The sequence below is a fragment of the Otolemur garnettii genome, unplaced genomic scaffold (genome assembly GCF_000181295.1).
Source record: "Otolemur garnettii isolate 467f Iridium unplaced genomic scaffold, OtoGar3 scaffold00008, whole genome shotgun sequence".
NCBI classification, from domain to species: Eukaryota; Metazoa; Chordata; class Mammalia; order Primates; family Galagidae; genus Otolemur; species Otolemur garnettii.
Window position 1 is genome coordinate 24,380,354 of NW_003852403.1, and position 72,089 is coordinate 24,452,442.

Here is a 72,089-nt window from a genome sequence, read left to right on the forward strand (position 1 = left end):
ATATCACTGCTTCATTTTTAATGGCTAAATAATATTCCACAGTGTGTGTGTATGTATATGCATATATATATATACACACACACACACATTTTGTTCATCAGCTGAGGGACATTTCAGTTGTCTATAGACTTTTATGATTAATATTGTGTTATGGTTTGGATAGTTGATGCCCCCCAAAGTTTATGTTGAAATTTGAAATTTGATTCCCATGTTAAAGGTAGGGCCTAGTGGGAGCTGTTTGGGTCATGGGGAGAAATCCTTCAGGAACAGAGTAAACGCCCTCCCTCGGGGCGAGTGAGTTCTCCCTTATTAAGAGAGCTGTACTTGCAAGCTAACCTTTTACCCTCCACCATGAATGGAACCAGCCCGAAACATGCACTATCTGCCTAATCATGAACTTTCCAGCCAGCAGAATCATGAGCCAAATAAACCTTTTTTACGTTAAAATTCCCCAGCCTCACGTCTTCCTTTACAGCCACGGTAACTGAACTAAGACAATAAATTAGGACCAGGAGTCGGGTGTGGCTGGAAAAGATGCCTGAAAATGTAGAAGTTGCTTTGGACCCCGGTAATGGGCAGAGGCTGAAAGAGTTTGCAGGGCTCAGAAAAGGATAAAAAGATGAAAGTTTGGAACTTTGTTGAGACTGGTTAAGTAGTTGTCACCAAAACGCTGATAGAAATATAGATGGTGAAGGCCTTGCTGAGGAGGTCTCAGATGCAAGTGAGGAGCTTAGCAAAGAATCTGGCTGCAGGCGTTCATGCCCTAGAGCAGTGATTCTCAACCTTCCCAGTGCAGCAGCCCTTTAATACAGTTCCTGTGGGTCGCATGAGAACCGCTGCCCCAGGGTTTTGTGGATGGTTGAACTTACTAGTGATGACCTAGGTTATCTGGTGCAGGTAATTTCTAAGCAGCAAAATGTTCACAAAGTGGTTGGCTGCTTTCAACGGCTTATGATCAGACACAGCAGCAAAGAAATGACCTAAAGATAAAATTTATGATTTTGAAAAAAGCAGAGGACAAATATTTGGAAAACTTGCAGCCCGGTCATGTGGTAGAGAAGGAAAGAAGAGCATGCTCAGGAGAGGAAATGGGGTGGGGGGGGAGGCTACAGAGCAACCCTTGCTGGAGAGATTTGCACAGATAAGAGGGAGCCCAGTGTTAATAGTCGAGGTAATGGGAGAAAGGGCCTGAAGGAATTTCAGAAATCTTCAGGGCTACCCTTGTCATCATGGGCCCCCAAAGCCTAGGATGACAGAATGGGTTCAGGGATGGGCCTGGTATGCTGCTCCCCCAGTCCTGGCCATTCTAACCAGGAAGTGTTTGGGCCGCTGCACTGGAGATTGAAGGGTAAGCCTCAGTAGCTTACACGAGGTGCTCAGCCTGCAGCTGCCCAGATGCAGGAGTGGTCAGGGTTGGCGGCTTACACCCACATGTGTTCAGAGGATGTATCAGAAAACTTGGGCTGGCCGCAGTGGCTCACGCCTGTAATCCTAGCACTCTGAGAGGCTGAGACGGGTGGACTGCCCTGAGCTAACAGGTTCGAGACCAGTCTGAGCAAAAGCAAAACTCTGTCTCTACTAAAAATAGAAAAACTGAGGTAAGAGGATCGTTTGAGCCCGCGTTGGAGGTTGCCGTGAGCCATGACAGCACAGCACTCTACCCAGGGGAGCAGCTTGAGACTCCGTCTCAAAAAAAGAAAGAAAGCAAGCTTGGGTGCCAACACAGAAGCCTGCCATGGGGGTGGAGCCATTGCAGAGAATCCTAATTGGGATGTGCTGAATGGAGCTTGGGAAGAGATCTGCCACGGGGACCACAGAATTATAGAGCCATGGGCAGCATGCGGCTTCAGCTTGGAAAAGCTGCAGCCACCGGAGTCCAGCTCCTGAGAGCAGCCATGAGTCCTGCACCCTGCAAAGCCATGGAAGTGGGGCTGTCTGAGACCTTGGGGACCCAGCTCTTAGGCCTGTGCACCAAGGATACAGTCCAAGGAGATTATTGTGGAACTTTACAATTTAACATTTACACTCTTGGGTTTCATACTTGTATGGGCCTGTTATTGTATGTGGCCAATTTTTTCCTTTCTAAGTAGTAATATTTCCAATGCCTCTGTAACAGTTGTTTCTTTGATCTTACAGGCTCATAGCTGAAATGAATTTACTTTGGGTCTCAGATTAGACTTTGGACCTTTCAGTTGATGCAGGAACAAGTTAAGACTGGGTAACTATTGAAAAGGGACGATTATATTTTGCAATGTGAGAAAGACGTGTGAGATTAGGGCAGCCATGGGTGGAATGCTAGTTTAGATACTTGTCCCTCCAAAGCTCATGTTGAAGTTTGATCTCAGTGTTGGAGGTGGAGCCCTGTGGTAGGTGTTTTGCTCATAGGTGTGGATCTCTCATGAATAAATTAGTGCCCTCTCTTGTGGGGGGAATGAGTTCTCCATTAGTTCCCATGAAAGGTGATTGTTAAAAAGAGCCTAGTACTTCCCCCGTCCCTTGCTCCGTCTCTCCCTTCTCTCCTCTCCGGCCACGTGGTCTCTGCACCTGTCGGCTCCCCTTCACTTCCCACCATAGTGGAAGCACCTGATGCCCAGACGCAGATGCCTGTGCTGTGCTTCTTGCACACCCTGTAGATCCAGGAGCCAAATAAACCTTTCTGTGTAAATATGCCAGCCTCAGGCACTTCTTTATAGCAGTGCTAACCAGACTGAGACATACTGCTAGCAACTGGCACATACAAGTTTTGTGTGGATATGTGTTTTCAGTTCTTTTGTGTATACCTAGGAGTAGAATCACTAGGTCATATGGTAATTATATTTAACCTTTTGATGGACGAACAGATCATTTTTCAATGCATCTACCCCATTTTACATTCTCATAAGCAGTGTGTGAGGATTCTCATATCTTTACAATAGGAATAATAAAACCTATTTAAGGGAAGGTGGTAAGGAGATGATGGATGGAATTTGTCCAGTACAGTGAACACTGTTCTGGTGCTGGGCACAATAAAGGCCCTGACTTAAGCATGCTGAGGTGTGTCCATGTAACAAAAACATTTTTTATCTCTTCAGTATTTTGAAATAAAAATAAACAAAACTTATTTCACCATTGCGAAGATTAAGCAAGATAAACATATATAAAGTGATTAGAGTGATATTAGTTATAAATGTTTTTCCTTTTTGTTATCAATAGAAGGATCTGTCTTGAGACAAAATCTTTAGCTAGGAGAATCTAGCTCAGGCGTCCTCAAACTGTACCCCACGGACCACATGCGGCCCGCCTAGGACATTTACCTGGCCCCCGGGTGTTTTTGCCCCCGCTGCCTGTCCTGCTTAGCAGCCGACTCATCCCGGGGCCTGCGGTCCAGCCCTCCAACAGTCTGGGGGACAGTGAACCGGCCCCCTGTTTAAAAAGTTTGAGGACCTCTGGTCTACCTAAGATAGATTGAATCTACAGCCTCCTCCAGAGCTGGTCTTTCAGATGCTAGAAGTCAAGTATGTGCTGTCAAAGACCCTCCTTTAATCCGTTCAATCTCACCCTACTTAGCTTGATATCTTCTGCATAAATAGAGCCATCTATTATCCCTTGTACAATAATAGAAGTGTTCAAGAAAACAAAAAGGGTTTATGACTTAACCTATGGCGTGATGTAGGAGCAAGAATTCTCAACTAAAACCTGCTCCCATCTCCCCAGCTGTGAATCGTTTCACTGTTACTTGCCTGTATAAAATAAGCACTCACATAGGATATTCTCCAGGGCCCCTCCAGCTCTACTTAATATTTGGATTCTAGTATAGCCAGAAAAATGAGTTAACTTTACAAATATCTGGACTCTTTCCAGTGAAATAGCCTAACCCTTTATTCTAAGTCCTTAAAAACAAAACAAAACAAAACAGTGTCCCATTAGTAGTTCTTACATTGCTACAGCATTTTATTCGGTTTTACCATTGAAATACAGAATTCAAGAAGTCATTTGAAGAGAGATATATTTGCCTTCTAATAAAGGGGAAAACCCTGGAATGATTGTCCTTGGTGTTGGAAGTAACCTCGCTTCCCAGCTTCCCTTTATTCACGCTTGCTCATTTGAGTTTGGTTTAATCACCTCCTGAAACTCTTCAAAAGGCCTGTGTTTCCTTTCTTCTGAGCTTAGTAGTTTCCTGCCCTATGGACACAGTCAGTGATGAGTGATCGGGAATATATATATTCATTGTCGATGGTCATTGAATGGGTGGATGTGGATTTATGTTATTACAAGTAACTCAGAAGACAAAAATATTGTTCTACTGGGTGCACAGGAATTTTCCTGGTTTATATAAGGTCTGAAAATTCAGAGTTTCTTCCCTGATAAACCCAAGGGAAATATTTCTTCAAATGCTTCCTGGAATTCTGTAACTCGCTAGTAAAACTCCTACACAGGTCTCAGTAGTAAATGAAGAACTTCTCTTGAGAATCTAGTTTACCATAGAAACATGGCAAGAAAATAAAATAGAGTGCTGAAGCATTTGCTTTGGAAAGTCTAACAGATGCAGGGCGTGGCTCACTTATTTCTAGATAGACAAGGAGCGGCAGCAAGCAAAGGAAATGTTTCCACAAGCATATTTTTATGTTTTAAGGTGTAGATTTTGCATTTTTATTGCCATGAGCATAAAATCAGTTCTGCACGTTGCAACCAAAGTAAGAGTGCTATTTCTGTTACAGTTTTGTTGAATATCTGACATGGGGCAATCTGACAAAATGACGTGAGATGCCAAGTCAGAGCTAAGCATGATCTGCTAAATCTTTAAAGACAAAAAATAGAACCAAAAGCATTCCATCTTCATATGCTAAAGGAGAGAAACAATCAGAGACACTCTGCAAGTCAGTGGTTTCTCAGCGCACTGTGCCAAACCCGTCTTCCCTTGGCCCAGTAGGAACCAGGCTGCACCTCAGGAGGGAGAGGACGGGCCTGGGTCTTTACAGCCGCTCTCCACCCCGCACAGCACCACCTGGCTCTGCCTCCTGTCAGATAAGCAGAGGCATTAGGTCCTCACAGGAGTGTGAACCTTCCCTTAAACTGTGCATGTGGGGGATCTGGGCTGCTTGCTCCTTACGAGAATCGAATGCCCCATGATCCGAGGTGGAGATGTAATGTGCTCGAGTCACCCTGAACCATCTCTCCAGCCCCATCCATGGTAAAACTGGCTTCCATGAAACTGGTCCCAGGGGCCAGAAAGGTTGGAGAGCCCTGACTTAGATGATGTTAAACTCTTGTTAAAGTCCACGTATCTCCTTGTCCATAATAAGCCAAGCTTTATGAATCTTTAACCAATCTAGATATCTTAGAATAAATGGCAGGTTATTTCTTGGTCCACTATTATCTGTTGCCAGAAAAATCACTTATTAATTTGAAAAAAAGTGTTAATTTGAAACATCACATTTGAAAGTAGGAACAAACAAAAATGTTTACGTTAAAAGTGAGAAAATGCCCAGTAATCTTATACATAAGGTTTTTATTTCCTGAATAATTAGTATTTATTTTCCTCACTTCTTGATTCACCCTGTGATGTATGTTGTTCTAATGAATGGTGACAGCAGCCCCACTTAGCGTTACCATCTCCCTGTAGACTTTTAGCTGTTTCTTCCTTAGTGTATAGACCAGTGGTCCCCACAAAGGAGGTAAAAGTTTAATACAGTGTGGAAATAAATTCTTCATGTTAAAGGATGCTGACTTTCTCTGTTTCTGGACCATTAGAAAGTTTCAATGGAGTGCATTCTTGGCAAAGCAGAAGGCATCTTTAAAACATCTCCTTGATGGAATGAAGCCATGATTCCCCTTGACGAGACACACGGATCTCCTCTTCTCCAAACAAATACAAAATCTTTGTAGAGGAGAAAGAATTGAGCTAATTTTATTTAGGTGTGTTCATTGAATTTAGGATTCCTCCCCCCAAAATGGAAATGGAAAGTGTTTGTAAAGAAAGTCTATTGTCTGTCTCAAAGAAATCTCTTGGAAAATTCTTGGGTGTTTGGAGTTTTTTTTTAAAGCAGCATTTTATAAAACTGCTAGAGCTGAGAATGAAATGGGGCTCTTCTGTCAGACTGCCCTTAGCAACAGCGTTGCTAGTCTGGCAGATCAGGGAATTTCAGTGTCTGCACCATAAGACAACTCTTAATATTCTTAAGGAAAAGATGGAGAAATGCTGCTAAGAGAATGAGTGGTAAAGAGTTGAGTGATTGCACCCAACAGATGACAAGGAGCTTTATAAAAATATTCCAAAGGATCCTGTCCTGTGTTTTGACCTAGCTACCACTTTTTTGTCTCTGGCCAGGATAAAACACACACGTTCTTCTGTAATGCTCATCCCTTCGAATCTAGGCAAACAGGAAATAACTGACTGACAAAACTGCCCTAACAAGATCTGGGAAAGTGGGTCAAAGGGATGTATCTTAGTAGGGATAAACACAAGGTTTGAGAAAACATTTGGAGCTAGTCCATAAGACAAGAGAATTTCTTAGCTGTGGAACCCAAGGAAGATAGGGCAGAACAAGGCTGGGCAGATGCTCTCCATTTAGGGTTCACAGTAGAATTGCCTGGGTGGGTCCTGGGAGAGCTTTAAAAAATGTCAACACCTGGGCACTGCTCTAGCTGATTAAGTCAGAATCTCCAGGGGTGAGGCCCATGTATTGATATGGTTAAAAGACTTTCTCAGGCGAATTTCCTGTGCATCCAGGACAGAAAACGCCTGGCTTTGTTTAGTTTGTAGCTCGATCATAAACCCAATGAGGAACTACGAGGAGGACGTGATAGTCTCTCTTTCAAAAAGCTCATTTTTTCTTGAATGATCAGGTCACATTTGGAGCATCTTAATGGAGAAAGGAAATGTATACAGAGTAAGAACAAGATTAAAATATGAAATAATTAAGGGTCTTGTCTGAGAAGTCTTTAAAAAATGGTAGCTACTTGGACACATAACAGTAAACACTTTGAAGGAACAGATCTTAGCATGCATGCTTTCTACACTTGGGGTTATCAAAGAAAACTCTTCTGGAGTTGGAGAATGTTACCAAAATCTATTAGACCAGATTATCTATAGAAAAATCAGCATATCACAGAGCCTTTTCTGTGAGAAATAGGGGATTTGTTAAAATGAGTCTTCTCTTTTTGACAGTTTAGAGTTCTGTGTTTTGTACTTGTTTTTTTTTGTTTGTTTTGCTGAGACAGAGTCTCACTCTGTCATCTGGCCTAGAATGCAGCAGCGTCATCATAGCTGCAGTCTCAGACTCCAGTGCTGAAGAGATCCTCCTGCCTCAGCCTCCTGAGTAGATGAGACTGCAGGTGTGCACACTAGCCCGGCTGATTTCTCTATTTTTTGTAGAGGTGGGTTCTCATTCTTGTTCCGACTCGTCTCAAACTCCTGGCCTCAAGTGATCCTCCTTCCTTAGCCTCCCAAAGTTCTGAGATTACAGGCATAGCCATAGCACCCAGCCTCAACAGAGCAGTCTAGAATATAGAACTCTGGTCTTCCAAATACGGAAAAGCACCAATTTCTGCTAGTTCTCCACCAGATCTTCCCCTTTGCCCCTTTTGTTGTGTAAGCAGTGCAGTGACCACTTCTTCCTTGCATTTCCTTGCTCAGGCGTGGACTGCTCCCCCCTACACCTGCACCTCACTGTTTTTCCTTGGTTCCCAGACTGCTGTCTACTTCTGAGCAATATTTTCCTCTTATTCTGCTTTCTGGTGGTGTGGAGCTAGCTGGTGCTGGCTCGGTGATCACAGAAGAGGGAATAACGTGAGAAGAGGCTATTTTCACATCACTCTCTTGGCTCCGTCAGGGATGAAATGTGTGAATTTATACTTGATTGTGTGATTCTCGACCTTGACCAATCTGAGTCTACAGGGCAGTCATTTCAAATGCTTGTCCTGCTATTAAGCCATTCGAATAACAGTTATACCTGACCTATTTATTAACTTGTCCTGAAGTCACTGATGGCCTTTTCCTAAGGACAGGTTTGCTGTGATTTTTGAAGGGGATGTTGGCATCAGGCATACACTTAGGATAGGAAGTTGGACAAAGTATGTATTCAATACATAGAATTTACTCTAAACAAATACAATATTGGACCCTTCTCCACTGACAGTCTTTATCCGCCCTGCTTGACTGATGTGTCTACCTACCTATGTATTTGTCTGTCCTCCATAACAGATGTTTAGACACTTCTATCCATTAGCAGTCAATGTATGTACTACAAATACCATTTTCATCCAGCTATTGTTGTGGTGACTCTATAACTGTAAAGCATTACTTATTAAAATGTGTTACTTATTTTAATTGTAATTGTTCAGCAGTGTAATTAAGTTACACGAGAGTATAGCATTAATTGACTATTGTTTAGGTTTGATAAAAGACTTTTTCTCATCTAATTTGAGGGAAAGGAAGCTCTCTCCAGAAGGAAGAGGCCAAGGTCTTTTTTTACCGAAATGTTAGCAGCCTATAAAAGAATGCTCCCCCCTGGGAGAGATCATAAATAGAGCCTATGGAACCATGTGGGGTCGGTTCACACACACTTGAAAATGAACATGCTTTGCAAGGTCTGTGACCCGGGGTTTAATTAAGTCCCTGCTTCTCAGCAGTCATTGACGAGGAAAAGTCACAACTTTCCCGAGCCTCAGTGTGTTTCTCTGTCAAATGAGAGTATTTGACCAGAATAACTGTGAGGTCTCCTCTCACTCCACATCCTCTGTGGGATTGTGAATTATAAAGTCGTACCCCCATTTATACGCAGTATTATGCCAAAGATTTGTATTTTAGTAACATTTAGCACTAATGTTGATGTCCATTTATACTTAACTTGCAGTCCTGCCTGCACTATGTTGTTGGTGTCTTTACATGGAAAATGTGAGAATAAAATGAATTCTTAGAATTATAGACAGCAGAGGCTTCGAGGCAGAGTTCTTGAGGTAATACTTTTAAAGTCAGAAGAATCAAGACCTTTTTCCCTCAAGTTCTTAGACATTTCGACACATTAGTGACTATAACTTTAACATAAATTCAGATATAAAGTGACCCAAAATAGATACACATTGAGGTAAAGTCAGAACAGAGCTCTTCAGAAAACCCTGGAAACACCAGCCAATCTAAATGCCAGAGGAAACATGTCATTCAGGTTCCCAAGAAACATTCAAGAGACAGAAGAAAAATAAATTCGTGTATCTGTTGAAAATACACGTCATCTCTATACTATTTTCTGCAAGGGTTGTACCAATTTGCAGTCCCACCAATACTGGATAAGCGCCCCTTTTCCTCTGTATCCACACCAGCATCTATTATCTGGGGATTATTTAATAAAGATGATTCTAACCGGATAAGGTGATATCTCACTGTAGTTTTAATATACATTTCCCCAATGATTAATGATGAGCAATTTTGTTTTGTTTGTTTGTTTTTTGTTTTTATTGGCCGGGACTGGGTTTGAACCCACCACCTCAGGCATATGGGAACAGCACCCTACCCTTTTGAGCCACAAGCGCCGCCCATGATGAGCAATTTTTCATGTTTATTGGTCATTTGTCTTTTTTTGAGAAGCTTCTGTTTGTCTTATGCTTACTTTTTAATAGGTTGTTTATTTTTTTTCTTGCTGATTTGCTTAAGTTATTTACAAATTCTGGATATTAGGCCTTTGTTGGATGTGTAGCTTACCAATCTTTTTCTCAGAGAACTGAAAGTAGACCTTACTTTTGATCTAGCAGTACGTTGGGATATTTACCCAAAGGCAAAGGAGATTTTCATCAAAAAGACACCTGCACTCAAATGTTTATTGCAGCACAATTCACAATTGCAAAGATGTGGAATCAGCCCAAGTGCACATCAGTTCATGAATAGATTAATAAAACGTGTTATATATATACTTTGGAGTTCCACTCCACCATAAAAAAAATAAAAGGAATTAATACCTTTTGCAACAATGTGGATGGAACTGGAAACCATTATCCTAAATGAAATATTTAAAGAATGTAGAAACAAAAAGACTGGGCATGGCGCCTTATGCCTGTAATCCTAGCATTCTAGGAGGCAGAGGCCAGTGGATTGCTTGAGCTCAGGAGTTGAGACCAGCCTGAGCAAGTGGGAGATCCCATCTCTCAAAATAGCCAGGCATTGTGGCAGGCGCCTACAGTCCTTGCTACTGAGAAGGCTGAGCTAAGAAAATCACCTGAACCCAAGAGTTTGAGGTTGCTGTGAACTGTGACATCAGGGCACTCTACCAAGGGCATCAAAGTAAGACTCTTGTCTCAAAACAAAAACAATTTTAAAAATGTAGAGACAAACACCACATGTCCTCACTACTAAATTGCAACTGACTGATGAGCACACCTGTGCAGAGGAAAGTCAATCTCCGTGGAAATCAAGCATGAGGGGAAAGGGGAGGGGAGGGGCAGAAACCTGCTCAATGGGCACACCTGTACTCAGGACTCGAGCAACACAAATGTGATCCACGTAACCTAAAACACTTAATATTTTGAAATTTAAAAAACATTAAAATTTAAAAAACATGGTAGCTGTTGTCTTTTCAATAATAAACTCATGCTCTTGTGGGCACCATTCGTATCTAACCAGGACAACTGGCAAAATCAACTGCATGTCATATTTTTTAGTAGTGGTGGTTGTGCTAAAGCAATCTTGAAGGCAATACATTTTTTTAGATTGGATGTGTTTGCTTCTTTGTAATAACAATACTTTCTGGCAATTTTCTTTTTCTGCCTTAAATTTCTTACGTAAGTACCATACAAAGTTGTATTTTCTCCCTAAGTGTCTAATGATTCTGGCTCTCTTAAATACTGCTAAATCACTGTGTATGCCTCTGAGAGACATGTAGTTATTTCCCAAAGGGTTCGCTCCTGACAACAAATGATTACCTTCGTATTAGCAGCTTAGGTGTTTCTGCTGTTCGGCTTCTTTTTAGATAAATCACAGTTGTTGCAGAAGAAATGTACAGCTAAGCTCAGAAATAGGGGATTTCATGCTGGATGTGCTCAAAGGAATCAGTAGCAAGCTCTGAGCTGGGTTTTATCTTTAGACTTCATTTCAGATGTCAGAGGACAGAGGTGATAAAACCGTCCTACCATCTGCTTTTTGAGCTGAGCTGTTGGGTCCAGTTCTCTCAGGCTTGTGTATCATACACTCGACTGTGCTTTTGAAGCTGTTGGCACCAGAGCTGTCATATATTCCGTAGCCCCAAGGAAGTTTTACAAAGATCAATAGGAGCCATGTCAAGGAGAGTATATGTAGGTTTCTAAAAGCAGTAAATTACTTAGAATTGCTTACCTGGACAGTCAGGAGCCCATTGAAGAAACTCAGGGCTTCTGATCTGAGATCACTTTGGTTAATTAAGGTCATAGTCTATAAAGTGGCTGCACTTTCCTTGCTGGGTGAGAAAGCCTGGGAATGCCCTATGGAATAGTTTTAAATGCCATGATGCATCATTAATTAGAGCTGACAAAAGAAGCAGTCAGTCAGCAAGAGAAAAGACCTAGAAGGCTGCCTTAGCCCTGAAAGCAGATCATTTTCATAAAGCAGAGGAGGGCAGCTAGGCCTGCAAGTCCTGGAGAAGTCCATGGTGCCTCGCTCAAGTGTGTCCTTGTCGGGCTGAAGTTCCTAGTTAGGGGGTTTCCCTGACCTCCCATCCCTGACACAGTTTTGAAGTGAGGAATGGGAAGGAAACAGGCAGGCCTGCCATTTATCACAGATGTGCATGGCTTTGAGAGGGAGAAAATGCCGAAAGTATTGGCAGAGCTTTTAACTTTGAGATCAAGAGACTTAAAAGTGTTATAAATGTCCCAGGAACAGAATCCTATATTGGTGTTTGTATAACATGTCAATCCTTTGACAAGGGAATATGTTCGTGCCCTATAAACCGATTCTCTCCAGGCACAGTGGAGTACTCTTCAGTTTGGGCTCTCAGCAATACGTGCACTGCCACTCATTTTGAGGTGCTGTATTTCATGATACTTTATACTTTGCTTTTTATTGCAGATAAAAAACATCCTACCCATATTTTAAGTAGAATAAATGTCACTTCCATTAGGCCAATTCATTTCTGCATGATATAAGTGAGGCACAGCCACCCATTCCTTATTTCTTTAGGTCTGAATAGCAGAAATAAGGCTCCTTACTTTCATTCGTTATCCATAGCTCCTAAACTATGGATATGAACTTCCCAAGCCCAGTTCTTTAATCTTCACACGGCAAACTTCAGTGAAAGGATTGGGAGCCTCATGTAGCTCTGGCCGAAGTTAGCTCTCTTCTACCATTCCCCGAGACTACCCATGGCTACACAGTAGATATTTTTACTTCAGTTTACTGTCTTCTGCTTCTCTCATCTACTCATCCAAAGCAATTCCAGTTCATAAGGAAAAGGAACGTTCCACTTTCATCTCCTTGGCTCCCAAAGGCCAGTCTTCCTCTCCCATGTATTCTTGTTGAATTTTTGCAGTGCTGCTGTTATAAAATAAAGCCATTGTAGATGATGTCATATCCAGCTGGCATTTGTCTCTTTCTTACTCTAGATTGTGGGCTCTTTGGAGGTACAAAAGGGATCTTATTATTTATCACAGAGGCTAACGGTGTAGCAGGCATAGAGTAGGACCCTCCCTACGAAATATGAAATTGCATCTTCCTTTAAGGAGAAATATGGGACAGAATTACAAAATTGTGGAGTACCTGGGCTGCTTGCAAATCTCATTTTGTTAACTTATTTTTATGGCACTATGAGGTAATTGAAGAAGCTATTTTCCAGTAGAAGGACATGACGGGAGAGAGAGCACACTTCCATTTCCCTGCAGTTTCTACCCTTATAGGATGCCAATTCAGAAATTTGGTGCACGGAACATCACAACTTGCCTAAAATAAATTTCATATATGGGAAATAATAATAGCCAACATTTTTTGTTCGTGCTTCATGCTAGACATTGTTGAACGTACTTTGCATCCTTACCTCTTTTAGTCCTTACGGTAACGCTACAAGAAGATTGTATATTCTTACATGTGAGGCTAGACACAGGTTAAGTAACTTACTGAAGACCATTTGTGAACCCATGATGGAGCCTGTTTCTGATTCGGGTCATGTCCTCTCTGGTCTACTGCACTGCCCTCCACAGCATCACACTCACTCGCTCACAGACTCAAGTGAGTTCTAGCAGGAGACACAAGACTAGGAAAGTGAGAACCCAAGATTAGGTGAATATGAAGGAAGGGCTATCCCCTTTAGTAAAACAAAAAAAAAAGCAACCTAGAAGCTTCTAGAAGGAAACCACAAGGCCTTAACTTTGTCCTCCGTGTTCCATCTTCCCTGTTCCTCACCCAACACCCGGCTCCTAGGAGAAACTGATGATCTGTTTATCCTGTGACTTAAGGATGATGGAGGGGAATCTGCTTTTTGTTCCATTTATGTAGCAAAGACCACTAGAACTTCCTGAAAACAAAGGGAAAACAAAAGAGATATAAACACAGTTTTACAACATATTAGTGATCCAGTTTATAAATCCTAAGCTTCTGTTCTACCTGACTTTAGCTTCTGCCCTTTTTTTCTCTACCATTTTCTTTAATATCCATATCCATAATGTTCTCCATATGGGGACAAGATTTATTTACTTAGTATAGACACAGTGGTACACACAGGAATGTTGAGGCCCTTGGTAATTACTATGCTCACCATTTCTACCCCTCTTTGATATTCACAACTTAGCTCTAATTTTGTGCATGTTTACCTTCTGCCTGTGTAGAGGGGGTCTGTACCATTGCTGTCTACTCAGCAGCCCCTTCTCAGTGTTTCAGGCCAAGGTAAAGAGGTGTTCTTTGTTGCCTATTTATGGCTGTCTTTTAGGTCCAACTTTTTAAGACATATGCCTTTAGGCTAGATAAATAGAAAAGTCCTAACCATAGTTGATAGTTTAAGACCCAGGCAAGCAAAGAGGCATGTCAGCCAGCCTCAAGGGAGAGAGATACACAAGAAGAATCCTATTTAGTGGTAAAGGACAGACCTGGTGGTAGGAAGCAAAGGTCTCATTTGGAGATTGGGATTTGGGGGTCAGATGCCAAATGTCTAAGTAGACTCTCCTCAGCTGGGACCTGAGTCTTGAGGAACTTGGGTACAGAATTAAAGGAAGACTAGCAGCTAAGACTGAGTGGATATTGGCTGATGAAGGTAGGGAGTTAGGGAATAGTGTCACTGTGCCTGCTATGGGGCCATCCTACTGATGCTCACAGTGCCCAGCTGTCGGGAATTAGAAGAATACGTGGGAAAGAGACAGTCATGCAACCAGAATCACAGTGGCCAGCTGCAATCGTGCTCGCTAGTTCAGTAAGGTGAGTGATGTCCAGAGGCAGTGAATAGACAAGGCAGGGACGGAAAGGGTGTGTTTGTTCCTTCTGCAGGATCAGGCTAGGAGGTAGGTAGTTTGAAAAAACATCCATCTGTGTTATAATTGAATTTTCTTACTGGGTGCGGGGAGGGACAGTCTCATCATTTTTATGATACAAATTACAGAAACTAATGCTTCATGAGATCTTTTTGGCTAGTGATAGGAAATACAGTGGTTCACTCCATGGAATTGATGGAATCAGAATGTCCTGGGACAGGTGAGCTATTTTTACGTTTATCCAAAGTGGGTGCTGGTGGCTTGGCTCCTACCTGGACTTTTTGCCAGCTCTCACAGGCATTCTATTTCCTTGCTTAGATGCAGGATAAGAAGAATGTGCTCTCAGAAGGAAGCCCTGGCAGGTCCTCTACTCATCTGGAGGGCAGTTGGTTTACCCTTTTTGATAGGGATCTCCAAATTATGTCGCACCTACTAACATTTTTTTTTTTTTTTTTTAAACAATGACCTATGGAGACCTGGCCTTTTCTGCCTGGGCTGCTCATAAAATAGATGCAGGTCCTTTAGTCAGAAAGGACTTGGTTAAACAGATTGAGGGGAGAGCTGCTTAATAATCTCATTGCAGATAGTCTTTCCCATGTCAGCGTCACATCTCCCAAGAGGAAGTTAAACTGGAAGAAGGACTGATACTATTAAAACCTAAGAAGGATTTATTCTGGGACCAGTAGCCAAGACTGAGTTGACACTGCCTGACAAAGGCCAGTGTTGCCAAGGCCTGCTACAAGGTCAGCCTGTGGACGGCATCCCAGAGCCTCAAATGTAGGGGACAAGAAGGGTACAGGCAGAGACACCAGCAATTAAAATTACAGTCAGTTGACTATTTTACTATAGTAGGTATAATTGTTGAGTGTGATATGGACAAATGACTTACAGGCAAAGAAACATTTTAAATTATATTTGAACAGTGAATATGTTGTAATAGCTTTTAAGTGACAAGTTACTAACTTTAAAAACTAATGAAATACACAATGTTAGCACATGGAAGTCTCTGCCACACTGACTTTATTTTTACTTGCATTGTTCTATACATACTTCGAATAAAGATTTTTTGTCATCTATATTTAATTGAAGAGTGTATTGACACAGCAGGGTGAAAAATTAAGAACTGTTATTCTTTGAAACTATTTGTCTGTACTGGAAATTTTTCAGAGCTCTGCAACCAAAAAAAAAATGCAGGCATAATTTGAGTGCTGACACAAGTATTATTGATAATCCTCAGTTTGAAATTTTGGACCAGATCAAAGGAACCTTATTATTTTCATTAACTTTATAGTGAGCCAATTTGGTTGTAAAATATTTTTAACAATTAACATTTTTTTCTGTTTTACGTATGGGGGTTTCTTTTTATAATTTTGCTTGAAACTGGTTATGCTGCTTTTAAAGCATTTATGCGCAACAATTCTTCCAAAACCAAATATTTGAAGCATATCAGACCAAAGAATGGTACTTACTGCAACATGTTACGTTATTGAAATGTAATTTTTATAAGAACATACAACTTTTGCCTGCTTAACAATGTGGTCTTATTTTTCCTACTATTCAGTTTGTTTTCAGTGATTAAAAGAATTGAGAACTGACATTTCATGCTTTGTAAGGTTTATAAGGTTTGATACTAGCTTAACATCAGATTCTTTTGTGGCTGAATTTTTTTTTAGGTAATAATTCGTTCAATTAGTACTTCACCAAAAAGCTTATTTGTGAACTCTTAACGACTTCAAATGGGGAGAGAGATTATTTTATCTTTGAATTTCAGGTAGAGTCAAATTGAACAGAAGTACCCTTTTGTGTATCTAATAAAAACATCATCCCAGGATGTCCTACTTCAGACAGAGCCAAAGGGTGACCTATTTTCGTCCTGGTGCTTTGAATGGGGTTTCTCTTTGGCAGGGGGCATCCTGTACACCAATCGCCCTGGCTTCTTCCCTATTGTAGAAGATGTGCTCTTCCTGTCCTTATCAACGTTAGGGTTACAATTTCACAGGGCTCTAAAGCCTCCTGGAGACACAGGAGAGGCGAGGCTGGCATTAATAGAAGCTGAAGGGAAGAGCCCGAGGGCAATCTGTGGACAGGAAGAGGAGAGCAGCATCATTCCGGATTGCACTTGGCTTCCGTTGCCTTGCTGTGGATGGTGCCCTCTCTCTCATTTTCCAATGTGTATTAATGTCAGAGAAGACCAGGAGTGATGTTATCATAGGCTTCTGTCCTGGAGAGGTGCCTACTCCGAGTCAACCTGACAGTTCAGTTGCTCTGATCCCACTGCTGTTACCATCTCAAAGATGACAGAAATACAAAGGAGGCATCCAGTTCCTTGTAAATTTAAATCCATGCTTTCCAAAAAAGAAGGGAAGAAAATGGTAGATGGTTTTAAAAAGACTTACTTGGCATATAAAAAGGAAATTTGCCAGCTGTTAGAGTCCTGCTTGTACTTAAAATGACAAGAAATTTATAAACCAGGCGTATTCAGTCTGTCTGTAAATTTATATTTGATTTGTTTGCAGTGTCTGGTCATCAGTACTCACCAGTCTTTCATAAGTCAGTAGTAATGGAGTATCTAAAATAATTACAAATATTTGCGCATAAAATTTGACAAAGATGATGTTGCTACTAATTCAGAAACTATAACAATCAAGGGAACTTTTACATATATAAAACATACATATGTACATATAGATACACACACATGTATTTTTCTATTGGTTTGGTCTAGTGTCAAAGTCCGTCTTCAGTCAAAGTGTAGGAGAAAACAAGGAAAAACATGAACTCAGTATTAACTTCTCAGACATTTATTCCTGTATATCTTTTAGATCTGACTTGAATCCTAAGGTTATTTCTCTTTAGCTTTGAAGTCTTTAAGACATGGAGAATTTTGTAACCACACACAAATGTAAGAACTATTTCAATTTTCTTTGAGAACAGAGCACACAAAGACTAGTTAAATGGCTGGAAAATGTATTTACATTCAACAAAGAAGTCTTAACTCGTAGGCGTTGGAATAGATTTTGGAAGTAGGTCAAGGGATGATTCTTCTCCAGAAAGCTTCTGTGCAATGGTGAAAGCAGAGGAGATGCCCTTATGTGCCCGCATTTTGCCAGAATTCTGCACTTCAGCACTCATAACCACTTTGCAGATCGCATATTGTTACTGGTGCTTAAAGTGTAAGTGGGCTCCAGGTTAAGCAGCTTAGGTTTTCATAGCTAGTGAATGTTGGAACCAGGTTTCAGATTCAAGTCTTTCTGTTTCTAAAGACCGTGCTCTTTCTGCTCCACTGTGCAACTTGCCCCGGAGATAATTTTCACAAGTTGTGTTTGCTTTAAACAGCAAAGTGGACTTGCAGAAGTTCCTTAAGCCCCTGCTGCTATGTGAAACAGGGATCTCACTGATGTGGTCAGCAGTGCCCAGGGTACCGCAGGAAGCACACCAGGATGATCTGTACCCTGGCATAAATAATGGCATCCTTCCAAAAGTTTGAACACCTCAATGCCTTAAACCCAGTTTATAGGAACTTTCCAGTAGCCCCTGAACAAACAGCCCTTCCCAACAAAACTAGTGAAAGGAGACATTACATGGGAAACAAGAGACACCCACCTCACCTGCCTACAATGTAACCCAAAGGTTTAACCTTTGAAAATCTCATTCAAAAAATATAAAACCTCACATAATTAGACTGGGCTTGATGTACCAGCAGTCTCTCTGAGGTTTAGAAGCTCTTAAGATGAGAGGATTCTCCTTGTGGGATGCATTTGACATTCCTCCCTCTGCGGATGGTAAGCAGGCTCGTTATTGGGGCTCCTCCTCTCTGAAGGCTTTTAAGGCATTGCAGGGAAAAAGGAACAGTTCCCGAGGGTCTCTCTTCAGTTCCCTGTGGATTATTCATCAAAAATACTAAAAGTGTGTAATGGGTGATTTGTCAGTGATGTTTTCTCTTGAAAGATCCATCAGACAATTCTGGCCGGGACTTCAGCAGTAGCTTCATTCTTTCAGGGTAGCTCTGTCATTCCGGCAGCCCTCCTCTTGCAGCTTTGGATGGCAAGAATTGTTGGTGCCGCTGTCAGAATATAGGTATCTATAGGCGGGCCTGATCCAGGATAGAGGAGATGCCAGTACCTCAAGTCATTTCTGATGTTCCTCAAAAATCTGTTTGAAAGAACACAATCAGGACGGTGCTTGTGGCTCAAAGAAGTAGGGCACCGGCTCCATATATTGAAGGTGGTGGGCGCAAACCCAGCCCTGGCCAGAAACTGCAAAAAAAAAAAAATAATAAATAAAGAAGACAGTTGCTGTTGCCCTTGACAATGAGCAGCCATGCTTGTGTGCTGCCAGAGCTTCATCCCAAAGGAACAGCCCTGGTTGCCATGAGGACGGCACAGTAGCAGAACCCCGGGTGCTGAGGGCATATGTAGCTCAGGTGGTTACGCTAAAGACTCAGCCCCAGCAGCCCGAAGATGGTGGCTGGCAGAAAGGTGGCTGAAAGCGTCACAGCGCTGATGGATCCACTCTGCCCCTTTGTACTGTGTGTGCCACTGGTGACTGGATGTCACCTCTTTTACTTCAGGATTATCAGAATTCCTATAAATTTAAGGATAAAGATTTTCCTGGTGATACATGTGCAAGAACGTGTTATTACATTTTCCTGCCCCAGCAGGCCAAGTTCCTCAGAGCCTATGGAGCGAGACACAGCGAGTGTGCCTGACACCCATGTGCTGGTGAGAACCCACTCTGTTTTTAGAAGTAACCTTGCCAGGGGTCCTCCAGTGTATGTTCAGTGTCCTGGAAGATGGTACCAACCCTTGGGATACACTTGTCAAATCCTTCAGTGATGGCACAAATCACTCAGTTCCTCCAGTGACTTTTCTGTCTCCAGGAAGGCTAACGGGTGTCTCTGCGTACACCAGCAGGGTGTGAGCTGTGAGGACAAACACCCCAGAGACAGCCACGCTCGGAGCTGCCCAAAGGCCTGACGCTGCTGTAACACCAGCTGACCTTGCCCGGACACGAGCAGGTTGCCCTGGCCTGGATGTTTGTTTACACACATTTACGAGGGCAGGCAATTAGGGATGTTAAGGAAAAGTTAGAAGCAAGTATGATGCTGTGTTTTGGGTGGGAGGTGAAGCTTGCATTTTGCTTCTCCCTAGATGAGGTGATTGCTCTTCTTGGGTCCCTGTGTGTTCTTTGAAAGGCAAGGCCACGTGAAATAAGAGATTGAGCCCTAGACCAGCTGCCGAGAAGGCTTGAATTCCAGTTCCAGCCTCACCAAGTTCTAGACCTGTGGTTTTGACAAGTAACTTCACCCCCTGAAGCCTCATGTGAATGTTCGTCTCTCTTTAGAGGACGTATGCGTTTCCTAGGGCTGCCATAGCAAATTACCTCAAATCGGGTGGCTTCAACATCAAAATGTATTCCCTCCCGGTTCTGAAGGCTAGAAGTCCAAATGGTATCTGCAGGGTTGGCTCCCCAGTGGAGGTTCCGAGGGAGGATTTGGTGGAGGTTAGCCGTTCCCAGTGCTCCTCGGCTTGTAGCTGCCTCCCTCTAGTCTCTGCCCCCCTCTTCTTCGCTTGGCCATTTTCTCTGTGCGTCTCTGTGTATCTGCTTCTCTGTCTCTCATAAGGACATTCCACGTTGGATTCAGAGCCCACCCTAATCCAGGATGATCTTTCTCAAGATCCTTACCTTAATTACATCCACAAAGACCCTTCTTCCAAAGAGTCACATGCTGAGGTTCTGGGTGGACGCACCTTACGGGGGCCCGTATTTACCCCACTACAACAGTGGTGATGTGGATTCTGCCCACTGTATAGGTCTGTGTTAGGAAAAAGGAGGATAATGTGCTTGTGAAATGTTAAGTGCTACATTTTCGTGCTTCTTGCTCTCCAACTCAAAGCCCCAAGCCATCTCTCCGGATTCCCTTCCTGTTGCATTCCCCAAGGTATCTCATAGAGCATCCCGAAGAGATCACTTACTGCTCTGAGTCACCATGCGTTTTCATCCCTCTTAATTTTTTCCACTAATTCTTCCCCCTTACTCTAAGTTCTCTTTCCTCTCCTGCTTATCTTTCCAGCCTGGGCTGATAGCCCACTTCTTTGGCTAACTGTGCCTCTTCCTGTAAGCTGACATTTTTCCAGGGGTATGCCAAAGCCAGCTCACACTAGCTAAGAGCTGACTGCTGATTGTTAAATATTCAGTAATACCTTTGGCAGCTTGAAATCTGCCATGGTGGAGTATTTACATCCCGGAAATTGGCAAACCACAAATCAGAGCTTGCACATTTTTTCTCTTTCCTTCCCTGCTCCTCTGTCCCATTGCCTGACCCATAGAAGGTGCTCAATAAATGGAGTAGGAGAGAGAGGCATAGACAGGGGACTAGTGACTCCCACCTTACTGAGCCTTCTCTCTGTGCCCGCAACTCTGTTTGGGGGCTTATTTTATAAAGGTCATGGAGGCTTAGTAAGGCAAGGAGCTTGCCCCAAGTCACACAGCAGATGGGTGAACCCTGGAAGTCTGACGCTATAGCCTAAACTCTTAAGCAGTATTTTAAATTTTAATTTCCTATCCCAGGCCTCTGCCATCAGTTGCACGTGGCTACTGAGCCCTTGACCTGCCGCTAGCCCGAATGGAGATGAGACTCGTCTGAATTAAGAAATACAAAACACATTCTAAATTTCAAATTCTTGGTTTAAAAAAGAATGAATGTTTAAACATTGAAATGTTGACATAACAATAGTTTAGATATTTCGGGCTAAATAAAATCTATTAATAAAAGTTACTTTTTATTTTTAAAAATGTGGCTGTCAGAAACTTGGAGTTACATATGTGGCTATGTTATATTTCTATAGAATCATAGCCGACTGTTTTCTAGGACCTGGAAACTCAGCTCTAGACATCCTGCTACTCTGCAAGCGTTTGTATATCCAGGGAGAGCTGCACTTAATGTAGGGCCAACCCAGGAGCATTCAGAGACTCTTCAATATATACCTAACTTCCACTGAAATTCGTCTTTTGGTCATTTTTTGTGAGCATTTGTTGTAGATAAAGGGATAAAAGTCAGTGCCACAGTCAAATGGGCATCTTGTGAAAAGGTTGGGCATCCAGGGAGACTTGGGACAAGGTTGAAGCCATAGGCTAAAATTTTATCTCCAAATTGTCTATGGATATCAGTTATAATAAATCTAGTGTCTGCTCAGTTGGAGGGGAGCCACAGCTCAAAGGAAGAGTTAGTAATCAATTCCTCTCTTCCTTTAGGGCAGGAAGCTGCTTCCTATAAACACAAAATAAGTCATGGTAGAATCCTGCGGTTCTCCCCAACTCGGAGACTGGGGTCACGGGGATGGGGAGTCACCTCCAAACCAAGGAACAGGGAGAACGTACCAAGCGGGTAACTGAGACTCAGCCATTCTCTCCTGCCAGACTGTCACAGGAGGGAAAGTCATAGATGGAGGAAGATGTATTATTTGTGTAAATAGGTCAACTGGTTTTGGAAAACAGAAAATGGAACACCAGTAAATGAATCTACCGGCCTCCCTGCTTTTCTGTTTCTGTGCCTGGGAGTCCTCACATGCTGGAGTCTGAGTCAGAGGGAAAGACAGGATGCGAGAGCCCTGATTTTCCTGACTTTCTAATGAGGAAATTCTGAAAATGTTATGATGACATTTAATGTTTCTCCAGAGTGCTGTAGTTTCACATAATTATTTTGGTTTTTCTCCAGTGCTCTAAGCCTGATTGTCAACCCCCAGAAATATCATGAATCTCCCCAAATTTGCAGCCATAGAATGCAGCCATTAGTGCCCATGCCGTGGTCTTTCTGACTGGTTCTGATTGCACTTGTAGAGTCCCGCAAGAGGCCTTCTCCGCCACTTCATCTCCATATTCCTAAGTATATGGAACTGATTTCTACCTAAACCACTGTTAAGGATGAGTTGTAACTGCCAGGAAGGATTCCCTCTGGCAGGGAGACCTATCTGCCCCTCCTTCATTGATAGAGCACAGTGCTAATTTTAGGGTCTTTCCATAAATTAATGCCATTTCTCTAACACAGAACAAACTTACAGCATTTTAAAGAAAAAGATTCTTGAAATCATCTAGCATGACAATCATAAGAGGGACTTTACCTAACAAATGCAATCAGCATAACCTAGTTCCCTGTACCCCAAATGAATCTCCATTAGTAAAAATAAAATTAGCACAGTCCCCCAGATTTTGAATAAGTGACACAGCAAGGTCCAGTCACTCAGTGGGGTCATGCGTGTAGGTCTGCCAGCGGCTAGCTCAGGCCCCTCTTCCACACACTTAGGCTGTCACATGTCACTGAAGAACGTTGGGGTCCCTCATTTCATTCACAGGGATAAAGAGGATGGCAAGAGCCTCATTTTCTGTGAAGGTCGGGAATGAGTGACTGTCATTTTTTGGCAGTAAGTAGGAAAATCTGTGCCGGATGTGTTTTGCCCAGGGAACACCTTGTCTCCTAATGACGCTGGAATTCCCGGTTTCATTTTTTTTCTATGCAGACATCATCTCTTTCAGTTAATATTGAAGACGAGACCTGAGACACTTTCCTAGCGGAGTAGCATAGACTCCCTTCTTTTCGTTAACCTGAGGGGAGGGAAATGAACTTTAGTGTCCTTCAAACAGCATGTTTTGGGGGAAGAATTATCCTGTCCAGCAGCCATAGAAAGGCTTCTATTTTTACCCTTCTTGAGCCATCACCATCCTCTCGACACTCTCAGTGGTGAGACAGTGTCACTTTATCTCGACTCTGTGTGCCCTGATACCCTTTGTGTCACTGGGCTCTGACATTTTTAGGATGCTTTAAAGTGAAATGCCACATTTTCTGGTGGGTTTCTTTTTCCTCTGTCTGGGGCAAAGCTCAGTCTTTGAACATACAAGTCTCTCTCTTCCTTCAAGTGGAAGAAAATATGCACAGATGCCTGTGATGTGGCCAAGTGGCCTTTGGCAGGGCACTTAGCACCCGGAGAGCGCCGGTCTCTTCTCCACTGGTATTTCATGTCACTTGTGGGATTTGTTTCCTGTTACCTTTGCTAACCCGGGAGGGTTTTTATTTTAAGCAGACGCTTCCTGCTTCCGCCGCACCCCTCACACACAAGATCTAGAGTAACGCAGGGTCAGATGGAATGACTGAACGGCTGAGTCAGTTAATCTGAAGTGGTACTTTACTTCCGGGTATGTTTCAGGTGCCATTTTGTGGTTTCTGGTCAAAGGCATTTTCATTGGTTATGGTAGTTTGGAGTAAGACTAATATAGTATAATATAAAAATGCCTTGTGGTATCCTAGCCCCTTTCCTGTAGATAAGCCTCCAAATTAACTTTTTGTGAAGTACATTGGAGCTACTTGAAAAATAACCTTGGCTTTACTATTTGGAAAAAAAAACAAAACCATGATGCTTAATACTTTTTTTTTAATCTACCTTTGTCCGTATGGAAGAGCTCAAAAGAACAAAGGAGAGAGAGAAGAGTCAAGTAGGATTTTGTTTTGATAAAACTCTGCCACTGAATGTCTTTCTGAACACAAGGAGGGCACCAGAAAGTCTGTGAACCTGTCATTCATTTGTAAAATGGGAACTCATATTAATTCATGCTAATTGTAGGAATTAAGAAATGAAGAGAATGAGAGAACTCCCTAAGACTAGCAGGTGCAACCCGAAATTAGTGCTAATTACCCCCCAGTCTGACTGCTTAGAACTTGGGGATGACTGAGTTCCCCAGGCGTAATGGAGCACTCTCTGAGATGCAGGATTCTGAACCCCAGTTGGTGAGTGTCTTCCGCTCAGATGGAGGAGATACTTGCTTCCTGGGAGTGTTTTCCTTCACTACAGGCAAGAAAAATTGCTCTTTAAAAATAAACCTCTCCAAGGGTAAGAAGCACAAAATGCTCCGTGGTTTAAAATTCCAAATGGCCAGCCATTGTCAAAAGGACCGAGACATCAAAGCAGGAAAGCACCAGGTTTGCTGTGCTTTCAAGATGGATATTTATAGCAGGTCCCAAATTGCCTTCTGCTTCCCCTTCCCTGGTCCTCTGCACAAACAGCTTATAATTTTAAGAGCAGCACTAATGGAGAGGAATGTGGATGGTGAATGTCAGCGGCGGCGCTGGGCAGGTGGGAAGCACACTGGCTTTGGGTATTTGCGGCTTCTCTTCGAATGACAAGATGACAGGAGAGAGACTCTGTCTGCTTTTGGTGTCTGTGTTTTTGTCATTGATGGATGTGTTGGTGACAGGCCTGGGAAACAAGATGGAACCCTTCATCACCCCCTTCAAAAACGTCCCTGATAACCTGACTGGGCTGAAAAGCCTGGGAAGGCTTCTGATCCAGTTATTCAGGAACTCCTGTTGGAGCTGTGATCGCAATGGTTCAGGGAATTTGGTTGGCTGTTAAGGTGTGAAACTCACCTTTGGTAGAGAGATTTGTACTAGTATGAATGATCTTTACATCTGAATTTCTATTCTCATTTTTTAGTAAGATACAAGGTAAAGGGAACAAATAAAATTGGTCTAATTTTGGCTCCTGATTTCTTTTTAAACCATTATTGTTAGCTTATTATTTGTTGTGATCCAAATATATGCCACTATATATATATATATATTTTTTTTTTTTTTTTTTTTTTTTGCAGTTTTTGGCAGGGGCTGGGTTTGAACCTGCCACCTCCAGTGTATGGAGCCACAGGCACCACCCATCTTTTTCTTAAACATAGTTTAAAGTGATTTTTTTTCTGTAATCTAGACCATTGCATTAATTGTTTCTGCAGAATTGCTCCAAAATCATTTACTGAAGGGTAAAACTGACTCTCAGAACACCGATGACTTCCCCTTATATCACTTTCACTTTCAAAGCTGTATAATTGTGATGTCAATAGTTCGTTTTTAAAACATTTTTTCATTTTACCAAAAAAAAAAAAGAAAGAAAGAAAGGAAGAAATTGAATATCATCAGAGATTTCATTACCAGCATCAAAATTATGTTGGATTCAATTGGAGTAGCTACAAAATGGTAACCAAAACCAATACAAAAAATTAAAAGGGCCTCCGGGCATTGTGTAGCTATCCACAACTCTGATGACATAATCACGTTTGAATATTTAACTGTGTGTTAAATGAGGCACACTACAGGAAAAAAATAAGAATGTTTCTCTTAGCAACTTAAAAAAAGCTTGCTTAAAAAGAAAAAAGAACAACCACTCCCTCTAGTGACAAATTATAAGTTAGCAACCAAATGAAATTTGGTTTCAATTCCAAACACCGTGGAGATGGAAAGCCCTGTATTTAAGCTGAAACAATTTAGCTGAATCAGTACATTAAAAAGGCAGAAAAGTGGGTGAGTAGAGAACACTGACCTTGTGGTTTTAAGTGTTAATTAATGGCCACTTTTTGTCCAGTCTGTTTCTTCTTTCATTATTAACAGTCTTCAATTTGTAATTTTTTTCTTTTTTTGAGGGAGCATCATGTCATGTAAATGGGTTCAAATGTACAATCTTGGAGTTTGATCTGGATTTTTTTTTTTTATGTTTCTTCAGTAATATTCATTTTTGGTACTTAGCTAGGTTGAAATATTTTCATTCTGTTACTATAATCCCCTTCCAGCATTTCAGTGTTACTCTTGCACAATAAATGGATATAAGGTTAGAAGCAGAAAAAATAAAGAAGCCAAAAAGAGAAGACTTATAATCCCACAACCTAGAAGTACCAGTGTTAATGTCTGAGGTATACTTAATGTTTTTCACATTTTTTAATAAAAAAAATAACATTCTCATGGTAAAAAGAAAAATGGAAGTATAAGCATAATTAGGATGGTCCTCTGTTTAACTGCACTTAGTGCAAGGGCTTAAGATAAATCAGTAAAATGTACGGTTGCGTTCACCGTGATAGGAGTTCATCTGAGACAAGCTGCAGCTGCCATCTTGCCTGACTCCTACCAGAGGTAGATGAAAGGATGAAGGAAGCAGCCTCACGATCAAACAGAGCTTTGAAGAGAAAGGGGCAGCTTGAATTGAGCAGAGCTTCTGTGATATACTCAGCCAAGAAGGATGTCCATTCTCTCATCGCCGTCAAATATCTATTGGTGTCACAGTGGGGTACTCTCCTTGGAATGTCAGAAGAGTTTATTTTAGTGTCCTCTTCAAGGGCAGTCTGCCCCAGAAGAGACATTACTTTTAAGGTGAATCAGGATAAAGGTTATGGTGGGGATTCTGAAATCTAGGAGCTTAGGCTGGGAATAAGCACTGAGAAGGTGATCGGGTCGTTTTGGAAACTGGTGGGGTTTTGCGTGTGTGTGCAGGTGCTGTACATAATCTTTGTTCACTCTCACCATCGCCTCAGAGGCAGGCCAGAAAACGAAGCTCCGCGTCTCACCTAGGCCGTGAGATGGCAGTGATCCATCCTCAGCCCCCACCCGCTCCTGACCCTGCTCCAGCTCACGCGCTGGTTTTATTCCTATAGGTGTCCTTTATGTTTTCCCACCTTCATGCTTTTCCTCCACTTACAGCCTCTGCTTAGCGTAACCTTCCCCTGTTCTCACCTGTGGTACCCAGGTACTGGTTTAGCCACCCTGCCTGGTAAAAGCAGGTATTACATAATATCACCTTCGAAGGGAACAATCTACTCAAAGAATTGTGAGACATCCTTTAAGGCCCAGTTCAAAAACCTCCTCCTGCAGGAAGCCTTTGCTGAACCTTGAAGTGATGATAAAATGTTTATACTGTGATCAGCAGACAACAGATGTGTGTGTACCTAACCGTATACTTTGCGTTTATTTATTGTCACCTTTTTTTTTTTGAAACAGAGACTCAGTTGCCCTAGGTAGAGTGTCATGGTGTCACCTCAAACTCTTGGGCTCAAGGGATCCTCTTGCCTCAGCCTCCTGAGTACTTGGGATTACAGGCACCTGCCACAATACCTGGCTGATTTTTTCTAATTTTAGTATCGATGGTGTCTCACTCTTGTTCAGACTGGTCTTAAACTTCTGAGCTCTAGTAATCCACCCATCTCAAACACCCAGAGTGCTAGGATTACAGGTGCAGCCTATTCTCACATTTGATCCTTGGAAGTTAATATTGTATTCCAAATTGAAGAAGAATCTGAGGTTTGAGAGTGTTAAAAATAATTTTTCCCAAGACAAAGAGCTAGTAAGTTGAATTGAAATTCCCAGTTTAGGTGAGTTTAATTCCACATGTTTTATTCCCATCCATGCTGTGGACATCCTCTCACCTTTTCTATCAGCCTATCAGCCTGCACCCCTAATAACAGAGGCACAAAACTTCCTGTGTCCTGGGTCCTGAGCCTGGTGAGGACGGTACTACTAATACTATAGCTATAGAAAGCAGATGCTCTAGGTGAACTTCGGGTTCATTACTGGGCTTGGAGTTTGAACTTTGGCTTTGAACTTTGCCTTCATTACTGTAGGACCTTCGGCAAATTATTGAGCTTCCCTTCTGCTTTAATTTCTTATCTGTAAAATGGAGATAATGATACCTGCTGCATAAGATTTTTGTGGGAATTAAGTGCTATAATCTGTATGATTAGCATGATGTGTTAATAAGAAAGGTACTCAATAAATGTCAGATGATTATGGATGTTTCATTCCAGTGAATCATGAAAGAGTTTTTAGTTAAAGTAAAACCTAACAATTCTACATTAAAACTTATTAGGTACAGACAGCTGTTTGTCTCCTAGGGTTCCATATCCTAAATTCAACCAACTGTAGATTGAAAATATTGGAAAAAGCAATATGAAAAATGTACAGTATATGTACAGAAATAAATAAGTAAATCCAATTACATTGTGTTAGAATTTATAAGTAATCTAGAGATGATGTAAGGTATATAGGAGGGTGTGTATACAGCACATGCAAATACTATACCATTTTTTCTTGGCTGTGACAGGGTCTCACTATATTGCCCAGAGTGATCCTGAATGCCTGGTCTCAAGAAATTCTCACACCTCACCCTCCACTGTAGCCAGGGCTACAGAAGCCTGGCTAGTTCAAAAAAAATTGTAGAGATGAGATCTTGCTATGATGCCCAGGCTATTCTCAAACTTCTGGCTGCCTGCAGTCCTCCTGCTTCAGTCTCTCAAGTAGCTGGAACTATAGGCAAGAGTTGCCAGTCTTATCCCACGGACATCTTGTTATATAATGGACTTGAGCATCTACAGATTTTTTTATCCAACAGGGATTCTGGAATCCATCTCCTGTAGATACCAAGGGACTATTGTATTTGTTTGCTCATCATTGTAAAATTTTAAGCAAAATATCTTTTTTTCAAGCAAAATATATCTTAAAAGCCTCAGACCACCTGGAAAAATCATATATCCCAAATTCTCTTGGTTAGCTTACATGATAAAGAAAGTTAAAATAAGCAAATTATAGTAAAAACTTGGAATTTTAAGTTTACCATATAGTACCAAAATTCAGGTCTTTGGTATTTCACTGAAATTTGTTTATGTACTGTTATGGACACTAGGGGGCGGTGTTGTAAATAGCAATAAAACATGGATAGAATATTTATTATATTTATAGGTGTATAAATATTATATATTTCACTTAATTATGTTGGAGCTGAACATTTTCTAAACTTGAGGAAGTTATTTAAGCACTACGTAGATTTTTATAGGAATTCTATTATTTTAAGTATGTATAGGACCTACATACTGCATTTCTAAGAGCAAAAATATAAAATATGAGTAGAGAACCAGTTCCAGAAATCTTATTAGGCAAAGTTTCAGAGGAAAAATGTAGATTTTGATAATGTAAATCAGAGGTCTCATTGGTTTCCTGATATATATTAATAAAAGGAATGTTCTCACTTACACTTTAGAAAGTATATTTATTATGTGGATTGTACAACAGGATTACAACCCTAAGTTTTTAATTCTCCCAAAATTATTTGTTAGGCTATTTTGGGCAGTTTTTCTCATCTCTGTAATATCAAGAGTAGAATGATATTTTGATTAATGATAAAGATAGTAATGCTTATTGAAAAGCAAATCGAATGATGCAAGAAGAACGATGTTTTAGAGAAAGCAGTCACCCACAGTCCATCTTCTTCCCCGGGTGGGACTACTGGTCTTTGTGGTGACCATCTTTCCAAATTTTTCCTGCCTACCCTTCCCCTTCTTGTCCACCCTCCTGCCTATAGGCAGTACCCTAAAGTCAGTTCTTTCCAGCTCAGGTCTGTCTCCTGAGAGTCATTCAGATGTCCTGCAAGCTCTTCAAACTCAATACTATTTTATAACTGGTTTATGGAGAACTAATCCTTTTTAGTTTTTTATTTACACTGCCTCTAATATTAGTTCCAATTGATGAAGCAATGTGCCAACTCACACACTTTGCTTTCTATATTAATTGGGGCCGTTGGATGAAATTTATGTACAAGTTTCTCAAAATTGGGAGCTCTCAAACTGCAAAGAAGTCACTCAAGGCTTTAATAGCAAAAATGCACATTTACAACCAGGCATGGTGGCTACTGCCTACAATACTACCATTCTGGGAGGCAAGGTCGGAATCTCCTTTTAGCTCAGGAGTTCAAGACCAGCCTGAGCCAAGTGCAAGACTCTATCTCTACGAGAAACAGAAAAATCAACCAGGCATTATGGCAGTTGTCTATAGTTCCAGCTACTCAAGTAGGCTGAGGCAGGAAGATCTCTTAAACCCAGGAGTTTACTATGAAGTAGGCTGATGCCATGAGACTGTAGCCTGGCAACAGAGTGAGACGCTATCTCAAAAAACAAAGAAACCACAACCAGACAACAACACCCCCCCCCCCATTTTTGTTTCTAATATCCTGAGTCAGTGTGTCCTTGGTAGGCATCTCCGCAATTTGTGTTGTTCTCTAGACCAAACCCATCCCAGGGAATTTAGTACAGCTGGCCTGAGACCCGTGTTTCCAGAAACTGCACACTGTCAAGAACAAGGAGGTGAACGTTATTGAAACTGTTCTTCTCTCCCTCTAGCTGCCTCCTAGTCCTACCCTGAGTTTTTGTATAAACTGCTGGAGCAGCCAGGCTTGTGAATACTGGCTGACCACTGGGGTATTCTGTGTAACATGGAGGGCTCCTAGGAGGCACTCAGCTAGGAAGGACATATTGAAATGTAGTTCGTATAGACTGAGAAATGCAGAATGTGTTAATTAGCTGATTTTTCCCCATGAAGTAAAATTTGCTACAATTTGTTAAGGTTTTCACACAGGTTATTCAGCTGCCAGAGGAGGGATGTCCAGCTAAAGTGGGAAGCTAGGAAAAAATTAAAGTATGATCATGAATTTTCAGAACTGCAAGGAGCGACTAATTGCCTTTAGAAGGGACCTACAGCCCAGAGAAGCAGAATGTCTTGCCCAAAGCCACACACGGCAAGTTGCAGTGAGATTCAGACGGAGAAGCAGTCCTTCATCTGGGGGCCCTACCTCTGCCAAGTTCCTGCTCTTATCCCCAGGCGGGAAGGCCTTGCTGAGGCTCAGAGGGGCTCAACACTCAACTGGTTCCCATGGCACCTGGTTCCAGTGTTTTATAAGCCCCAATATTAAGTTCTCAAACCAGGTCTATTATGTGTTATTTAAATAACAGTATTTTTATGCCTGTCTCGACCATAGGATTCTGTTTAATGCTGTATTTTTGATAAATAAGACATTCCCTTCCCCAGCAGTTCACAGAAGTAGCTACACTAAGCCACAACATTGAGTCATATTTACTATGGAGTCCCATGTTACTCAGTGGCTAAGATCTCAAAGTCAAGGCTTATCAAAATTCACTTTGAAAAACTCCTAGGTAAACATGTGGATCATCTCTCAATCACTTCAGCAGTACCGACTTTTTCTGCCGCTTTGGAATAGATCTTTGTTTCTTAGTTGGATCAGTTCATTTGTGTTTCAAGATGGGGTCATCAGAAAGAATTGTAACTACTGGCAGCATGGGGTCCCCACACCGCAGGGATCCTGAGGCAATGACAGACTCTGCTCACTGGTTTGGGTGTCCTGGAGGACATAGGCTCATTCTGTAGAACGACCGAAGAGACTTCCCATGATTTTTAAAACTTGTGCCTTTCTCAGTCTTACTTGGTCCCTCCCTTCCAGCAGCCAAAGGTCAACTTTGCTCCTGGGAGAATTACAGGCAAAGTGTTATGAGGGGGATGAGCTCCCAGCTCTGGTGTTTGTGCCCCGTGGTAAGTTACAGAAAGCACAGTCATGATTCCTTACTGGTTCCTTCCTTGTGTGATTATTGCCAACTGCTCTGGACTCAATTCCTTTGAGGTTTTTGTACTGGTCATTTATTTGGTCCTCTCTCAAGAACTTTTTTCTTTTTTTTCCATTTAACAGCCAGTCATTCTTTGTGAAGTCCTTCATGCCCAGGGGTTTGTGCATTTGCGTTTGCTATACTCCTCACTACACTTTACATTTTAAACTAGGCTTTTTACTGCTTCTACAACTCAAAAACTAGAATGCCAGGTACTACCAGAAACTGGGATGCAGGAACTGTGGTGGGTGTTTTAAAGGATGCAATAGAGGAGGAGGATGGTAGGGAGGACATTTCTCTTTTTATTTATTTATTTATTTATTTATTTATTTTGGAGACAAAGTCTCACTTTGTTGCTACTCTGTAGAGTGTTGTGACATCATAGCTCACAGCAACCTCAAACTCTTGGACACAGGCAATCCTCTTGCCTCAGTTTTTTATTTTTAGTAGAGATGGGGTTTCTTGCTCAGGCTGGTTTTGAATTCCTGAGCTCAACAATCCACTTGCCTCAGCCTTCCAGGTGGTGCTAGGATTCCAGGAGGAACTGCTGTACCCAGCCTGGGAACACATGTCAGTGGGAGATTTGAATTTTTCCTTTCAGCCTGGGCCTAATAACAGGTGGGGGCTGGGGCTTCATGACTTCAGAAAGTAGAGTTCTGACCATCCAAGCCTCACCCCTCAGAATACACATGTGTGCATGTGACTCTGGGGGGATCAAACTGGTGTACCAAAAGTGATCTGTAAGCTAGGTAAGTTCCTACACCACGAATTAATCCAGGAGTTAAATTGTAGAAAATTAGGTACGATAGTTACATAAGAGGGTCAGTATGAACTTCCAGCCAAGACAAATTCGTCTCCTCTCAGCTTTAGTGGACAATGAAGGTTCTCTATTTTGAAAATGTAGGAAGCAGCTCTTTGATGTTTATGTATGTAATAATTGCCAAGAATTTCCTAGAAGCACGGAGTCTTGGAGTTTATGAGAACCTCACAGCAGTGTGGTTTAATGAAAAGATACGCATTCTGGAGGCAAAGTTCAAATCTCACCTCTGTGGAGTTTGGTATAAGGAACTTAATCCTTTTAAGTCTGTTTCTTCATCTGACAGGGTAATTAGGATGAAAAGATCTACTGTGTCATCTTGCTATGAGTGCTCGTTCTAGGTCAAGAAATTAATAATTGTGTATCCTGTTTCCTTCCCCGCCTTCTGTCCAGTGTAGAAATCCTTTCTCCCACGTCCTTTGGCTTGAGTGTCCTGAGACAAGGAACTGATTCATTCTCTGGATAGCCATTTGCATTGTTTGGGAGCTTGAATCCGTTCCTTGATTCTTTTGTTCAGCAACAGCTATTGAGCCTCTCCTCAGTGCCAGGCGCTGTGTGTGGAAACTTTGTTTTATGTCAAATCCTAAGTCCTTACCCCTGTAACTTCTGTCCTTGGGCCCTAAGCCCTGAATCCCTGCAGCCCTTTAGCTTAGGTAAGGGAAAGTCTCACGTCTCCTTTGAGTCTTTTAAGTGTCCGTGTGTGTTTCGTATGGACCCCTTTCCATCCTGTCCACCTTTGTCTGGTTGCATATCAATGGTTTTCTTTCTTAAAACATGGCATGTGGAAATCCCACCCACTCTGTTGTTCAGCCAGTGCTGGGTCCTGTAGGACTATAGCTTTCTCTAATTAGAATTGTCTGCCTGTATTGATGTTATCTGATGACTGTGTTCACTTTTGGCCACATTTAGATAGTAATTGAGAATTTTTGATGCTTTAAACAATGATCTAAACTCTTTCTAGAGTCGGTGGTAGCTCTGTGGGGAGAAGGGGCACAGGGTGCTATTGGAGATTGTGTGCTCTGACCCTAGTCTACATCGAACCGGATACAGATCAGACACTGTGCGATAACTGATTCTCTGTGACTTCATGATTTTGTCTGTTAGTCTTTCTATTTAAATCTACCACAATATTTATGGATTAAGGTAGATTCTGTTGAGGCAACACCAGAAACACAGTGCAACCAAAGATATACTAGATAGTTAAACTCATCAAAATTAAAAACTTTTGTGTTTCAAGAAACATTATCAAAGTGAAAAAAAAAAACCATACAATGGGAGACAGATTTTCCAATCATTTATCTATGGAGGGGCTTCTATCTAGAAATAGATATATACACAACTTTACAACTCACATATAAAAAGATTACCAATTTTTTTAAAAGGTCAAGTGTCTGAATAAATGGGTCTTTAAATGGCCAGGAAGGACCTAAAAGTACTCAACATCTTTAGCTGTCAGAGAAGTGTAAATTAAAACCACAATGAGGTATCACTTCACACCACTGGAGTGGCTGTCATCAAAAAGACAGACAATAACAAGTGCTGACAAGAACGTGGGAAATCGAAACCCCCCACGCATTGCAGGTGGAAATGCAAAACCATGCAGCTGCTTTGGAAAACAGTTTGGCAGTTCCTCAAAAAATGAAACATGGAGTTGTACATGACCCAGCAGTTCCACTCCTAGGGATATTCCTAGGGGAATCGAAAACATTTCTTCACACAAAAGCTTGTACACGAATGTTCGTAATCGCCCCAAAGTGGACACAGTCCAAACTCCCACAGCCTGATGAGTGGATAAACAAAATACAGTAAATCTGAACAATGGCCAAGTAGAAATCTATCCTTAAAAAGGAATAGAATCCTGATACAGTCTCTAGCACAGGGGAACCTTGGAAATACAGCTGAAAGACGCCAAGCGCAAAATGGCAAATGTTGCTCAATTACACTTTTATGAACTGTCAAGAATAGGCTGACCCTGAGAGACAGAAAGTGGGTAAGTGGCCAACAAATAGTAAAAGAAGCAGGGAATCGGGAATGGGAGTGGATCTGGGGTGTTATTTTTTTAAGTGAAGAAAATGTCCTGGACTAAATGGTGATTCGACGTCTTTATAGATATACTAACCCCACTGAACTGTACAGTTTAAATGGATATTATGTGAATTGCATCTTTAAAAGAATATACAGCTCCTATTGAGGAAAAATAGATTTTTACACAAGAAAGATTTTTGAGAAAGTTCTCTGTTGATTAGGGCTCATCTAGAGGAAAGATTTTCTAATGAAATAAACAGTGCTAGAAGAAAAAAATAATATGGAAACAGAACTGGACTTGTTTTTGAGGCATTAATTTGTGTGTTTCTTTTGATAGATGGATCATTATTTCCACTATACAATATCATTTACATCAAACCAGCGGGAAACGGTTTTTCCCAGCAGGAAAGTTTATAAACTTTAAAAATTAAACATTCCAATGAGCAACAAAAGAAAACCAATTCAATGTGTAATCCTCTGATGTTTTGTAACACAAGGAAGTAGCACTTTAAAAACAATCTTGAGCAATGTATTATGACCTTCTATTCTGGTTATCACTGTTAAAATACTAGTATTCAGAAATGAGGTTGGTCCCTGGGAATGGGTGTGGTATTCAAATATCACAATTCTCTTTTCAGGATAGGACAGTATAATTAACTATAGATCATTGCCTAATAATCTACATTATTTACATTGGACATTTTCACAAATCCTTTTGTGAAAAGAATCATGAATTTCTCCAGAATCCTACTGGGGAAAAATAAGTGAACATAATTAAACCCAAGTGGTCATAAAATAGAAATTTTTACATTAGTCACAAATGGAATGTCAGTGAGTTTTTAGCCATTTGGAGAATGCTCAGTGAAAAATGCTAACAGGTAAAGTCGTTGCAGATTTTCAAAGTCTGAAACTATTTGATTTGAGCTCCTGCAAAAAGCCATGTACCGAAAGAAATAATGAGGCAGAGGTTGGGGAATGTAGTTCATAAGTTTATGCGTCTCCAAGTCTGGTTGTTATCTCTGAATATTCCACAGGGTGGCAGTGCAGTAAAGCCAAATACTGTTAAAAGGTCTATTCAAGGGAAACTCACGGTACACAAATTCCTGCCAATGGATTTATGGCTCCCTCCCTATAAAAGAATGTTTTCTCAACTAGGAATAGATGATAAACTAGATTTTATTTTTTAAAGAAAACACTAGATGGAAAATGACCCACACTAAAATTTTGTGGGGGCTTTATTTAGTTTTTTTGTTTTAAACCCACCAGTACTCTTTAAACAGTGGACCCATGTACATTATAGAGTGTGTGATTTGGTTCACATGCCATATTCCAATTCCCTACAACACTTTAAGCTGACTATATTGCTTCCTAATATTAGTAATACAGGCTGTGATATAATCCTGTATATGAACATAAATTTTTGAAAACCAAAGTTATATAAGTTTACGAGTACCTATAGGTGGTGCTGAAATCAGAATGAATATTCACAACAAAGACAAGACTTTTATTTAATCAAGAAGTATGAAGGAACATAAACATGTTTTTAATATTCCATAGGGGTTTTAAATGTTTAATTAAGACTTTCCTTGCTATATATAAGGTGTTTTCAGATTACTTGTACATTCTATTTGTTCTACTTTTACGATCCTACTGGCTTTTTTTTTTTTTAATTGATGATGGTAAGTAATAAGCATAGCTGATACTTGCTGTGAATTTCTACAAAATCAATTTGATACATGCCAAGTATAGAGAGTGTTAGCAGCTGGAGACACTGCACAGTAAGCTGTTTCAGAATTACTCTAAAAGCATAATTAAATAATTTCAAGCCTTCTTCCTGGTTCCTGGTCCCTTCTCTCCCCTCCACTCCCTTTATCAACCCCCCAGCCCCCAAACCAAGAACTATCCTTCCAACAAATCACTCCTGAGCTTCTTAAAGATTTGTTTCTGCTATTTACATTCTATTTGCAGTGTTGTTCTACATTTGTTTTGTTGATTGTTTATTTATTTTGAGGTTTTTTACTGTTTCTTTCTTATCCGTCTGTTCTGGCCATTAGGCTGTGATTGATCAGTACCTGAAGTGGGATACATTTTTAAAGGGTACTGGGGGGCAGTTTCTGTCACTGTTTTCACCCCACTACCTCCAGGAGCTCCATTGCCAGGGCCACCCTCAGCTACAGTTGGGAAAAGGAAAGGAACTGTTGATGGCAGAGTGGCCTTTTATGGGGAGGAGAGCCCAGGACAAATTTTCAACTCGTTCGTGAGGTTGTGATAGTTCATTCCGTAAATGACTTTCCCATAAAGGCAGTGGACCCACACTGGGATAATTTCACCTGGTGAGAACTTACTGTGTGCTCTCTTCATTACTGTAAGATCTTAATGCTGAGAAACACTTTATTTCTGAGTCCACGCCAGGCTTCCTCCTAGGCATCGATGTTAATGGACAAGAGCTAGAATATTTTGCCTCACCCTGTTCAACTTTTTCTAATGCAGTTTTAAAGTTTTCATTATTTTGTCATCATAATTTGAGATGGGAGGTGTCATACTTCTAGGCTCCCTTATGTCTAGTAGGTTTCTGGAGTTAATAAGGAATAAAAGTAGGTGTTTTGGCTTAAAAGTGTCATAAAGATGGTTAGTTTTATGGGTGCACACATGTTCTACCATCAGTGCTACACGGAATCAAAGGAGGGACAAGGACGTCATTAGGTACTGTTGGCCTCACATCTTCAGAGGACACCTTTGGGTCAACTCTCTGAAAATTTATTCTCAAGAAAATTCAAAATAACTTACAGACTGGTTCTCTTCTGAGCAGTTAAGGCCCCTAACTCTCATGGCCTTGAAATAAAACAAGAAAAACCTGGTTTGATGAAAAGTCACCGTTCATATATGTTAATAGCAGCTGTTATGATAGTTCCCTCTGAAATTTTAAACTGCCAAATATACTAGTATTTTATCTACTAAACTATAGATGTTTCAACGCAAAAGGTAGCCCTTGTTCCTGGGATTTTGATAGGAATTGGTATTTCTAATTTTTTCTGTGAATCACCTTTCTCACAACACAGAAGACATGTCCTTCTCCTACCAATCCCAAAAGCCCTCATGTCAGAGTTTCTTCTTTTGTATGTGCGTATTTAGTGTAGTTAGAGGCGGTTCTAAGAGGTCAGAGCTCTAAGTCCATGGAAACCAGATTGGAAACCATTAGGACAGGAACTCAGCACAGTCTGAGAAAGAATTCTCGACACAAAGATTAGAATAGTTTTGAAGAAAGAAATTTATTTATGAAAGGTGGGAAGGGCACAGCACAAGAGAAAGAAGTGCTGGCACAGAGAACAAGCAGGTGGCTTGGCTGTTATTGAGGGGTTAGGGGGAAAAATTGTATAATTATTGTTGCCAGATGATAGCAAGAGGGCTATGAAGAGGCTGTCTCTCTCTCTCTTTTTCTTTTTCTTCTTTTCTCTTTTTTTGTAAGGTTGGCTTATCCGTCTCCTTGGAATTTGTAAGGTTGGCTTATAAGTCTGGCAGGAACTGGTAGGGTCCTCACGCCTTCTATCTTCCCTTTTCAAGTGCTATGAAAATAAACTTCACAGGTGGTTCATCTTAAAATCTCCAGGTGGGTAATCAAATAAGAGACAGTCATACTATGATCTTTCCCTTCAAAGGGGCAACTATGTGCTGTGAGTTTTCTACTTTTTTTTCCTCTTTTTTTCTGTTAGATAGTTTGTTAGCAAGGCCATCCTATCTGAAACTACTTAGCTCTTCCTATTAAGCTTATGAGCGAGAGGATAGTATTGATTTATTCAGGGAAACTCAACATAGTCCATATCCAGCCCCACTTTAAGTCTTAGGACATGATTTCAATGCCAGCAGAGTTTCTGAAAACAAGTGTGGCATGTTATTGCCAGCAAGGCAGTTTTCTCAGGGTTGTAGTGTCCTCCTTCCAACACTGGCACCTCTGGGAATGATGTCACAGTACAGTGATGAAGAATCAAGGCACTTAAACGTTAATGTGAAGAATAGGAAACCGGGAATAGCAGCTTATTTTTAATCTTTTAGTCGTAACGTGTCCCAATTTGTCTTTATTTGCACTAAGCCACACAAACAAGTCAGAGCACCCTGAAAAATGGTGAATTATGTTTATAGGCACTAAGCATATTTCAAAAGAAGGCTTTGACTCTAAGAATGGCCATACATTCTTAGTATTTGATAGAAATGTTCTTTTTATACTTCGTTTTGTTTCAGAGAGCCTCATTGTTTGAACTTCATATGCTTTCATAATTCCGTGGTGAGGGACTCTATAAATAGTTGTGAAGAGTTCACCATGTATCGGGGTCAAGGGTTCAGTAAGCTTTCATTTAGTAGGTATAATGTAGGAGTATATGGCATACCTGTTGGGTAAAGGGTCAACTACAACTTGGACTTTACCTAAGAAACACAAACAATGTAACTTAGTAATAGTATGTACCATTATAATCTGGGGGGGAAAAAAGAATTCACTGTCTAGACTCCCTGCATGCAAATGCAATTTAATTAACCTTTCACAATTGGCTAATTAGAAGAATTGGAGTAGTTGGAAAAAGAGATGTAGTGGGTTACTGCTAATGTGGGTTCTAGGGCCAGAAAGGACACAGCAGGGCTGATTACCTTCTAAACCAGTGATTCTCGACCTGTAGGTTGTGACTCCTTTAGGGGTCAAATGACCCTTTCACAGGGGTCACCTAAGACCATCCTGAATATCAGATGTTTACATTACGATTCATAACAGTAGCAAAATTATAGTTATGAAGTAGCAACAGAAATAATTTTATGGTTTTGGGTTACCACAACATGAACTGTGTTAAAGGGTCACAGCATTAGGAAGGTTGAGAACTACTGGTCTAAACTGAGTGCTGGCCTCTTCCTCAAGGAAAAGTCCAGATGTGAGGGGCTCACTAGTAACTACTTGTTGCTAAACTGCTTACCTAAATGTGTTCTTCTTAGAGGACACATGTGTTCTTCTTAGAGGACAATGTGTTCTTCTGTTGATACTCATGTCAACAGAAAAAAGTCAAACCCTATAAAATAATTTAAAGAAGCTTATGTTGAGCCAAATTCGAGGACTGTGGCCAGAGCCATACCCAAAAATCTTTGAGCAAGTAGATTCACTGTGGATGGGTTACAGCTTAGTTTTTATACATTTCAGGGAGATAGGAGTTACAGGTAATGTTGTAAATCAGTACAAAGAATGTATTGATTTGGTTTAACCAGAAAAATTGGGACTTCTCAAGGGAGGAAGTTAATGATTATAGGTAGATTTAAAGAATCTTTGATTTGTAATTGGTTAAAGAAATTAAGCTTTATGAAAACATGTGAAATATTTTAAGTTAAGATAAGGAAATCTGTTAATCAGGGACAAGCCACCAGCTATGTACCAGGACTTAAGTGATTTGTTAAGTAAATTAAGGACCCAGGGTTGTTTTTAACTTTGTCTTGAATAAGTTTAGGCCTGTTTTGGGGATGTTTTAAACTTTGTCTTGAATAAGTTTAGGCCTGTTTTCTGTACAAAGGATATCTCCAAGGGAGAAGGGCATGATGAGCCTTGTCTGACCCCTTCTTTTGGCCAATAACTCAGTTTTAGGGGATCCTCTTGATGGGGGTGGGGGGGTCCATTCAGGTAGGTAGGACGAGCTTAAGATTTTATTTTAATTCACACTTAGGTGGTGCTTATTTGTTCTTGAATGGTGCACTGTCAAAAAAAGCTGAGTGTCTAGCTCTGTGTCTAAGCCACCAAGTAACCAGAAGACCTTGGGAAAATCACTCCAGTACAGAAGGTAGAACGCCATCAGAATTCTTTCTCTCTCTCTTTTTTCTTTCATTAACCCACTGACCCTTTTAAAAACATTAAAATTTCAGGCTCTTCTCTGTGTTCTAAAAATCACAAAATCTCCATGGTGACTATAGTCAAAACAGTATAAGTATTGATTATGTTCTTTTTGAAAAATATTTGACACTGACTAGATTCCAATATGCCATTTTTTTTAGCCTTACCAAGTTTGAACTCCTGCGGTTTCTTAGGACATGAAAACTCTGCATTCTGTCATGAGACCTTTTTTGCATTCTATTCATGCAAAAATGCTCCTAGAAGAAACACTTCCCGATTTCTCTTATCTGGGTAGCTCATCAGCAAGAACTGCAGGAGAGTTCACTTTATTCTGAGCATGTAAACTGCCCTGGATTCTCCCACCAGACACAGACACACACACACATGCAGTTCAGAGTTGGGATGTGTCTGTCTGTCTGCCTTTCTCGCTCTCTCTACCTTTTATTACTTCATTTATTCTAATACCCAATTCTGAAAGGCTATTTGAATACAGTTTCATGCACTGAGTATACAGTTTCATCCAGTGAACTCTTCATAGCTATTTATAGAGTCCCACCAAAACCTGTTAGGGCCATCGTAGAATTAAATAAGCATCTCCCAAAATGAAGTTCTAACACTGAGACCATCTGAAACACAGTCACTTCTGAGAAGAACAGTTCTGTCGCATGCTAAGAGTGTTGGAGCCCTTCCTCGATTCTGTGATCAGCCTTCCTGTGGAACATGGTTAGATTCCATCAACACAACTCATCATTTTTCAGGGTGCTTCCCCAGTGCTGACACGCCCAAGCATGTGCAGGTCAGAGCTGGGTGTGTGTGTGTGTGTGTCTTTATACCAGAAATATTTACTGCTGTCTTTTTGGATATTCTCTGAAGGCTTATTTAATTTACATGTAACATTTTGTTGACTTGGTTAACCTGAATTAGAATGTTGGGTAAAAATATCGCCCTGAGTCTATGAATTATTCTCTTCCCAGACTTCATCAAATGCTCCGTTAGTTTTCCACGTGGCAGCACACTTTTTAATCACATGGAATTTTGCCAACCTAGTAGCATAGAATTGTTAGAACAGGAAAGAAACTCAGAATGTGAGGTCCAATCCTCTCCTTTTTTCTTACACAAGAAAACTGAGGCTCCAAGTTCATTGCAACAGCGCCTCCCTGGGAATCAGTCATTATTCTGCATCCGTTCCAGCCTCTTCCTTAATATGGTTGCACACCGCCTACCTTTTTTCACAGGAGCTATTCCCATCAGTTGCTGTTTACCTATTGGCTTCTATACTTCATAATTTTGGAACCTGGGTGACCTAATTGAAGATGCTGATTTTCTCTTTGCTAAAAGCTTCTAAAGTTATAAATAAGTAATTGTGGGAAGATGGCTTGATGGCCTTTCATCTGAAATAATAATCTCTTGGATTGATAGAGTTTCTTATAAGAGCTAAAAGCACTCCTTCCATATTAGCACATTTCTCTTCAACATCCCTGTGGAACTGCAGGGACAGATTGGATCATCTGGGTGATTCAACGAAACTTGAACAAGCCTTGGTTGAATGGCCTGTTGTGTGTTCTGTCCGTAAGCTAAATCTAAATTGTTGGGGTTAAAGAAATCAGAAGACAGCGTCCTGGCTTTGGGTTCGTTGTTACAATAAGATATGCAGTTATGAGACGAGGGAACATAGGATGCTTTGGACAGGTCACTAAATTATGGAGAATGGGAGATGGTAATATTACAACTTGAGGTAGCAGTCAAATACAGGGGCACAACAACTGGGGTAGAAGCAAGTGGGGTAGATATAGATTTATGCTAACATCTAAAGATGAGAGAAGAGAATTAGGTCTATGAGGAAAAAAAAAAAAGCAACTATACAGCAGGCGTTTTTTGGCCAAACTAGAAGCAGGAAGCAAAGAAATACCAAGGAAGAAAAATAAGGAATGTACTGCCAGGCCCGGTGGCTCATACCTGTAATCCCAGCACTTGGAAGGCCGAGGCAGGTGGATTGCCTGAGCTTATAGGTTCAAGACCAGCCTGAGCCAGAGCGAGACCTCTTCTCTAAAAATAGTCAGGTGGTGTGGTAGGTGCCTGTAGTTCCAGCTACTTGGGATGGTGAGTCAAGAGAATCGCTTGAGCCCAAGAGATTGAAGTTGCTGTGAGCTATGACGCCATAGCACTCTACCAAGGATGACAAGTGAGACTCTCTTAATAAAAAAGAAAAAAAAATGTGGTAGGCTAGAAAGGTAAAACACAAATCAACTGAAGAGGAAGAAAGTCAAATATTAGTAAACATTTGCTTACCACTTCAAGCTTTTTCGGATATTTTTACTTCTCTAAATAATCTCTAGGATTTTTTCTTAATCTAATACTTTTTCCTCCTCCTGTGATGATCTAGCACAGATTCTCAATATAAAATTCCTAGACAAAATTTGGAATGCCCAAAGGAAGTAATATATACTTGCCAATATCAGTATGCTTGCATGAACCTTGAAATTGACTTTATTTTTCTTTAAAATCACCATTAGAGGTAAATTTTATGGAAGGATAATAAAAGAATTATTTGCAATGAGTGTGCTGTGGAATTCCAAGATACTATAAATCTTTTGCTGGGATATTGCCAAATTTGGATCCATGTATAAAATATGTGTCTTGGACCTAAATGCCATTATCGGCTGGCCTGTCTGGCTGCTGGCATCCTGCCTGACTCAATGGGTCATGAATACAGGAGACAGTGGGGACCAACTAGTTCTTAGCTAAGAGATAAAACATTCTGTAACATGAAGCCATTGGTGAAGAGAGTGTTTTTACTGGGCTATACAAGAATTTTGTTTTATTGATACATAAGGGATAGAGTCAAGGTAATTGTCCTCAAACAGAGACTCTGGCCTGATGGGTATCTATCTCTGTGAGGAGTGACAACCACAGACCCTGTTATAAATGCTAAGTTAGTATACCACTGTAGTTTGATTACTAAAAGTTCTAGTAACAAAATACTAGCGTTTGCTGTGAAAACACAAAGAATGAGAATAACTAATGCAGAATAGGAATTACATACTGCTCTCCCCCACCACGCACTGAGTTCAGAGGTAACTATGGATATTCTTTTCTTTTTAATCATTTTTTAGTATTGAAGGAAGGTCACGTGCAGATACTTGAGGTGGAACTAGACCACAAAAAGTGTTTTGGAAGCAATTCTGTTCTTTGGCTTTCTTCTTGCCTTAAAAATGGAGGACATATACAGGGGAGAATTTTACTAGATTGGTTTTTCTCTGGACTACTACTATGTCCGTAAGGGTCTTTTGGACTTATTTGGAGGTGTTTGCGTTGTAACAGTGACAATAGGGACACCATTGCCATCCGTGGGTGGAGGTCAGAAATACTAAGAACCCTTCACCCTTTGATACATGAACTATCCTACACAATAAAGGATTGTCCTTCCCCAGATGCCAGGGGTTCCTCATTGTGGAATGTCAGGGAGAACTATATTCTGATTTGGAGAACATATATTCTATTTTTTTCATATGTATGAAAGGTGAGGCAAAGTTTTTGAGTGTTAAGCCACTGAAAATCATTCCCGCACGAGCTTCTCACTCTATTACTAAGATTATTTGACGGGAAACCTTTTGTTCATATCAGGCAAAGCTCTCTGATTAGCTTGTACAGTGTACCCACTGCTTATCTGCATATTTAAGACTTTCCTTATTGCAACAGTCATACACAGCCATTACTGCTCAGGGGGAAAAAAGAAATAGGCTGTTTATGAAACAAATTAACGAAAGCCAAAAGGAAAATATATTGCTCAAGCTTCGCGACCTAGAAATGAATAAATAATGTATTGCTGAATCCAAATAGAATGAAATTCAAAAGATAGGAATCTTGTCAAATGATGCTTTAGCCCTGGTCCCTATAAGTGTAGATTTTAATATTTTGGAAAGATATTTTAATGAACTTGGATAGCAATAGAGGGTCTGCATTTCTTGGCAAATCACTCAAAGTTGAGAGCAGTCTTTGTCAATTGAAATTTACACTCCTAATCGCACGTGAAAGCAGAATGATTCTGCGTGTCTGAGACTCCTGGCAGGTATTCATTGGCAGTTACATGAATGAATAAGTGAATGGGAGAATGCGCAAATGAACATTTGTTCCTCATGGTTTTTTGGTAGCCAGGAGTCTGTGGCTCTAAATCATAGCCAAGAGTAAATTACTGACAGACATTTTTTTTTTTGGAGACTTTGGTGGAAGTTATTCAAAATTTAAAAGTAAAACAAAGTTCTTATTTAAAAACTACTCTAAGCATAGACAGAGTCCAAAAACATACTTCTTTGCCAAAACCCAACCTCTTTTCGGACTCCTGCTACGTAATATATGATTTGAACTTTTGTCTAAGTCCTTACGTATTTTTATGCTACCTAATTTTAACAATCCACTTTGCGGTCTTGGCCTTCCAAATAAAAGCTGCATTTCAAGAACCTTTCTCCTTTTGATCACTAGAGTGTCCCTAAAGTAAACAAAGCCTGTGGGTTTTAAATATAGCCCTGACCAATAGTACTTGAGTATACAGTAATGGCCAATTTAGGGTAAAGGTACTTGTGCTACATTTGCAATGTAAGAATGTGCCTCAGCCTCCCAAGTAGCTGCAGCTACAGGCACCTGCCACCACGATCAGCTAATTTTTGTATTCTTTTGTGGAGACAGGGTCTCGCTCTTAGTTGGGTTAGTCTTGAACCTTTGACCTCAAGAGATCCTGCTGCCTTGGCTTCTCGGGATGCTAGGATTATAGATGTGAGCCATTGCACCTGGCCTGGATTTTTAACAGTATATATATTTTTATTTTTGCAACTCAATCTTTTATTATCTTTGAGAAAAAGTAGGGATACAAATAAAAATGTGTCTTAAAGCTCAGTTTCTTTATGTAAAATGAGGCTAAAACAAATACCAATATACCTTTTGTGATTTCAGTGCTCATGAAATGGAAGTATACCTGTGAAAGTACTTTGAGTAATCTGACGTTCTCTGTTATGCACATAGAATAATCGATAGTATCACCTCTCTGCTTAAACCCCTTCAAGGACACCTTAGCAGTAGTTTTTGTTTGTTGTTTTGAACTATCGGGGGTACACACGCTTTGTTTACACACTTTGTTTTTGTACAGGTATAATTCATATGTTGATGGGCCCTTTGGTTGTTTCTTTGAAATTGTGACTTGTACTGCTCTAAGCATTAGACTGAAGTTGTTCTTTTTATAAAACAATCTTTTTTTCCTTTGGGTATATACCCAGCAGTGGGCTTGCTGGATCAAATGGGAGGTCTTCTTTAAGTTCTTTGAGGCATCTCCATACAATTTTCCACAGAAGTTACACCAGTTTAGGGTTACACCAATAGTGTATAAGAGTTCCCTTCTCTCCACATCCACACCTACATCTGTTGTTTTGGGACTTTTGAAAATGAACCATTTTTGTTGGAGTTAGGTGATACCTCACTGTGGTTTTGATTTGCATTTCCCTAATGATTAGAGATGGTGAGCATATTTTCACGAGCATGTTGGCCATGAGCACATCTTCATTTGAAAAGTTTCCGACCGTGTCTTTTGCCCACTTTTTAATGGGGCTGTTTGGTTTCTTGCTGATGTGCTGCTGCTTTGTAGATTCCGGTCATCAGCCCTTTATCAGATATACACCGTCTGAGTGTTTTCTCCCCTTCCGTGGGTTGTCTATTTGCCCTTTTTGACTGTATCCTTGGCATTTTGCTGTGCAGAAACTTTTTAATTTGATCAGGTCCCATTTATTTATTTTTGTTATTGCTGAGATTGCTTTGGTAGGTCTTCTTCCGGAATTTTTTGCCTAGGATGATATCTATAAGAGTTTTTCCAACATTTTTTCTGGGATTCTTCTGATTTCCTCCCTTTAGGAGTTTTTCTATCTATCGTGAGTTAATTTTTGTGAGTGGTGAGAGGTATGGATCTTTTTCACTCTTTTACATGTGACTATCCAGTTTTCCCAGCACCATTTATTGAACATAGGTTCTTTTCCCCAGTGTATAATTTTATCTGTTTGGTCACAACTCAGATGGGACCATGAGGATGATTTCATGTCTGGGTTCTCTGTTGGGAGCCATAGGTCTATGTGTCTTTGTTTTTGTGCTAGTACCATGCTGTTTGGGTTACTATAAACTGGATCCTCTCAATAGATCCAGAAAAAACATTGGGCAAAATTCAGCATCCTTTTATGGATAAGAACACTTAACAAATTGGCATAGATAGGACTTACCTCAAAATTATAAAAGTCATATGTGAAAATCTTTAGTGTCATCATATTGAATGGGAGAGAATTAAAAGCATTCCCACTAGTTCTATCTCCACTTCTGTTCCTCATAGTGCTGGAAGTCCTTGCCAGAGCCATCATACAAGAGAAGGAAATCAAGGGTATCCAAGAGGGAAAGAAGAGGTCTAGTTATCACTTTTGCTGATGACATGATTTTATAACTAGAAAAACCCATCTAGGCACAGTGGCTCATGCCTGTAATCCTAGCACTCTGGGAAGCCAAGGCAAGTAGAATGTTTGAGCTCAAGAGTTCAAGACCAGTCTGAGCAAGAACAAAAAAAAACAGAAAATAAGCCATATATTATGGTGGGCACCTATAGTCCCAGCTACTCAGCTACTTGGGAGGCTGAGGCAAGAGGATTGCTTAACATAAGCAACCTAGGGGTGTCACTTAGCTAGCTCTTTAGAGTGAGGGTAGGAGGGGACCCACTCGGAAGAATGACCAAGCCATTCTCTTCTGTTCTGCTGGGAACAGAAGTACACTCCCTCCCCTCCTTGCCCCATTTGATTTCCCTTTGAGGAATGAAGACCTGATTACTCCACAGGCTGGTACGTGGTAGAGTTACTCCCTCTCATCAGCATCCCTAGAGTTTGCATGGAGTGCTAAAAGTTTGTGAACTTCCCATCCTTCCCCCATATTAATTAAAAATGACTCAACCAGTTGGGCACCCATAGCTCAGTGGTTAGGGCATTGGCCACATGTACCTGGGCTGGTGGGTTCAAACCCAGCCTGGGCTTGCTAAGCCAAATAAATAAATAAATAAATAAGACTCAACCCTCACTTTTTCTCATTATAGTAAAATATATATAACATAAAACTTGTCATTTTAACCATTTTAAAAAATTGAATTCACTGGCATTAATTATATTCAGATTTTATGTAACTGTCTCCACTATCAATTTCCAAAACTTTTTCATCACCTGAGACATAAACTCTGTACCTATTAAACAATAATTCTCCATTCCTCTCTGTCTTCAGACACTGGTAACTTTAGTCTTTCTGTCTCTCTAAAATTGCCTATTCTAGATATTCCAAGTAAGGATAATTATGCAATGTGTATCTTTTTGTGTCTGGCTTATTCCACTTACGTGAACTCATTGTTCACTTCAACATTGAACAGTGTCTCAGTGTTCATCCATGTTGTAGAACATACCAGAATTTCATCCCTTTCTATGGCAGAATAGTATTCCACTGAATGTATGTACCATGTTTTGTTTCTTCATTCATCTGTGATGGACAAGGGGTGACTTCCATGTTTTGACTACTAGGTATAATGCTGCCATGAATATTTCACATACAAGTATCTGTTTGAATCCCTGTTATCACTTGTTCAGGGTATTTATCTAAGAGTGCATCTGGGTCAGATGTTAATTCTATGTTTAACTTTTTGAAGAACCACTAGACTGTAGCTTTTTCTTCCCTTTTGGGAAAGAGATCTCTGCCTAGAGATGCCTCAATGCATTATTGTTTATGATTTTGTTTATGCCGCCATCTTATGAATAAATACTGCTCACTTAGAGAATAAAAGGCTATCAGATCTAGTTAAAAGTTCATTTTGACCCAGACTAACACAGAGCACAATACATTCCCAGAAACATTTTCTTCATACTTACCTACTGTATAGAACAACTTGACTTTCTATGTTCTGGATGGGTTCTCATCATTACTCTCAACAACTAGTTTGATTAGTAACATAAGAACCTCTTTAAGTTGACCACCCAGGGGACTTTAACAAACTGGTCAACACAGAGATGGTCAACATAATGATCTGATACATACATGTGGTGCAAGTCTGGCCTATGATAATTAGGTCAACTTAAGGAGGTGGTCGTGTAGGGAGGTGGTTGACTATGGAAGTTCTACTGTGTATCAGTAGCTCTACTTTTTAAAGAGGAAAGACTGGCAATAAGATGGGTCATTTTCTCTCTTCTGATGTATATTCATAAAGCTCTTTCTTTCTTTATTTAGCTAGACCAGGGGTCCTCAAACTTTTTAAACAGGGGGCCAGTTCACTGTCCCTCAGACCGTTGGAGGGCTGGACTGCAGGCCCTGGGATGAGTCGGCTGCTAAGCAGGATAGACAGCAGTGGCAAAAACACCCAGCGGGCGGGATAAATGTCCTAGGAGGGCCACATGTAGCCCATGGGCCATAGTTTGAGGATGCCTGCATGAGTTTCTCAGGGCAGATGCTGTCTGTGTTCTACGTCTTACCCTGGGTCACCACCTTAAACATGATGTTTTACTCAGTAAAAAGCTGGTAAATAGTACAAGTAATTTGTAGAGCATTTTGTTCTAGTTTTAAATGTTCTCATATGGACATTTAATAAGTTAGGTGACAAAATATGCCTCTATGATACTCAAAAAGAGGTAGTCAACCTACATGGGCAACTGTAGGTCTTTCCTAGTGTATATGAATGTCCCAGACTACTCTCTGTCTTTCTTAGTGTATATGAATGAAGCTAGTCTGGGGTAGGAATCTCCTTTTGTTTCTGCTCACCTTCCAGAGCACTCAGTGTGATGTTGTGCTTACTGGTATCAAGGTGAACATGTGAGTTGGAGAACGTTCATGTAAGGTGTTAGGTGTTAGTAAGAAGTTATTGACCAATTTACTACAACTGACATTGAACCCTAATGGGAAAGCAAAGGTAATGGCTGTTAGAAGATACCCTCCAAAGTGTATTGAGAAAATAAAACAAGGGGCAAAGAGATCAGATGTAACAACATGACTTTTCACAAGTAAACTCTGGAGTTACCGTGTTGTGCTTTGATATTGTTACTGAAATCTACATCCCTGTTGCACTGTGGACTTTGCCTGCAGGTAGGCATTCATTCCCAGTGTCTGTTTTCTAAAAAGAGAAAAAATATATAGCTATCTGGACCAAAACTCAGAAATCAGAAGGATTTCTCTCCTCCTGTGTGGTGCAGGCCAAGAGGGAACCAACATGTGGATTCAGACTTTCCCTTGTCTGTAGTCATTGTTTGTTTCAGCGAAGTGAGATGAACCTTGAAAGGAATGCATACCCGAGAGCCTAAAAAATGAGATTTTTTCTGCTAGCCCTGGAGGCCAAGTGCACTTGATATATGCAGGTTTTCTAGCAGGTGTGGGAAGAGGCCTGACCTGCTGACACAGAGCCCCTGCTAATTTCAGCATACCAGGACCCACGTCTTTGGCTTCATACAGTTACAGACTGTTAGAGTTGGAGAACAGCCTCTGAGATCCTTTAAAAGTCACTCTTCATAGTATAAATGAGAGGAATGAGTTATGTGCTATGTCCAAGTTCATATTTCAAGCTAATGACTAAGGTGGGGCTGAAGTGAGGTTTCCAAACTCCCAGCCCAGTATTTTTTCCATTAAATTCATCTCTTTTCAATGGATGGGGAGTTTTTAGAGCTCATGGGACATTTATAAACGTTTCAAAATTTTTTAACTTTATTTAAGAACACAGATGTTTATATCCAGTAGAAAGTTAGACTTATATATTAGCTCTTTAGAGATCATAAAATTAAGAATTTTTATTTCAATTTAAAACTTTATTTTTAAACCCAAAACACTTAGAATTTTAGAATTTTTTAATAGAGATTATAAATAATGTAAATGCAAATCTAACATTTTATCTTTAAAAGACTTAATACAAATATAGGTTTAGAATCTGAGTTTTGATCAGCCTAAGAAAATAGAAACTTATGAAACCCAGGGTACTTCATAGCTTTGAAAAAGTCACCTAGATAAATAAATAATTGAAATAATTTAAAATAATTTTTTAAGTTCTCTGAAAATCTCCTTCCTTCCTCCTTCCTTCCCTCCCTCCCTCCCTTCCTGCCCCTCCTCCCCTCCCTCCTCCACTCCCTCCCTTCCTTCCTTTTTTCCTTCCTTCCTTCCTTCCTTCCTGAGAATAAGTCTCACTGTATTGCCCAGAACGATGTAAAAGGTAGTAGCTATTCACAGATGCCATCATGGTGCACTGAAGCCTTGAATTCCTGGCCTCAAGTGACACTCCTACCTCAGCCTCCTGAGTAGCTGGGTCTATAGGCACATGCCACCATGCCTGGTTCTGAGAATTTCTATTTAGAATTGTCACATAAAATATACCATGCCTAGTTAAATTTGGATTTCAGATACATAATACTTTTTTCTAGTATGTCCCATGCAATATTTAGAACATGTACTTTAAAAAATTATTTGTTGTTTAATATTCACATTTAACTAGGAGTCTGTATAATATAACTAGGAGTCAGGAAAAAAATGATAGTTCCATCCAAAATGAATATGTACAGATGTTTTTCTTGTCATTATTCCCTAAACAATGTACTATAACAATTATCTACATAGCTTTTAGGTATTATAGCAGAGCCTCTGTAAGGTGATCACCCAAGGGACTGTAACTAAGTGGTCAACATAAGAAACTTGGGACCACACCTATGGTCCATCTTAAAAGGGTACACGCGAATCTTTCTAAATGTAGAATATAGATGTCTTAACAGAATAACTAAGAAAATGCTGTGAAAGCTATGTTAACCAGTTTGATGAAAATATTTCAAATTGTATATAAAACCAGCACATTGTACCCCATGACTACATTAATGTACACAGCTATCATTTAATAAACAACAAAAAAAGAAACTTCCATTGACTATATATAGTGCATGTTGGTCTATGAAAATTAGTCAACTGGAGGTAGTCAGTGTAGGGAGGTGGTCCACTATGAAGATTCTACTGTGTATAAAAATATTTACATTGTTTTAGGTATTATAAGTAATCTGAATGTGACTTTAAAGTATTACATATGGAAGGGTGAAGGAGGGTTATATGCAAAGTCATCACTGTTTTATATCGGGGACTTGAGCATCCAAGGATTTCAACATCCATAGGAGTTCATAGAACCAATCCCTCATGGATACCAAAGGCCAACTGTATGATTTTGACATTGTTATATTTTTAGATTTTCTTACTATGTTTAGATCAATGGTTTATGTACTAAGTATTACAAAAATGAATAAAATACATCTTTCTTGAAGGAATAGAAAGGAGACCTGAACTCATAATGTTAATAATCGAATAAGTTCAGCTATGAGAGTGAAGAGAAAGGCAACTCGGGTGACCCAGTGGTTCAGGGAAGACTTTTGCTGAATGACACCTTGGTGCAGCTGTAACAGATGAGGGAACATTAACCACTTGGTGAGACATAGGGGAGTGCTCTGGGCAGAAGTGGTGGAGACAGTGAAGGCCCAAACCAGCATAAGTGTTATGTTGAGACATTATTGTTTGTCAGAGTAGGGAAAGTTTTTAAAAGTATGGGCAGGATTGTCCTTCAGATGCACCCTCTGGCTTTGAGCTGGGCAGTGCATACCAGGAGGTGAGACTGGAGGTAAGAAGGTCGGCGTGGAGTTGCTGCAATAATCCTCAGAAATGATGAGTCAGAGCTACACTGTGAGAACCGAAGGAGAAACAGACAAAAAATATTCCAGAGGTGAAAGCCCCCTGTCCTTGCTTGTTAGTTAGGTGTAGGCCTTATAAACAGCAGGTGGCAACTGGATGTGCATTGTCATTTCAAGACAACAGAAATGTCTGTGTGGCAAAAGCACATACACGTGTGATAAGACTCTGTTCGTATTACTACCTATGTTAGTTTGCTGTTGGGTGACTTTCCTGGTAGGGTAATGCCTGTTGAGCAGACAGGGCTTAAGGGTATTCATGAAAAAGACACTGGTAATCATTGTCTTTAATATTTCTTCCCCAAAGCTCTCTCTAGGGAACAGGGAATGATTTATTTTTCTTGGTCCTTACAGTGACACCATCTACCTGCCAGTCTACCTACCTCAAGTGATATCAACAAGGAAAAGTGAACCACTAAGCCAAGCCACGAAATTCACGGAAGGTGTCTTGTAGGTTTTCATCATCTGCTCCAGGGGTGTCCAACCCTTTTTCTGTTCTGCCACACATTGGAAGAATAAGTATTGTCTTGGGCCACAGTAAAACACTAAAGAAAGCTGATGAGCAAAAAACTCCTCACAAAATTATCATGAGGCCCGGTGGGCTGCATGCAGGTTGGACGCTTCTGAACCAGGATGCTGACCACGTTGTAGGTACCGCCAACCATTCACTTACAGATGTTCTGTTGTTTTGGTTGCAGCCTCTTCCAAACAACGCAGGTCCAGACATCTGTTTTTGAGATCAGAACTACTGTATGAAACGCCAATCCTATAAAGAGTCTGTTCCCAGGATATGAGGCCTGCGCTGTTAAACTGGCTGGACAAACAGGTCGGCTTCTCGGTGCAATTTCATTCCAGGTTCCAGGCACTGGTCGTGTTTACGGCTTTTTCTGGAACCCTGGGAGCATTCGGTTTTCTCTGCTGGCCCAGTGAAATTGTTTCGTTGTGAAACTTGGCTTAATGGTTCACTTTTCCTCAAGACATCTTCCAGAACCTTTATGTCTAATATTTCTTCCCCAGGACCCACTTTCCCCTAGAGGGGCATGTTCCGTAGGGATTTTTTCCAGGTCTCACACTTTGCCTTGCCAGTCAAGGCAGTTTTCTCCTATCTACTGTGTGCCCCAAGATGCCCTATCCGAACCTCCCTTCCCAGCCCCTACTTCGCTCTGACCTCCTTTAGTTACCTTCTGAGTCATTTAACTTTAGTCATTCTCTTTGTTTTGGAGAACAGTTTATGGTAAGCAGCCTTTTCTCTTAAAAACAATTTATCGTCCACTTCATTATAGTATAATTTATATATTTTAAAATATTCAGTTTTTGAATATACGATTTGATAAGTCGTAACAAATGAGACCCGTGTAACCACCGGTCAAATGAAGGTATAAAAAATTGTTGTCCAGTAAAATAGTGACAATAAAAATGTTCTGTGTAGGTCCAGTAGTGTAGCCACTGGCCACATGTTGCGGTTGGACATTTGAAATATGGCCAGGGTGACTGAGAAAATAAATTTTTAATTTGCTTAATTTATTTATTTTTTTGAGACAAAGTCTCACTCTGTTGCTCTTGGCTGGAGTGTTAGCCGGTTCACTGCAACCTCAAACTCCTGGGCTCAAGCAATCCCCTGGTCTCAGCCTCCCCAGTAGCTGGGACTACAGGAGCCCACCACCACGGCCAGCTAGTTTTTCTATTTTTAGTATAGATGGGGTCTCGCTCTTGCTCAGGCTGGTCTCAAACTCCTAAGCTTAAGCAGTCCACCTGCCTCAGCCTCCCAGAGTGCTAGGATTACAGGTGTGAGCCACTGCACCTGGCCTTAATTTTTAAAAATTTAATAGACCTGATAGCCACATTTGGCTGCCATAGCGAATAGTTCAGATAGACTTTTCCATGACACTGAAAGTTGCCTAATACGACACCTCTTCTCCCGACTCAGCAAGCACCGCTGACACCAAGTTTTATCACTGTAGAACAAAATGAAATCATATTGGACGTCCTCTTTTAAGTCTGGCCTTTCAAAGTCAGCTTTAAGATAATACCCGTAGCACACAATGCACCTTTTGAACATCTACAATTTAATGGCTCGTCCATGGGGTTGTGTGTAACAGAAGTTGTTCATTTTTACCCATTTTATATCATGATAGAAACTTACTCCGTTTAGGATGTTGTAACAAAATGTCATAAGACTGGATGGATTCTAAACAAGAGAAATTGGGTCCTCATGTCTAGAGGCTGGGAAGATCAAAATCAAGATGAATGTGCTGACAGGTGCACTGTCTGACGAGGACTCGCTTTCTTGTTTGCAAATGATGTCTTTTCATTTTGTCTGCACATAGAGAAGGGGTGAAAGTCTCTCTGGAGTCTTTTTGTTAAGGGCACTAATCCCATGTATAAGGGCTCTGCGCTTACAACATAATCACCTCCCAAAGGTCCTTTCTCCTAATACTGTCAGTTTGGGGATTAGGATTTCAAACACATGAATTTGAGGGGGACGCAAACTTTCTGATGATAGCAGAAATCAAAATATGATTACCCCAAGCCAGGGGTCCTCAAACTTTTAAAGAGGGGGCCAGTTCACTGTCCTTCAGACTGTTGGAGGGCCGGACTGCGGGCCCCAGGATGAGTCGGCTGCTAAGCAGGACAGGAAGCAGCAGTGGCAAAAACACCCGGTAGACCAGATAAATGTCCTCGGCGGGCCACAGTTTGAGGAACGCCTGTCCAAAGCTATATGTCAGCATATCAGTATTTGAATGAACAGGAACTTTATTCAGTGTCCCTGCAGCCCATTGCAATCTTTTCTGAGGTGCTATTTTCTTTGACACGTGGGTGAAATATTAGGGCAAGCCGCATGACTCTCACATAACAGCCTCCAGCCACTTTCCATCACAGGAACACTCTCATTTAGAAAATTAACAGGTTCATCAGTAGAACGATAATTCAGAACTTCACTGGACAATAAGACTCTAGCACCATCTGATGGGAAGCCTGTAGCAGGGGATGGGGTGTGGATGCTTTGTCCCCACTCTCTTTCTGCCCATTTGTCCTCCCTCCCCCAGCGGGCTAACTTAAGCTTCTGGCCACTCCGAGGTTGCAGAGAAGAAGCTGGGACTGCCACTGATGGGATGCAGCAGTGCTTCCCTCTGGCTGTTTCAGAGGGCTTAAAAGGCCTTCGCATTTTTGCAGATGATCAAGGCCACCTCTGACTAGTTTTGAGGAAGCTCCTCTGAAAACACAGGCTGGTCACTCATTTCTCCTCCCCCAGCCTCTGGGATACCAGAGCTGTGCTGCTGCTTCCAGAAGTCCGCTCAGGCAGGATTTTCAGTAGCTGCAGACTGTCTCTTTTCACCCGTGGCCCCCAGCTGATTACCAGAAACACCTGTGCACTCTGGCCTTGCTGCAGGTGGGACAGGGAATTGTAGGCAGCTGACAATACAATCTGGCTGCTTTTTCCTTCCTGCTGCCTCTGTCAGTAGCCATAGCCTCTTGCCTGGAAAACCTTCAGGCACGTGTCAGGGGCTGATCCACTCAACCCCTGGAACTCCAGAGGATCTGGAAGGAAATTCCTGGACAATGTGTTCTCACAGTCATCGTGGGTGGGAATTAGAGCATATTGACAACATCTCCGAATGATTCCTCTCTAATTTTCCTCAATGCCTTCCCTCAGCCTTTTAACTGCCCTTATAGTCTGAAGGTGAAGAATAAGCTAAGGTAATAAACCCAGCTCTCAGATACGCCTTTGGCAAATGCTGCCTGGGTGTCTAACACCTCACTGTGAAGGGTGGACAGTGCTAATTACCCCCACATTGTTATGTCCTCAGCCGAAAGGACTGAGGCAATCTCATGATAACATCCTGCTACATATAAAATTGTGATGAGTAAGGCTCGTGCCAGTGTCACACCATTTACCTTTCTCTAGTAGGTATATTGGTTTAAACCTTGCCCACTCCTAAAGCCTGTTCCCCAAAGGAGATCGCCCTCGGAAATCTAGAGTTCCTTATTTGTACCACCTTTTCTTTTTTTGTAATTAATTATACGAGCGTGTCCTTTACTGCGGTTATTTGTAGACATGGCTTGTGGAGTTGCACTGAAGATCGATCTTCATTGTTATAAATAACCCTGTATGCTTCTGAGAAACTTTGTGTATTCCCGTCCTGTGCTGGCGTCCACTCCCTGTGCATATGGCGGCTCACAGAATGGCTGGGCAGGAGCAGGCCACAGTTCAGGGCGACCCTCCCCAACAGGAGGTCAGTTAGTGGACTGCTGAGAATGGGATTCAGTCTACTCAGCAGAATAGACCTCTTGCAGGCATGTTTTCTATGGTAAACATAAATGTTGCTAAGTTAAAATGCCATTGTTTATTTGCTATGAGAATAGCAGAAACTATTTTATACAAATGCAAATGTTCTAACAACTGGGGACAAAATAATGTGTCCATATTATATTGTTAGTATTTCCTTTTATGCTCAGTTTTCATTATGAATTACAGAGCATTTGAGAGTTATGGTTTCATTTATTTATTAAATATCAGCATCATCCTGAATGGAACATTTCCAGCTCATTTTTTTTTTCTTGAGGCGAAATACTTTTACCCCACACTTCTGTAAAATTACGTATGATTTTATTTCACAGAATCTCCTAGATTTCCCAAAGGTTAATGTGATGTTTGATGGTGAATGATGTTATTTTGAATTGAAGTAATAAGTCTTAGAGATTTTCATATTGTCTCCAAAGAGAAGAGAGATTACTTACTAAGTATCTTGGGAACTAGACAATTGTCAGTGTAATAAAGGTTTTGTCTGTCATCTTTCAAATGCTTATTCTGTAGTGCTCTGGCTGAGGCACCGGCAAACAAGCTTTCCAAGGACTAAGATGGGGCATCGTGGTGGTCACCACTTTCTTATTCATGCTCATTTTCTGGATTCTTCACTTGTATACTATATGCCAGAATATGTATATATTCTGTATGTATATATATGTATACTATATATCAGAAGCGGAAATGGACTTCTTTTATGAACTCAAGTTTAGTAAATTGACCAAAATAAGTCTTCATTCCAGGTCATAAAACTTCAGTGAGGAAAAGGTGGCTACAATGGCTATAATCCCTTTTCATGAAAGGGCTCAAGATTAGTATCATAGAAAGGTGATAATCATTTTCTACTTCATGTTTATCTTGTACAATTGCATTTTACTATTTCGCGAAGTGGAGACATGGATTATTAATGAGTACACCTAGTTGGATGATTCATTCTTTTACTGATTCATGTTTATTAAGTCTCTGTTATGTACAAGATAGGGTGCTAGGTAAGAATCAAAGGATAAATGGGGTGTGGAATCTGTCCACAAGTGGCTTCAGAGGGAAATAAGACACACACAGTAAAATAGCCAAAATTCTGAGTAGAAACTCTTAATTATCATTAGAAAGAAAATTAATATTCATTGTACATTTTCTCTGTGCTGAGTACAGTTAGCAAGGGGGGGTATCATAGTGAAAATGATGATCTCAGCTCTTAAGGAGCTGTTACTGCTCAATCTTCCCAACAGCTGGGAAGTAATGGGCAGATTTTTTTTTTGTACACTCACATAATGTATTTATAGATGACCAACAGGTCATCTATACAGGAAGAGATTTAATTATTTTTATTTATTTTATTTATTATTTTATTTTATTATTATTTTATTTTTATTTTTTTTAAGTTCAGTGTACAAATGTCTATTGTATACCATCAACAATTAAGGAATTAAAGTTAACATGACAACATAAAGTGAAATATATAGAATTCTTCAGAAATATAGTATTTCTACATGGAAAACTTCTGATTATTGAAAATATAAAAAGACACATGTCTGTATATATTGCAAAATTATTATTAATGATTTTTAAAAATTCTTTAGGTATTCCTTCTGTTAAAACTCAGGGTATTGTCTCAAGATTCATTATTAGAATTTGCTCACAAACTCAGAGAAGCCAATGGTGTAATTCAGTCTGAGCCTAAAGGCCTGGGAACCAGAGTAGCCCTTGATGTAGATTCCGTTCTGGGTCTGAAGGCCTGAGAACCAAGTTGGGATGGTTCAAGGGCCAGCTCAAATGATCAGGAAGGAAGAAGTGAATTTCTTTTGTACTAGTAAGGCCCTCAAGAGATTGGATGAGCCCCAACCCACCTCAGGGAGAGGAATCTGCTCTACTAAATCCATTGATTCAAATGCTAAGCTGACCCAGTATCACCCTCACAGACATGCCCAGAATAATGTTCAATCTGGGCACCCTGTGGCCAGTCAAGTTGACCATAAAATTAACCATCATACACATACTTGGTGTAACAGGAGGGGCCTGAAAAGGGGTAAAAATGGTTTGAATCTCTTTAAAACCCACTTACCCTCTTTGAGAACTAAAACCTGCATCCCTGCCTGAAGCCAGTAATTAGAGGGGCAGGAGACCATCCTTTGTTCTTTGTACCATAAGAAATTGTCCAGTAGGGAGGTCACAAGACTGTCTTCTTTGGAGATGGGGTTGATCAGAACCATTAACTAGAGTTAAGCAGTAGTGGCCTAAAGGTGAAAATGCTCCTTTCAAAAGCTTTGTATTTCTGTTCATAGTTAGGACAATGGTACTTTAAGACAGGAGTCTGACATTCTCTTCATTTGCCAGCAACTTAATAAACCTCTCTTTCCTTTTCAAAGCATTTTTCCCTATCCTACTCCTGTGGCCTTGGATCAAGTGCCAAACTTTTGATAACAGTGGCTGGGAACATCTTCCCAAATGTTTCCTAACCAGCAGCTAATGAGGAATCCCTCTCCTTACCTGCCTTCTCACCAGTCATTTTGAGGGCTTGTTTCTTTGTTTTTTCTTTGGTGCTGACAAGCCTTTTAGAGATTCAGACGTAGTTTCTCATTAAGAAAAATGGTAGGGCCCGCTGGAATGAGGTAGTGCACAACTGGGATTAATTGTCCTGGCTCTCTTCTTCCTTCTTCATTTTCTTTTTTAAAATCACATCAGTGTTTTAGAAGAACCCAAACTCTGTAAGATAGTTTAAAGAGGTTTACTCTGAGCCAAATATGTGTGACAGTGGTCCAGAGAGTCACACCCAAGAAGGTTTGAGCAAGTGGATTTGCCATAGTGAATTACAATCTGGTTTTATACATTTCAGGGAGATAATAATTACATGTAAATTCATACATAAATGTTAGACCCAGGAAGGCAGGACATCTTGATGTGGGGAATTACAGGTTATAGTGGATTTAAACTTCTTTGATTTGTAATTGATTAAAGAAATGAAGCTTTGTCTAAAGACTTGGAATGTTTTAAGTTAAGAAAGTCTATTGATCAGGAACAATCCACTGGACACATACTGGCAGGTGTGGCTTAAGCTGTGTCTTGCATAGGCTTAGTGCTGCTAATAAGCTGCAAAAGACACCTCCAAGAAGGGAGGGAGGCATGGCAAGCAGTATCTGACACCCCACCCCACCCCCCTCCCCCGTCTCATAAACAGCAACTCAGCTTTAGAGTATTTCCAGGGCCCAAGATGGGGTTCATTCAGTTAACTAGCTGGGGAGTATCTTAAGATTTTTAGTTCACAGGCATTTATTGGAATAAGCATTTTATAAATATTCACTCATTTCATCTCCATAAAAACACTCTGAGTAGTTTCTTCTATATCTTCATTTTCACATGTTAGAAATAGGGAAACAGAGGCACAGACTCTGAAGTTATTTTCCTGGCAAGTGACTGTGCTGGGCTTTTCCTAGTCCGTGGTGGAGTCATGTAATTCATTTGCAGCCATAGTTCCCCCAGTTTGGTAGGATAGGCACACAGGGAATTGCTCAAGGTCAGGGTCACAGACTCTGCCCCTGTTCCCCACACCTCAGACTTAGAAGTAGCCTGTCCTCCACTGGGTCCCCTCTCCTCAGGACTGCTCTGTTAGAAGTGGTGCTGCATTGGTGGTGATGGTGATTGTCTCACACACACAAAAGAACCAAAAAGAAAACAATCTACTTGTCCTTAGTTACACAACTTTATCTGGCTTTTAAAAAGTTCCTCAATTTAGGTTTCCCTGACCAGAAAGTACAGTTATTGCTAACCAGTACATTTTATGTTGAAACATACTTACCTCTGAACCCTAGACACAGCTGGCATGATTTGTTTCTCTTGTCTAAGTGAGAAAAATACAGTATTCTGTATAAGAAAAGTCACAGACGGTAATACTGCTTTCGCCTTGTCCTTCCCAATTCTGTAAGCAAGGATTCAACTGCTAAAACTAACATCCCCCCCCCAATTTTAATTCATTCGTGTCCATATTTCTTTTGTGTTCCCTTTTCCTTCCTGCCTCCCTTCAGTCCTTCCAACATATATCAAATGAGAACCACCAAGTATATGTGAAGTATTCTAAGCTCTGTGGTATACAAATCTAACACAGTCAAGGTTTGTTTCTGGTTCACATCATAGTGCTGTATGGCTTGGTGGAGGGGCTCTGCATTTATTTGGAACCAGGCCCTTTCCAGTTTGAGGGTTCCTCATCCATTAAGTCCTTGGAGTCTCCCATGGGTCCTTGGTTGTTGGTAGACATTGGGATAGAGGGAGACAGTGATTGTGTGGGAGGTTTTTCAGGGCCAGCCTGGAGGTGCCACATTTCCAGCCCCTCCATTCTCAGCCACAGGACTTCATCCAGCTACAGGAAGCTGAGAAAGGTGGTTATGATATGTGCCCAGCAGGCATATGGGGGATGTGTGAAGAATATCTAGCCAATCTCTGCCATACCAACAAAGTTTGCTAAGAACAAATGTTCTTTTTTGTTTACTCTTCCTTCCTTCCTCCCTTCAATCCTTCCAACAAATATTTAACAAGAACCACCTATTAAGCATCAAGTATTCTAACCTCTGTGAAATACATTTGTGAACAAAAACAGACGTTGCCCCTTCTTCCATGGTGCTAAAAATAGGGCTTAAGAAAGCCATGCATAATTTAATCGCAGGCAAAGAAGGGAAAGTTGAAACTATGACTAGTGCTTTATCTAGTGTGTGATACTATGAAATCTACAATGAGAGGCGTTTGCTTGGTCAAGATAGCAAGGATATACTGATACACCACAGGTAATACTAGTACAGCAGGCCTAGTTCCTTATATTGACCACCTCTATATGTCAACCAGTTTGTTACAGTTCCTTGAATGGTCAATTATAGGGGTTTTACTGTAATTCTTGAGCTGATTCTGATTCTGAGGAGGCATCATGCAGGTGAAGAGTGGTGGTTGGAGGGGAAGAGGGTGTTTGGTGTGGGACCAGGGTGGGTGGGCCATGTGCAAGAGGTGAGCCTGGATGGGATGAACTTGGAGAACAGGGGTCAGGTCATGTGGCCTGAGATGGAAGAGGGAGGGCAGAATATAGTGTTGTTCCCTGAGCTGAGAACAGTGGTAGACTTGTGGGGACGTTCTTGAGTTTTATACATCCAAGAGAAGATGTCAAATAGGCAAATTGAATTTTGAAGTCAGGAGTTTAGAGGAAGGGTCATCTGGACTGGGAGACATCTAACATGGGCGATCTTTGAAGCAGTGGGTGTGGATGAAGTGACCTAGGCAGAGGATAGAGTGGAAAGTGGAGAAGGCTGGAGATGAGGACTTGAGGCCTCTGATGTGCAACAGAAAAGCAGGCTGCATCTGCAAGGAAACAGCAAAGGAGCCAAGCTCTTTTACCAGAAAACTCCTTTGAAAAACCTACTTTCTAAGCTTCGGTATCTTTAAAAACAAACAACCAATGGAAAGTGAATCTGCCAACTTCTTTATATACTTAATCAGAAAAGGACGTGTGCTTTTAAAAGAAAATAGCATGCTCATAGACTTGTCTTCTCTGCCTTGTATACTGTAATAACTTCATTTTAGAATGAAGCATCAATACCAACTCATGAGAAAGATTAATGCTATCATTTTCTCTTGATCGCTCCAGAACAGGAAAAGTTGCTCCTTGGGTTGAATGGCAAATTTCATGAACAAAACTTCCAAGCAGTGCAAAATGCCACTGCACAGCTATGGCTACAGTTGAGAAGGGATTCTCCCAAAAGGGAGGAATCAGCCGTAACTCTCCGCCATGGTAGCTATGTGTATAAATGCAGGAAAAACTCAGCGGGCAACTTGTAGTGGGGACTTGTACTTTGCTCCCCAGATAACATTGACATCTCCGCCTGCTTCAGGACAATAGTATCAGGCAGAAGCCACATAATAATAGCATTGCTCCATGCCTGTTTGTTTTCTGAACTCCTTACTCATGTTAATTAGTTAACACTCCCAGTGTTATTAACTGATCTCAGAAGCACATCTTTACCCAGAAGGAGTTGAGCAAGTGTAAAAGCTTTGCTGAGGGAAAAAAAAAGAGAAATGTGGGGGGGGGGGGGCAGGGAAGCCAAAGCTTGACTGCAGGAGAAAAGCTTGAACTTCAGGCCCAGGGCTGGGCATGTTTTCTGCATATGCACTGGGAAGAAATGTCCCTTCAGATTGCCCATTATTCCCCAAAGGGGTAAGAGATTAGTGCTTTATTTTATCTTTGGATCTTTAGTCCTCTCTCTGGAGTTGCAGAGCTGATAAAGTCTAATGGCAAAGTTCAAAGGGGAAAGAGCATTTCAGAGGAGAGGGAGGCCCTGATTCTATTGCCTTCCGCAGATTTATTCCAGAGTAGCCAGGAGGAAAATGAAAAAACATCATTAGCGTGGGGTGAGGGTGGGGGGTTGCTGGAAAATACACTGGCTGAACAGATGCTAGGGGGGACAGGGGCAAGAGTTAGCAAGAGTTATTGATCTTCCACTGCATGCAGAGTGGGAGACGTGGTCCAGTGGTCACTAAAGTGACCGTTATGTCTGGTCCATTCCTCACAGAGATAATGATCAAGGGGCAGAGACAGGACATACATACCGGAAAGGAACAAAGCGATACAGAAATGCCTTAAGTAAGCGACATAAAATATGCACTCGCAATATTTATTAAAAGTCTTCAGAATAATAATTTGCTAGATCCATCTGTGCCACTTCTTAGCTATATGACCTTGCAAATGTCAGTCACTCTTGAACCTCACACAGTATGTAAAACTGGAGTTATAAATTCATAAGGTAACTTATGTTAATTCTAGCACGTACATACTGATGAAAGGGTGGATGAATGGATGGATGATTTAGCACTGTGCCTGGCACTTAATAAATGCCCATAAAATGGATCTATTGTTTTTACTCTGATATTATTTTTGAATGCCATTAAAAAGGTGGGAGACATCCTTCTGTAAGATAACGCTTGGTTGGATATACCCTTGCAGCTTTGCCTATTGATATATTAAGGAATCAAGGGATGGTTGGATAATCTGTATTCTCACAATTCTGTAGAAGGGAATAAATTATAATTATGACTCACATTTTGCTTCCTCAGTTGCTGCAAGGTGTTTGGAGAGGAACAAAAATAAGACCTTAGAGGTACTACACACGTAGGGAAAAGATCAGTTTTCAGTGGGATTTTTAACAGTTTTGCAACAAGAAGTAAATGAAATCGTGTGGGTTAGGGAACTAGCCTGAGAGAAACCCAAAAGTGGGAGTTAACCACTTTGCTTGCTGAGGAATGGAATGAGTAAGGGTGACTGGGACCTCCATGTGACACAGTAGAGCAGAAAACCTGGAGGGTTTTTGATGAATTTCTATCTGAAAGTTAGTCTAGAAGATGGGAGGAAAATGCTGCATTTCCATTTATAGTGTAACTGTTATAGATTTACTGAACAAAAGGCTTATTATGGTTGATTAGTTTGGTTGAGCAACGTTAAACAGCTTGTTTTCTTGTTATAATTCACCCAGACCATGAAGCTTTGTGACAAAGATAGTAAATGAGGGCAGCACCTGTGGCTCAAGGAGTAGGGCACCGGCCCCATATACCAGAGGTGGTGGGTTCAAACCTGGCCCTGGCCAAAAACTGCAAAAAAAAAAAAAAAGAAAGAAAAAGGATAGTGAATAAGGAAGAGACAAGGTAATGAAAAAAACTAACATCTACTGAGTATTTGGTATAAAATAGTTACTAGTTGCTAGTTATTTTATAAGAGGTATCTAATTTATTTGTCATGATAATCCCATGTGATAGGTAAAACCCGTATTAATTTGACACTAAAGCAAGAACTTTCATCAGGAACTTCTAAGGAGACAACCCCAATTATCAGAGGTTAGCAAACTACAGCCCATGTGTCAAATCTGACTCTGCCTGCTTTTATAAATAAAGTTTTATTAAAATACAACCATGTGCATTCTGTGCCATGTATAGGTAATTTCACACTACAAAAGCAGGGTGGAATAGTTGTGGCAGTGACTACATGGCCTGCAAAGCCTAAAATATTTACTACCTGGCCTTTTACAGAAAAAAATTGATGCTAATCTGCTATTTACTACTTACTGCTCTGACACTTTGGGCAAGGTCCTTTTCGAGAAATTTTTTGGCCAGAAAACAGAGATGATGATGCCAGCCAAGTCTGAATTACAAAGTTGTAACAAAGTAACTGTTGTATATGAAAATTGCATGGAAACTTCAAAGTGGTCTACCAGGTAGTATAATTAGTCACCTTTTCTTCTACCGCGTTAGGAAAAATCTTAAGTGTAAAAAAAATTGAAAGAATTTACAATGAATACCCATTAAAATTTTGTTGTATTTTTTTATTACTTACACATCCACTTGGTAATCTCTATATCCATCCAACCATCCATCTTCTTTTTTATTCATTTCAATGTACAGATATCACTAAAATTCATCCTAAACACTTTAGCTTGTGATTAACTGGAAATTAGTATTTGTTTACTTTTGAAGGTAAATTTTATATGCAATGGAATGCACAAAACTTGAATATGCCATTTGATGAATTTTGACAAATGCATATACTTGATAACACCAGACCCTTATCTCACAAAGCACTAATATCACCCCAGAAAATTCCCTCATGCCCCCTCCCAGTTTCCATCTTACCCTACTCTCAGAGGCAACTACTGTTTGGATTTTTTTTCCACTATAGATTCGTTTTGCCTGTTTTAGAACTAAGGTACTACATGCTTAAGGAAAAGATCCATTTTCTTGATTCTTGATTCTTTCCTGGTTCTTCAGAACTTCATACAAGTGGAAGGTATTGTGTGTACTCATTTGAGTAAGGCTTCTTTTATTCAGCATAATGAGCTGAGCAATGTTGGGTGTGTGAGTAGTTTCTTTTTCTTTTTTGTCAATTGAGTGAGATTAATTTTATGAATACACCACAGTTTGTTTTATACGTTCACCTGTTAATGAATTTCTGGGCTGTTTCCAATTCGTTATTATAAATAAGGCTGTCATAACCATTCTTAAAGAAGCCTTTTTGGGCACATGCTTTCTTATCTTTTTTTATAAACATCTAGGAGTGAGGTTGCTAGGTCGTAGAGTAGGTGTTAGGATTATTTTGTAACAAACTGCCAAATAGCTTTTCCAAGTGGTTATACAACTTCACGTCCTCCACTGACAGAGTATTAGCGTTCTGGTTCTTTTACATCTTTGCCAACATTTGGTGGTATTAGCTTTAATTTTAGCCTTTCTGGTAGACAGTAGTAGTACATCATGGTAGATGTAATTTGCATTTCCCTGATCATGAGCAACTTTCATGTATTGACTATTTGTGTCTTGTAGAATCTGATGTTCACTTTTTAACTGGATTGTTCATCTTTTTAATCTTGATTTGTTAGTCATTTATGTTTTTTTGGATACTGATCCTGGGTCATGTAGGTCTTTGAGAGTATTTTCTTTCACTGTGGCCCATTCATTTTCTCAACTGTAATCTTTGAAGAGCCGAAGCTTTAAACTTTTTTAATTTTATGGCTCTTGTTTTCTGTGTACTATCTTAAGAAATGTTTTCCTACCCTCGTGTTGTAAAGATATTCTGTGTTTTATTCTGAAAGTTTTATTTTTCATGTCTAGGTGTAGGATCCCTCCTGTAGGGGCTGAGGTTCGTTTTTATCCATGTGGGTCTTCTGTTGTTCTGTGTGATTTGTTCAAAAGACTTTCCTTATTGAATTGCTTTAGTGCCTTTGTTGAAAATAAATCAATGATACAAGGGTAAATCTATTTCTTTTTCATTGATTTTTTTTTTTTGTCTATCTTAATGCCAGTACCATATTCTATTGATTATTGTGTCTTTCTAGTAAATCTTAAATTTAGATAGTCTTTACACTTTGTTATTATTTTTTAAAATTGTTAGGTAGTGTAAATCATTTACGTCCCCGTAAAAATTTTACAATAAATTTTTGTCCACGTAAACAAAAAACCTTATGGGGTTATGATTGGATTGCATTGAATCTACAGACATGAGAAAAATTAGCATTGTAATAATGTTGAGCCTTTCGATTCATGAATGTGGTATATCTCTACCTTAATGTAGATTTCCTTTAACTTCACTCAGCAATGATTATAGTTTGCAATGTGGAGGATTTGTGTGTCTTTTGTTATATTTATTCAAAGTAGTTTATGGTTTTATGGCTTTCAAAAGTGGGATTAGTATTTTTAGAATTTTATTTTCCAAGTGTTCTCATCCAGCATGCAAAATACAGTTGATTTTGTGTATTCATCTTGTATCCTGAAACCAAGCTAAATTCACTTATTAGTTCTAGGACTTGTTCTAGAAATTCTTTAGAATTAAATGGACTAACAATCACATCATTTGTGAAAAGAGCCAGTTTGCTCTTCCTGTACAATCTTTATGACTTTTCTTTGCCTTATTACCCTGGCGTTGTGAAATCAGCACTTCTGCAGAAAAGATAATATGTTTAAAAGTTTTGTCAAATTGTTCTATTTGGTTTGAAATAGAAGCAGATTGTTCTTTTTGGTTTGAAATAGAAAAAGAAGCAAAACCAGATACTCATGGGTGTGGGTACAGAGTTCAGGTTTCTCCGCCCGCAGGGAGGAAGCAGGGCAGATTCAGCACACCTGGGTGACTGCAGTGGGCTCTCTGCCTGGAGCTCTGTTGTTCAGGCAGCTTGTTCCATGTCAACACCTGCTCATTAGGAACTGGACCAAGACTCCCAAAGAGCTCTCAGATGGCCCTGATTTTGTATCTCTGCCAATCCACACTAGAATTTAATAACAACCTTGAGGTGAAACTTGGGCCTTTCCTCATTGCTAATCCCTAAAACCATCTGGCCTTTCCCTTTCTCTGAATAACAATTTAGTGCATGTGGGGGGTGGTGTGGGGGGAGGGAAGGGACGGGGAGGATGAGGGTGAGAGGAGGGAAACAAACATCTTACATTTCTTAAAGGACAATCCACTCCTTTCCCAAGTAGATAGAGACTCTTTCAAGTCATAGGCATAAGCTCCATCTTTCTGCGGCTTCCACGTCTTTAATAGACAGATAATTGTTTGAAATTTGCACCACTCATTAACTGTTGACAAACCTCCAAGTTTAGTACTTTTCATGAAATCATGCCAGAATAAAAGCTTGTCAGTGTGAAATCATGATTCTGATTTTTTAAAAAAATTATATATTTGTTCTTTCATTTTCCATTGGGTTCAGTACAGTATTAAATACATGAGAGATACTCCATAAATATCTTATTTTTGTGGCATGTTCTACAAAGTAATTGAAGTCAGTTAGTGGAAAATATATAGAATATAAGAGGAAATTACAAGTAAAATATTGAGCATCATAAATTTCTCTGCCCTGTCCCCACCCTGGGGAAGGAACTAGAATGTAGGTAGGGAACCACATGACCTGTGTATTCTGTGGGGAATTTCAGGTTTATGGACCTGCTGGAGGCTCAACCCAGGGCAGACACCCATTGAATGGAACGGCATATGGAACCAGCTGTATGACTTTAAATGATTTCTTATTCCCTTATGCTCTGAAGCAGAATCAGCATTCTTCTTCCTTTCCTATAACTCATGTTGATAGGATCTGAAGTCTTGAAAACAAAATCAAATTGGCTGAAAAATATTTGTTAAAAAAAGACGCAGGTATTGAATTAGTGTTAGACGGAATATTTGTTGAATTCAGGTGTCTTAAATGCACGTATCAGATTATCCCACTTCAGTAAATAGCTAAATATACAAATGATAAATCATAACTATAGTCCAGAAAGAAAGAGAGAAGAGGAGGGAGACAAGACATATTGTTTCTGAAGCAACATGGGAGAGAAAACCTGCCAAGTTGTCGGGCAGGTAGGAAGAGGCCGAGTGCCAGTCTGCGTCACAGTCTGCCGGGCATGATGAGGGTCAGTGGTCAGCGTTTAAGTGGGGAGGCCGGGGGGGTGGGGAAGGCGGGCAATTGGTGGGACCTCACATAAGGTTCATGATACAATGGTACATTTCCAAACTGTTAAGAATAGAGTATAAATGTCTTATCACAACAAATAAGCAAGTGAAGTGATGGTTTCATTAGTCAATTCAATGTAAGCATTCCGCACTGTTCATCAGTTCAGCACATTGTACCCCATAAATGCATTTAATGTTCACAGTCATGATTTAATAAAGAAAAAATACATGTTAAATGAGTCAATTAATTCTGTGTATGTACACATAGTAGAAAATGCACACAGCAACATGTTTTTTCACTCAGAAGTCAGTTATGTTCAAATCCAGAGGGTGGATTTTCATGGGTATTATGTACTTGCACACACATTCACACATGCGTTTACATGTATGCACACATAACCCTATGCATATAGGCATGCAGGTGTGCATAATACACATACACAAATATTCTAAACCTCAGGTTTTGACCCTGATGTCCATTTACTCTTTCTTAGAGTGCCTCCAAATGGTATGCAATGCCTTTAGAAGTGTGGTCAGCAAACTATGGCCTCCCGGCCAAATTCAGGCTCGTTTTTATATACCTGCAAGCTATGAATGTTCTTTACATTTTCAAATGATGAGAAACAAAGGAAGCAGCATACTGCTTGAAAATCATATGAAATTCCAATCCCGTGTACATACAGTTTTTATGGGTCAGAGCCACACTCCCATGTTTACGTATCATACTCTCTCTGGCTACTTCTGCACTACAGAGCGGAGTCCAGTAGGTCGGCAGCGACCTCCTGCCTTCAGTCAGAGCCTAAAACATTCACCCTCTGCCCTTTACAAAGATGCTTGCTTGGCCCTGGCCACTGAAGATACAAAAAATAAGTAGGATGAAATCTGCCTGAATCCAGCAATTCCTCACAGTATTTGTAAGATACTGTCTACCCTGCCCCCACCCCCCCCTTTTTTTTTTTTTGTAGAGACAGAGTCTCACTTTGTCACTCTAGGTAGAGTGTTATGGCGTCACACAGCTCACAGCAACCTCCAACTCCTGGGCTTAGGCCGTTCTCTTGCCTGAGCCTCCCGAGTCGCTGGAACTACAGGTGCCCGCCACAACGCCCAGCTATCTGGCCCCTTTTTAAGAGAAAGTGGGAAAATGATGAGAAACTGTTCTCACCTTCTCTTGTTAAAGGACCTTATAACTTTTTCCTCTTCCAAATACAACCTTGTCTCAACTAGGATATTTTGAATACTTAAATTTTAATACTTTTTATGATTATCTCTTGACACGATATAATAGAAGAACAAGTAAAAAGTTGCAGTCATGGAATATAAGATGCAAAGTTAATAAGTCTGATTTTCTATTTGCTTTCTGAAGCACCATGGAAGAGAAAACCTTCCAAGTCTTAGCAAGTTGTCGGGCAGGTAGGAAGCAGCTGAGGGCCAGTCTGTGTTACAGTCTGCCCCGGTGTGATGAGGGTCAGTGTTGAAGTGTTACTGTTTCTGTTTTCTTTGAAGCTCATGATGCTTCATAGATGTTAGTTATCAAAACATACTGGTAAAATGCGAAAGAAGCAGCTATTATTTCCTCTATGAACTCTGCATGTAGCTCAGTAAGTCAGTTCCATGCTAAATCCAAGAAAATAGAATGATTCTTCTTTATGGTCAGACATAAATTGCCACATAGCTGTCATGTCCCACGATATGCTAACAAATTATCACCCGAGTTTCATTCTGAAGTTGGACTGTGGCTTTTCATTATAGCATCTGGTATAGTGTTTAGCTTTTACTATCCTATCCTCAGCCATGGTTAAGTATGACCTCAGGAGTCACCTAATTAAATGCTTCATTCTCTTTTTAAAAAAAAAAAAAAAAAAGCCTTTGCTTTCTTACATGGGCTGCCCTGTCATTCCTAGACAGGGTCAGCAAATGATTCCTGGGGCAGCAGTTTCCTAATCTCTGAATCCAATCTCCTTCTTTGTACCTTTGCCTGTTGGTTCTCTGTTTAAAGAAGTGTTTCGAAAGTGAACTTATTTTCCTTATATCGTGATCAGGACAAACCAACAGAAAAAGGACCCATAAATCAATCATTGCAGCCTCATACCAAAATTATATTTCAGCATCTTAGAGTGTGTATGTTGGCAGAGAGACTTTAGAATTCCTTTCATTTTACAGATACAGGACCAAAGACTAAGGTCTCTCTGAGGTCGCATAGTCACAGAATCTGGGGTAAGACCTATTGGGCCTTACTTGGTGACTTGCATTATTTCTCCTTTGAGCCACCTTAAATATCATTATTATATAGGCATTAAATAAGAAAGGTTTACTGAAGTAAGGAAAGACAAGATTTCATAGGAGATGTTATGTGTGACTGTCAAATGAGACATTTCTGTAAAATACACAGGAAAATTTATTTCATTACTCAGTAGTCATACTCCATCAATCTTTTTAGAATTCTTATTAAGCCATAAGTTAAAAAAAGGTGATGGGAGCTGTAATTATCCAAATAGTTTAAGAGATAAGTGATGCAAAAATATATCTGTTGTTTATCTGCAGTAATAAATATATTTGAATTGAACACATTATTCGAGAAACCAGGCACTGTTTACTATCAAATCAGTTTCTTGGTTTAGATGGCAATTATTGGAGAATTGCTACCCTCATGGAATGGAATTCCCAATTCAGTTGGCTCCCCACTATCTTGACTGACTTTTCCTGGTGAATTTAAAGAGAGAAAAAAGAATGAGCAATATATCTAGTCCCTTCTACTGGAGTCACTCTGCTTTATTTTCTTCCTAACACTTGTTACCGTCTGAAATTATCTTGTTCATTCTTTTACCTGTTTGCTCTTCACATCCCATACTCACTGAAATGAAAGCTTCTGAAAGTGAGCCATTGTCGATCTTTAGTCCCCATTAGCACCATCGTGGGTGGAAAGGAAATTCTGTATTACCTGCTCCACGCATGAACAATGGGCTATGTTGATTTGAGTGGGTGGGGTGATTGTGAAATCGTAGGCTGTACAGATGAGAGGGAATATTGCACACCTGACCTAGGAAGCATTGTTCTGGGTGCTGACCTCTTCATTCTATTCGATGTGCCCCACCCCTGCCTCATAGAACTGGCACGTATGTTGTAATTATTGGCATCCTTGTCTTTCTCATGGCTACTTGAGGGCAGGGACCAAGACTCCATCCATATGTCCCAGGTCTCAGGTGCCAAACGCACTACCCAGCCAGGCAAGAGAGTGAGTCTGTGAGTCCCCAAATGGTTCTTTAACACACGTGCCCAAGCACATACTGTATTTTTATGCCTTACCTCTTCAAATAGAAAGCATGCCTGAGTGCTAAATTATCTTACAACACTTGTATAGAGAAATACCTGCCTTCGAGAAGACAATTGCTGACAATTTGTGCTTTTCATTTGTACAGCTCTTTATATAGACCAGTGCCGTCTGGTAGAAAGAGAGTGTGAGCCACAGATAGGATTTAAAATTTCTAGTAATTGCATTTTAAAAGCTTTTTAAAAAGTGAAATTAATTTAATCGTATATATGTTCTTTAACTGAGTATATCTGAAATGTTATTTCAACATGAATCAATATGTAAAATTTTTGAGAATTTTTTTGAACTAAGTCTTAAAATCTGGTACGTGTTTTACATCTCAATTTTCCAGTGAAACGTTAGCATCTCGATCAAGATTTTATTTCATAAAATTTAAAGTTAGAATACTAGATATACATATCCAGATTATTCCAAACATACTTAAATGTGTCCTAGT